Raw genomic sequence first — 72,089 nt, forward strand, 5'->3', positions numbered from 1 at the left:
CCATCTATGACAAACCCACAGCCAACATTATACTAAACAGGGAAAAAAGCAGTTGAAAGCATTCCCTCTGAGAACTGGAACAAGACAAGGATGCCCACTCTCATCACTTCTGTTCAACATAGTACTGGAAAGCCTAGCCAGAGCAATCACAAGAGAAAGAAGTAAAGGGCATCCAAATCAGTCTGCTGCTGTTTGCTGATGATGTGATTGTATACCTAGAAAACCCTAAAGACTCCTCCAAAAAAGTTCCTAGAACTGATAAATGAATTCAGCAAAGTTTCAGTACACAAAATTATTGTACACACTCAGTAGCTCTTCTATACACCAATAGTGACCAAGATGAGAATCAAATCAAGAACTCAACCCCTTTTACAATAGTTGCAAAAAAAAACAACAAAAAAAACCCCAAAAAACTTATGAATGTACTTAACCAAGGAGATGAAAGACCTCTGCAAGGAACTATGAAACGCTGCTGAAATAAATCATCTTAGATGGCACAAACAAATGGAAACACATCCCATACTCTTGGATGAGTAGAATCAATTTTGTGAAAATGACCATACAGCCAAAAGTAATCTACAAATTCAATGCAATTTCCATTAAAACACCACCATCATCCTTCACAGAACTAGAAAAGACAATCCTAAAATTCATGTGGAACCAAAAAGGAGCCCACATAGTCAAAGGAAGACAAAGCAAAAGAAACAAATCTGGGGGCATCATATTACCTGACTTCGAACTATACTGTAAGGCCATAGTCACCAAAACAGCATGGTACTGGTATAAAAATAGGCACATAGACCAATGGAACAGAATAGAGAACTCAGAAATAAACCCAAAAACTTACAGCTAACTGATCTCTAACAAAGCAAACAAAAACATAAAGTGGGGAAAGAACATCCTATTTGACAAATGGTGCTGGGATAATTGGCTAGCCACATGTAGAAGAATAAAACTGGATCCTCATCTCTCACAATTTTGTACCTGAGTAATACAAAATTCTACTCTAGAGGGTTCAAAGATTTAAATCTAAGACCTGAAACCATAACAATTCTAGAAGATAACATGAGATAAACTCTTCCAGACATTGGCTTAGACAAAGAGTTAGTGACCAAGAACCCAAAAGCAAATGCAATAAAAATAAAAATAAATAGCTAGGACTTAATTAAACTAAAGAGTTTCTCCACAGGAAAAGGAACAGTCAGCAGAGTAAACAGACAACCCACAGAGTGGGAGAAGATCTTCAAAATCTATGCATCCAACAAAAGACTGATATCCAGAATTTACAATGAACTCAAACAAATTAGCAAGAAAAAACAACCCCACCAAAAAGTGGGCTAAGGACAATTCTCAAAAGAAGATATACAAATGGCCAATAAACGTGAAAAAATGCTCAACATCACTAATGACCAGGGAAATGCAAATAAAACCACAATGCAATACCACCTTACTCCTGCAAGAATGGCCATAACAAAAATATCAAAAAATAATAGATGTTGGCACGGATGTGGTGAAAAGGGAACACTTCTACATGGCTGGTGGGAATGTAAACTAGTACAACCACTATGGAAAACAGTGTGGATGTTCCTTAAATATCTAAAAGTAGAACTACCATTTGATCCAGCAATCTCCCTACTGGGTATCTACCAGTAGATAAAGTAGTAAAGAAGTCATTATACAAAAGGGATACTTGCACATGCATCTTTATAGCAGCACAATTTGCAATTGCAAAAATATGGAACCAATCCAAATGCCCATCAATCAATGAGTGGATAAATTGTGGTGTGTGTGTGTGTGTGTGTGTGTGTGTGTGTATGTATATATACGTGTATATACACATATATACGTATATATGTGTATATATACACACACACACACCTTTTTATGGCTGAGTAGTATTCTATCATATATATGGAACACTACTCAGCCATAAAACGGCATTCCATCATATATACATATTATATTCCATCATATATATGATATATATGTTCAGCCATAAAAAGATACATATATATACACACACATACCACAATTTCTTTATCCACGTATTGATTTGTGGGCATTCTACTATTGATGGGAATACTACTCAGCCATAAAAAGGAACAAATTAATGGCCCTCACAGCAACCGAGATGGAACTGGAGACTGTTGTTCTAGATGAGGTAACTCAGGAATGAAAAACCAAACATTGTACATTCTCACACATAAGTGAGAGCTAAGCTATGAGGATGTGAAGGCATAAGAATGATACAATGGACTTTAGGGACTCAGGGGAAAGGGTGGGAAGAGGGTGAAGGATAAAAGACTGCCAGTTGGGTTCAGTGTATACTGCTTGGGTGATGGGTGCACCAAAATCTCACAAATCACCACTGAAGAAGTCACTCATGTAACCAAATACCACTTGTTCCCCAAAACCTATGGAAATAAATTGTTCGAAAAAAAATCTCTGCTATGTTCTAAAGCTTTTACTGCACCTTTAGAGACAGCCACTATGTGGAAGTTTGTGTTAAACTCACATGCTTTTCTTTATAATTTTATCATATGTTTGTATCCCTAAATAATCTATTACAGTTTTGTATGATTTTTAACTATACATAAATGCAATCATAATGTTCATATCCTTCCTTGATTTGCTTTTTAAACTCAATACCATACAGTGGGATTCTTTCATAATATTGCATGTAGCTGTAACACATTTACTTTTGATGTTGTATGCATATACTACAATTTTTTTTCTGCTTTTGGTGAAAATGTTTATTTCCAGGTTTGTTTGCATGATTTACAAACAATTGTGATATGAATACTCTGGTATATGTGTCCTTGTGTACATATGCATAGATTTCTTTAGGGTTTATACCTAGGAGAAAAGTCTTTCTGTCATAGTTTATCTGCACTTTCAAATTTACTAGATAAGTGAAAATTATTCTTTGGATTTCTTTTCTACTAATGTATAGTCCGATAAACCATGGAAAAGTATAGTTTTTTCATAATTTCTCTAAAACTTGATACTATCAGACTTTACTCTTTGCCAGTAATAATGGCTGTAAAATGGTATTTCATCCTGTGGTTTCAATTTACATTTTATTTTCTAATCAGGACTGATGTTAAAATCATAACTACATTGTAAGAATTTTATCAATGTTTCCTCTGAAGGTAAAAATTATATTCTATATTAATCATCTTTGCTTTTAAAGTGAGCACTGAACAGACTTATTTAATTAATGAGAAAATAAGCAAAATAGTGAAGCTTTTTAAAGAGAATTGGAGAGTAACCTATTTATAATGGCTAAAAGAATACTTAAATGAGATGGTTAATTTTCATACAAAATTAGTTAATATTCCACAGTGTAATAAAACTGCAAGTTTAGGGATGATCTCTTTTATTATGTAGAAATCTTTTGGCTACCTACCAAGCAATTTTTTTTTGCATTCCTATCAGGCAACTATCATTTGCATTGCTATCAGTTTTCTATAAGTCACCATCTACAATTTCAGAGTTGAAAACTACCCTTATCAGTAGTAACTAGCAAGTCAAACAAAGAGAAATATTTCAAGGGCAGGGGTTGGCAAACTATTCCTGTAAAAGGCCAGAAAGTACCTTATTTTGGCTTTGTGGGCCACATGGTTTCTGTAGCAATGACTCATTTTTGCCTACACGAGCAGCCACAGGCAATTTACCCATAAAGGTGACCACAATATTTGTCCTGTGGGTCAAAGTTTGAAGACGCTTGCCCTGGATAATTATATAATCCACAGGTAAGTCTGTGAGAAAATTGAGGGGACACTCAGTTTTCTTTGTTATAGTTTTAAGGTTTGAATAGTTATTCTTAACAGTCTCCCTTTTGATGATAAATAATCTCCAAAGATCATTATTGATTATGAAAAGCTGGTCTCATTGTGTTTGGGCCTGATTCATGTCCATAGTTGGTGCAAAAAGTGTTAATTAATACACATAAACCACCTTTCAATATTGTCAACAAATCTAGAGCCCTATGGCATTAAGCAACTTGTAAGGCCAGAAAATTAACTTCTGTCTGGAGAAATGGAAGAGTTTCTCTTGTTTCAGAGATGTGTTTTATTGCTCTTATTCATTTTTTTTTTTTCTAATCTGAGGCCAGAAGATGAAACCCAAGACATTTGTCTCTACTAGTTTTTCCTGCAATGTCTGTAAAAGTGAGTAAGTTCTTCTCTTCTCTATTAAAGTTCCTGGCCAATCAAGGAACCTGTAAGGATTGGAAGGATTTTACTACCTGTAAGGATTGCAAGTTTTAAGCCAAGGGTCAGCAAACTTTTTGTAAAGGGCCACATAGTAACTATTTTAGACTTTGAGGGCCATAAGGTAAGCTCCATAGATATGTGAATGAAGGAATATGCCTATGTTCTAATAAAACTTTATTCACAAAGCAGACGATGGACTGGATTTGACCCACAGGTCATAGTTTGTCAACATTTGCTTTAAGTCATAGAACAAGCACTAACCCAGTTTTCTCATCAGACGTCATAAAAGGTGGTAAAGAAAAGTAGACAAATATTCCAAGATAAATTTATTATTTAGACCGAAAACCTAGTTCTTTCTGTTTTGCATCAACATGATATTTGATATCAAAGGAATCACAGCTCTCTTAAAAAAATCCTTTGAATAAACCCATTAAAACTGAGTGACATTTGGCAAAATGTTTACACACTGAATTTCTTCTTTTCAGACTCTGTATTTGCCCATACAAACAGAATTCCCTTCTGCTAAAGGAATCTATATTTTTTCTTCACTATCCACTTCCACAGTTTAGAACAACCAGAACAATAAAATAATTAATTTTAAACAAAACTCTCCTCTTTTTTCACCTCATGAGATCACCTCATTATCTTTGTACTAAATTGTATCTCTATCCTTTTATTGCTCCTGGTAGAGTCTCATTCATGTATGTCAATGATAACTTTTACCAAAGTATGTAACATCCATTTCATAGAAAGAACTAGGAGGTAGATGACAACTGTCATATGTAAGCATTTTAACAGGACTACAAGGCTCATTTGCATGTATAACATGAACCCTGCAACCACAAATATCTTTTTAACATCTTCTACTTATTTAAAGTGGCAAAAAAATCACCTTTGTTAATATTACCCGGAGACATAGCTAATCTATAATGGATAAAAATAAGAAATTAAGAAGCAAAGAACACACACACACACACGCACATACACACGCGCGCACACACAGAGACACGCACACACACATTTTTTTTCTGAATAGCATTCTATCTTACTTAGAAATTAGCCAAGTATTTGAGGATTATATATTAAGCAATTCAATTAATATGATTTATAAGATCTTAAAATTAACCACGGAATAGGACAACTCTTTAAATTGACACACTGCAGAAAATAATTGCTATTGATATAAATCATTTGTCAGAATAATAATTCAATTTAAGCACATATTATATTACTTATAATCTAAAACGTGTGAGTAATATAAGCTTCTTCAGTAAGTAAAACAGCATAAGAAGTTTAGAAAGATTGGATGAACAAGGCTCTTAGTTAAGAAAATAAAAACAGAATCCTATATTTTTCCTTAAAAAATAAAATAAAATGCATATTTTTATATTCTTCACCAGTAAAATCAGGGAAATATATATAGATGTTTTCAAAGCAAAATGTATCACAATAGTCTGATTTGTTCAAGAGCTCACTTCATTATGTGAGCTTAGCTTAGCTTCTGACTTAGTTTCTATGAGAAGCAATTTTTTTAAGGCTAGCATAATGAAAGCATTAGAAGTTTAGTTTTTTTGTTATTCTGGGAGTTGTGGGAGTGTTAGATTTGTGAGAGTATTAGTATTAGATTGAAAGAAGTTCTTATTAGTGTACATAAACCAATTAGAACAGAACACATTTATTTTAAGGGGTTTTACAATGTAACGTGTTACTATATTCTGTATGCTAATATATGCATACAGGCACACATATATACATCACACTTGCACAATGAGAGGCAAAGTCTTCTCTCAATTACAGATACAGAGAGTTTTTAGCTTCTGTTTCATAACTTTAGCCACGGGGAAGACAAACATAGAAAACAAAAAAATAAATGCACCAATAAAGATCTTAAAGATCTGTTCAACCTTCCAGTAAAAACAAGACATCTTCTTGCACAAAGACACAAACAAAATATTTAAGACAATTCTCTGTTATCTCTGACCCAATGAGCCTGGATTCCCATCTTCACTGGATGGAAGTTATCCAATGGTCAGATCATAAACTCAGCAATCATGGCTGCCACCATGGGCAATAACGGGTGGGATACAAACAAATTAAAACTGCAGCCTAATTCAGCCAGTTAGAAGCAGAGATCAAAGACAAAACATGGAGTTAAGAAAAAAGAAAGAGGAAGGAAGGAAGGGAAGGGGAAGGAAGGGAAGGGGAAAGAGAAAAAGGAGGGGAGGAAGGGAGGAAGACAGGGAGGAGGAAAGGATGGAAGGAGGGAGGGAGGAAAGGAAGTAAGGAAGAAGGGAGATGGAAGAGGACAAAAAAAAAAGGGTTGTAAAAGCAAATTTGTATTGCCTCTGAGAATTTACTCCAGAAGCTGAGAAAAGACATGTAGGCCTAAATAGCCCATGAGGGGCCTCTTGGACAACAATGCTTAATTGACTGAAGAAAATAAGCAAACTGGAAATCTCAGTAGAACCTCCCAAAGTGTCAAATACAATTTTCAAAAAGCTGAAAACCATGTGATTCATGCAAACATGAAGTAAGCATGTGTTAAAGATTCATGCAACTCATTAATGAGAAAACCAGCTAGATGATGATACTGATTCTCTAATCTTTTAAATATTTATTGGCTCTTTTCTCTACTCCAAACCTTCAGTGGATCCTTACGATGTTCTTTGCTTTCTTACATCTGATTTGCCTGGGGAAAAAAAAATGAAGAAAATCTTGGATCACATGATATGGAAGGCAACATTCACAATAAAACTACCTGCTTCTTTATCAAGAGTTCTCTCTACTGCACTGTAACTACCTCTGCTGAGACACAATGCTTGTCTTCTAGAAGCTTGTATAAGCTTTGGAAACATGAATACACAGTGTTAAAGAAGGAACCCAGGGCAGAAACTGCATGGTCACTGTGGGCTGACTTAGTCATCACAATTTATGGAACAGGAAATGACTGAATGGGTCCCCAAGGTCAAAAGTCCTCCAATAAGACATGTTCATGGGTAATGAACACATTGGGTTTCATTTGCACTATGTCTAAGGAGATTTAAGAGGAGTGAATTATCAACTGACCACCAAAAAGTTGTTTTTTGTTTTGTTACTGAAATCTTGGAAAGATAGTAAGAGATTTAACAAACAGACGTGCATTTTTCACTGGCAATAAGTATTGACTTTTTCAGAAGGACAATTATATTTTCTGTAGATCCATGTTATCTACTTCTCATATTTATTATCAAAGCTCCAGATATAAGTACATGGTAGATTAATCCATATGCCCTTCCTCCCTAAAGCAAAATAACTTTGTATATCAGTTTTTAACATAATACAAGAAAACATTGCTTGAACCTTGAACAACAATGAGAAAGAAAGAGCAAAGAGAAGGGGAGAGATTACAGAGGAGAGAGAAACTGGCTTTTCTGCAAAACAAAGGAGGAAGCCATCTTCTAAATAAATAGCTTAATTCCAAGCAAAGTGTGATTCAGAAACTGAAGTAGATTTCTAAGTACAAAATGCAGTTAGAATGACTTTAGACATTTAAGGTAATGTTGAAAACTTGGGAGAGCCTGTTTAACATCAGTCCTTAGGGAAAAAAAGAAAATCTGACAAGTTTTGATGATGAAGTCAGATAAAGGTAAACATGGGATGTTTAAGGTGAGTAAGCAAGAATGCGTGTCTGTATAGAAATGAGGTGTCACTCTGAGCCTTTCTTGTGTCGCTCTCGCCTTTATGGGAAGAAAGAAATATGGTCTCCAGAAAAGTCCCCTGTAGGACCACCTGCTGTGAAGCTGCTCTGAAGGAAGATAAAACTGCTTTTTATATAAAAAGGTAGTAGCAATCAGAAGAGAACTCTTTTGACAGAACAATATTTTTCTAAGAATAAGAAGCAGATAGGACTTGACAGTTCTTTCCATTAAAAGATCTGACACTTGAGCTTAGATTTCATATTATTAAGTTTCTCCTGCCAAACCAAAGGTTAAGCATTCTAGCTAATTTGTTTTTATTTCCCATTAATAGATATCTCTAATCCCCAATGGATGCCGATGGTCCTTAATCAACACATGAATTCATTAATAACTTATGGAGAATATTTGGAAACCAGAGTCCTATGGCTTGAGACATTCTGACTCAGTGGATCTAGAATAAGCCCTGGAAATCGGTAAATATTTTTAAATATTCTTAAGATTTTCTGATGCTCAACAGACTTAAGAGCAATTACCTTACCTGGGAGCACTGGGGTCACAATTAACTATGTAAATTAGTCTGCTTATCTTGAAGGTGCATTCCAGAAGATAGCAGAGATAATTTCAGAGGGAAAGGACTAGCAGGATGTTGACTGAGTTAAAAGAGAATGAGAAAGTTTGGCATGTTTTTGGAGTGACTGTACAGAAAATTAAACAGTGACCGGAAGAGCTTGTAGCTTATATTTTAGGCAGTGACAAAGATTGCAGGCATATCAAGAGCACCAAGGTCATAAGTCCAGATCGTTCCCTTAGGGCTTTCAGGCCACAGCTGCAGCCTGATAAGTCAAGCAGGATATCCTGACAGCTGTGGATCTTCCACACTATCCTCTAGAAAGAGGGACAGCAGCTAGCTGTATTGTATGCACAATGCAATGACAGTCCATGGCTATGAGATCATGCCACATATCAAATTAATGACAGCTGACAAAGCATAGACAGGGAGTATCTTTCTAAGAATGGGTCTATTTTGAATAGATCAGGCACAATTTGTTTTTGCAGATATCACATTGTGATTCAACACTTGATATGTCTAAATTGAATTTTCTCCAGAGAGGGAGGTGAGAACTAAAAAGCGACCCAAGTAAGAGTTGTTACAGTGCAAATGTAGACACTAAGAAAACAAGACCTTTGAAGGCCTTGAATCCTGACCTCCCCCAAAAGGTATGTCCATGTCATAATCTGGAACCTGTGATGAACTAATTTGGAAAAAGAGCCTTTATAGATGTAATTAAGTTAAGGATCTCTAGGTGAAATCATTCTAGATTACCCTAGTGGGCCCTAATCCAGTGGGAAGTATCTTCACAAGAGAAACACAGGGGAAAGAAGCAGAGGAGAAAGTCACATAACGATGAAGGCAGAGGTTAGAGTTACGCAGCAGCAAACCAGCAAACACCTGGAAGAAATGACAAAGGATTCTCCCCTAGAGCCTCCGGGGGAGCATGGTCCTGTCGCCACCTTGATGTTGGACTTCTCATCTCCAAAACCATGGCAGAATCAATGCCAGTTGCTTTAAGCCACTCAGTTCATGGTAATCTGTTACAGCAGCTTTAGAAAACCAATGCATACCATACCTTTATTATAAAAAGTGGGGAACATTCTTCCCTCATCACTGTTTTGTGCAACACATAAGTGACAGAAAAAAAAAGAGATGAAACCCACAAGGAGGTAAGCGAATATCTCAAATGATGGGGTATGGCAAATGGTCAGAAGGATGGCGGAGGGCTGCGTTTCAAGGGCCGTGCTAGAAAATGGAATACCACCAGTGCATGCTGGCCATGGAGCTGAGAAAGCACAGACCACAGGACAAAAAAGCAGTAGAGGAAATAGGAACTGGTAGCTTTAGAGAATTTCAGTGGCCAACCGAATAATCAAATTCTGCTTTGAACTGTTCCTTGGGAAAGAAGGGTTCATTAGGTGATAAACTCCCCATGATTCTCCTGGTAGGAGATGCACTCCTCATCTCAAATAACGGGGATAGAAGGAGGTGGCATCCAGGTTACATATGTGCTCAGTGCTTGTTCGTTAGATACTAGGTGCCAGTGTTCCCTGAATTATCCTTAAATGACATGACTGTGTCTAACGGGGATAGAAGGAGGTGGCATCCAGGTTACATATGTGCTCAGTGCTTGTTCGTTAGATACTAGGTGCCAGTGTTCCCTGAATTATCCTTAGATGACATGACTGTGTCAAACAAAATCACAATGTTGCCTGAGGGAATAATTGCTAGAAAATAAAAAGTGGCTTGGGAGAAATCCAGATTTTAGGGTGTTTATTCAACCTTTCTCCTGTGTAGAGTGAGCAGAAGGAACACTCCTCTAAACAGTCACATTAGAAAGATTAAGGAGCAGTGCTCATCAGAGTCAGATAAAGACAAGAGGGTACCCTAAAGGGGATGATATCATCAAATTAGTATTTCTTAAATATTTGCTCAGCATTTATTTAGTAGAAGAGGAAACAAAGGGATTTCTGTTAATATCTTGAACCAAATTTCATCTCAGTTTTTTAAGGGAACTCTTCGGCTTACTGATTTGCTTTTCTTTGCTAAAGCAGAGATAATATTCACGGAAAAAAAAGAAACCAACTTTAGAAAATGTTTCTTATTTTTAATAGTTCTTTGTTCTCCAGTTTATTTTCATTATTTTCAGGAGCAGACAATTTCTTGGGACACAAATTAATGGTTTAAAACATAGATAATTAAAAGAATCATTTAATTTTGGTAAGCTGTACTACATTCAGTACATTTTGTGTGTGTATTTTGTTTTTGTTTTTGTTTTTTAAGAGCTCTGTCACCCAGACTGGAGTGCAGTGAGATGATCATGGCTCACCACAGCCTCAATGTCCTGGGCGCAAGTGATCCTCCTGCCTCAGCCTCTGGGGTAGATGGTACTACAGCACACGCCACATGCCTGGCTAAGTTATTTTGTCTGTTTGTTTTGTTTTGTAGAGATGGGGTCTTGCTATGTTGCCCCAGCTGCTCTTGAAGTCCTGGCCTCAAGTGATCCTCTCACCTGGGTCTCCCAAAGGACCGGGCCAGTAATGTTTTATTCAGAACCTCAACTGAGATTGCCAAGTTGAATAATATGAAAAACTCAACAGACACAAGTCAGCACTAGAGACGAGTGGTATACAATTTCTGCTCCAGACTTGAGTCCAGGTGCTTTGGTTTAGAAGCAAATCATGGCTTACCCATTATATGAGAAGTTGTACCTGAAAATGAGTTAAGTTATGCCATATCCTCGCTTTTCTTTTCTTGTTTTTTCTTTTTCTTTTTTTTTTTTTTTTTTAAGACAGAGTCTTGCTCTGTCGCCAGGCTGGAGTGCAGTGGCGCGATCTCAGCTCACTGCTGCCTCCGCCTCCCAGAGTCAAGCGATTCTCCTGCTTCACCCTCCTGAGTAGCTGGGACTACAGGTGTGTGCCACCATGCCCAGCTAATCATTTTTGTATTTTTAGTAGAGATGGGGTTTCACCATGTTGGCCAGGATGGTCTCGATCTCTTGACCTTGTGATCCACCCGCCTCAGCCTCCCAAAGTGCTGGGATTACAGGCGTGAGCCACCGCACCCGGCCCATGAACCTTTGTTCTTTGTGGGTGGATATCTTGGGAAGTTGCCTTTCTTTCTGCCCCTGGATCTAGGTCTGAGTCTAATGACAGTCTCTGTCAGTCTGCTTTCACTTCAGCCTTGTGCCTGGAGATGATTTAAAGCCCATGGAAAAGGCTCTATTTGTCTAAACTGTGGAAAAGGCTCTATTAGTCTAAACTGTCTCCATCCATCAAGACACAATGCATGTCCTGTAATTTTCAATGAGTCTTTCTTCCATGATGCTACGGTTTACACAAAACCCTTTGCAATGATTGCATATAAGTTAATTTTGGAACTTAAAAATCAGTATTTCTATTAATCAATATTAAAACTTTGAATTTATAAAGCACTTTATCCTAAATAATATATTTTAATCATGATTAAAAAAACCCTTTGAGATAGGGTTTATTATTATTATTTTCTATTATCAGGACAATGAAACTTGAAGTGATTTGCCCAGTATCCCACATGCAGTGAGCAATAACCCCAGGATTCTAAGCCAGGTCATTCATTCGTTCTCCATTTACAAATACCCTCTTTCATTGATTCTAGGATGCACCTTTAATTTACATTTTAACAGCTCGAAAACTGGTATGATGTGTTTAGTGGGCACCGTTTGTACTTCTTAAGAGTAAAAAATATAAAATTATGTTTCTTAACAGCAGTGCTACCTTAGATTAGGTAGAGTACTGTATTTAATGAGGGTTTACCATACTCCACGAGCTGTGCTGGACACTAGAAATAAAGCTGTGAGTGACACAGTCTTCTTTCCCACTCCTGTCGAGTTTCCAGTGTTTCCCCTGCATCATTATACCACCCAGACCTAGCCTGTTGTAAATTGCTTTCTACTGTGTCCCATGTGTTGGAAACAATAGTCTTAACAAGATTACAAGCCCCTTGCAGCGCTGCATCTAGCCGAATTGCCTTCCCTGTGATAACTTTCCTGTGTGTTTTTTTCTGATGCTTACTTTGGCTTTCTACACCACATAGAAAGAGGTCACAGGTGGTAGAATCATTATATTGAGCCAGACTTTTAAAATATTTTTCTAGAACTTGGGCAATCACAACTGGGCCAGCGATATGGAGGCACTAACAGGAATGTACAGCTTTGCCTCACTGTAATCTGCCGGCATAGCACCTGATGCCTTTGAGGCACAGGGACATTTAATACGTAGAGCCCCGCTCTCACATACATTGCCCCCAAACACATTGCTAAAAACAAAACAAATGAAAATAATGTAGATTGTTTCTTTTCTTTCTTTCTTTTCTTTTTTTTTTTTTTTTTTTTTGAGACAGGGTCTGGCTCTGTCACCCAGGCTGGAGTGCAGTGGGGCAGATCTTGGCTGACTGCAACCTCCGCCTCCCGGGTTCAAGCAATTCTCCTGCCTCAGCCTCCTGAGTAGCTGGGACTACAGACGCACACTACCACGCTCGGCTAGTTTTCTGTATTTTCAGTAGATATGGGGTTTCACCGTGTTGTCTGGGCTGGTCGCGAACTCCCGAGCTCAGGCAATCCGCCCTCCTCGGCCTCCCAAAGTGCTGGGATTACAGGCATGAGCCACCGTGCCCGGCCGATTCTGTTTCTTTATAGCAGTCTTGGCATTAGCAGCTGCAGCAGACTAAGATGCAAGGGACTTCTGAGAAACAGTGAGGCCATGAAACCCGAGCTATAGCCCTGGCTTTCCTGCTAACTGGCTACCCGTCTCTGAGCCAACACTGACTTGTCTCTAAGGTGGATGTATCTGACTGAATAATCTCCAGGTACTTCCTGGCTTTAACAGCATAAGAAGTGGAAGCCAACTAGGGTTCGGTTTTATTTTTCTACCATATGCTTCCAATTAGGGGTTATCACTCAGAAGATGCTGGCCCCCTAATTAAAGAGATGCCACAACAGTTGTGTAAGAACTAGCTCTGGAAGGTCTTTGGCCAACAGAACACGTTGTAGTTTTCAATGTAATTTATTAATCACTGCAGTGGCATGAGGCAGGGGGGCCTGGTGACTAACCACTCCTCTGCTCCCTTCCTGCTGGTGAAGTGTCCGACAGAGAGCATGAGAAAAACAGGAAGGATTGTGGTGGGCAAATAGTGTCCTGTTACTCATCCCGATCCATGCATTGCTGCGGCACCTGCTGTCCTACCTGGGCTATGCCTTATGGCTGAGTAAGTGACTGGTGTAAACAGGCAGCAAATCCATCTTCCAAGCCAGCAATATCCTAGACACCTCAGAGGAGAACTCACCTCTGGTCACCAAAATTTATTTTTTAATTTTTAAATCAACATTCATTTTAGGTTCAAGGCATACATGTGCAGTTTTACTACATGGCATATATTAACTGATGCTGAGGTTTATGTTACAAATAATCCCGTCACCCAGGTAGTGAACATATTACCCGAGAGGTAGTTTTCCAACTCTTGGCCCTCTCTCTCCCCTCTCTGGTAGTCAGTCCCCAGCGTCTTTTGTTTCCATCTTTATATTCATGAGTACCCAATGTTTAACTCCCACTTAGAGGTGAGAACATGCAGTATTTTGTTTTCTGTTCCTGAGTTAATTTGCTTAGGGTAATGGCCTCCAGCTGCATCCACGTTGCTGCAGAGAACATAATTTCATTCTTTATTCTGGCTGCATAGTATTCCATGGTGTATAATGCCACATTTTTAAAACGGAATCTACTGCTGATGGGTATCTAGCTTGATTCCATGTCTTTGCTACTGTGAATGGTGCTGTGATGAACATACTAATGCAGGTATCCTTTTGGTAGAATGATTTATTTTCCTTTGGATAAATACCCAGAAATGGGATTGCTGGTTAAAAGGGAATAATATTTCTCTTTTAAGTTCTTTGAGACATCTCCAAACTGATTTTTACAGTGGCTGAACTAATTTGCATTCTCTCCAAAGATGTATAAGTGTTCCCTTTTCTTCACAGCCTTACTGACATGTTATTTTTTTAGTTTTTATTAATTGCCATTCCGATTGGTGTGAGATGGTATTTCAATGTGGTTTTGATTTGCATTTCTCTAGTGATTAGTGATTTTGAGCATTTTTTCATACGTTTGTGGTTGACTTTAGTAAAGTTTCAGTATACAGGCTGGGTGCGGTGGCTCATGCCTGTAATCCCAGCACTTTGGGAGTCCGAGGCAGGCAAATCACTTGAGGCCAGGAGTTTGAGACCAGCCTGGCCAACATGGTGAAACCCTGTCTCTACTAAAAATACAAAAATTAGCCAGGCATGGTGGCATGCACCTGTAATCCCAACTACTCAGGAAGTTGAGGCAGGAGAATCTGAAATGTGGAGGTTGCAGTGAGTTGAGACCATGCCACTGCACTCCAGCCTGGACAACAGAGCAACAGAGCAAGACTCCTTCTAAAAAAAAAAAAAAAAAAAAAAAAAAAAAAAAAGCTTCAGGGTACCAAATCAATGTAAAAAAAATCAATAGCATTTCTATACACCAATAACATTTAAGCTGTGAGCCAAATCAAGAATACAATCCCATTTTCAAAAGCCACACACAAATACCTGGGACCACCTCTAACTATGGAGGTGAAAGATCTCTACAAGGACTACAAAACACTGCTGAAAGGAATCATAGATGACCGAAACAAGTGGAAGCACATTCCATGCTCCATGGATTGGAAGAATCAATATTGTTAAAATGGCCATACTGCCCAAAGCAATCTACAGATTCAAGACTATTCCTATTAAACTCTCCATGTAATTTTTCACAGAAATAGAAAAACTATTTTAAAATTCATATGGAACCAAAAAATGAGTTTGAATAGCCAAAGCAATCCTAAGCAAAAGAAAACAAACAAACAAAAAAACCCCCAAAGCCATCACATTACTCAATTTCTTACTATATCACAAGGCTATTGTCACCAAAACAGCGTGGCATTGTTAGAACAAACAGACACATGGACCAAGGGAACAGAATAGAGAACCTAGAAATAAAGCCACACATCTACAACCATCTGATCTTCAAAAAGTCAACAAAAATAAGCAATTGGGAAAGGATTCTCTATTTAATAAATAATCCTATTTAATAATCTCTATTTAATACATAAGTAAATAACTGGCTAGCCATACACAGAAGAATGAAACTGGACCACTACCTTTCACCCTGTATAAAAATTAAGGTGAATTAAAGGCTTAAATGTAAGACCTAAAACTACAACTATTCTACAAACAAACCTAGAAAATACCATTCTGGACATCAGCCTTGGCAAAGAATTTATGACTAAGTCCTCAAAAGCAATTGCAACAAAAACAAAAATTGACAAATGGGACCTAATTAAACTAAAGAGTTTCTACACAGCAAAAGAAACTATCAACAGAGTAAAGAGACAACCTACAGGATGGGATAAAATATTCATAAACTATGTGTCTGACACCAGTCTAATATCCAGAATCTGTAAGAAACTTAAACAACTCGGTGAGCAAAAACAAATAAGCCCATTAAAAAGTGTGCAAAGGACATGAAGAGACTCTTCTCAGAAAAGATAATTAAAATGTAAACATAGGCCTTCAATTTTAGTTTCCTTTCTATTTTAGTTTTTGCAGTGATAATGCATTTACATGTACGTACCTTTGTTTGAAACTGTGTTTCCTAGGAAATAATCAAATTGTTTCATATGTGCAAGGCTGCATTTTCTTTCCCCAGACATCTAATCTCTGAAGGGGTCAAGGTGTCAGGAGTCAACTCATCATTGCTTGTTGAAAGAGGCTTGTGGAGTCATCAACACTTTTGTTCAGGTTGTAATGTAGTATAAGCGATACAATCAAAAGAAAATCTAAAGCCAATTAAAGATATGGAAGGGATGCTGCAGATGCTCTTGTCCAAACCCTGCATTTTATAGATGTGGTGATATGACTTGCCCAGGATTGGTTAATTCTTGAACTAAATCCCCAGTTCTCCATTCAATCTTCTCGTCTCTCCCAGAGCTCACAGCTGAGGTACAGAACTGTGCAGTCAAACAAAGGCTCCAAGGATGTGCATTCATTCTACCATGAGACACTGAACTGGGGAGCAGAGTTTCCCCAAGATCGTAGCTCAGGAATACAGATAGAGAGGAGGTGGGAAAATGGAGAATTAAAGTGAAAACACTTTAATCAGTAAAAGCACAAAATTGGAATATCCCCTAATTTCACTTCAATGTGTTTTTTATCTTCTCAAGTTAGAGAGAGAGAGAACTATGTTATCAGAGAGCTATGTACACTAGACATCAGATACCAAGTTCCAGTCCCGGCTTTTTCTCACTTACCAGCTGAACAGTACAGCACTGTAGAAAAAGCTTTGAGTATAGAGTCTGAAGAAGCTACTCTGCAGTAGCTCATAGATATATGCCAAAATTTCTAGCGGATCTCACTATACCATGTGACAATATGTGTTTTTTTCTCTTTTTTTCCCTTCTATTCCTGTTTCTATGTCTGTTTTTTTTTTTTCCAACAACAACAAAAAAATGCATGACAATTATAGTTTGATCACATGTTAGTGGCAATAAGCATCCATTTTCTTATCCCTTCTGAGTGGCAATAATAGTATATACTCACAGAAATGTTGATATAATTAAAGGAGATAATAAAATGAGCTTAGAATGTAGTAATTGCTCAATAAACCTATTTACATTCCTCTGAGTAACCTTGCATGATTCATTTATTTTCAGTCTCTATTTCCTCATCAGAGAAAAGGAATGATGACAATAGCACACCTCAAGGCTGTCAAAATCCAATGTGATAAAGTATGTCAAAATGTTTTGGAAGTGAAAGACATGCTATGGGATATAAATTCTGAATATAATTATATAAAAAAGCCAATACAATTATAATGTGGTGCTATATAAACTGACATAAAACATGATGCCGTGGATACCACTACACACTTATTGGAATGGCTAAAATTTAAGAAAAAGTGGTAATACCAAACGCTGGCGAAGATGCTGGGAAACTAGATAATTTGTACATTACTGATGGGAAAGCGGAACAGTACAGTCACTCTGGAAAACAGTTTGGTAGTTTCGTATAAAAGTAAATATGCAATTACCATACAAATTAGTATTATTCTTTGAGGCATTTGTCTCAGAGAAATAAAAGCCTATGTTCACACAAAAACCTGTGCATAAATATTCATAGCAGCTTTACTCATCATAGCCCAATACTGGAAACAACCCACATGTCTTCAATGGGTGAATGGTTAAACAAACCGTAGACACCAGAACATGAAATACCACTCAGCAATCAATAGGGATGAATTATTAATACATACAACTTGGATGAGTTACTGGGAAATTATACTGAGTTTTAAAAAGTCTCTTTTAAAAGGTTATTGTGTTAGTTCATTCAGACTGCTATAACAAAATACCTTAGACTAGGTAATTTATAAATAACAGATTTATTTCTTATAGTTTTAGAGACTGGGAAGTCCAACATCAAAGCACCAGCTGATTTCATGTCTGGTGGGTCCTTGTTTTCTGCTTCATATATGGCACCTTCTTGCTGTATCCTCACGTGGTGGAAGAGGCAAATAAGCTCCCTCAGGCCTCTTTTATAAGGAAACTAACCCCATTCATAAGGGCTCTGCCTTCATGACCCAATCACTTCCTGAAGACCCCATATCTTAATACTGTTGCATTGGGAATTTGATTTCAACATATAAATTTGGGGAGGGGGACACAAACATTCAAACCACAGCAGTTCCATACTGTATAATTATATTTATACAACATTCTTGAAATGACAATGATACAGAACTGGAGAAGAGATTAGGGGTTGTGCAGGTTAGTGATTGGGGAAGGGATTGAGAGGGAGGTAGGCAAAGTTATAGAAGGGCAGCCTGAGGGATCTTTGTGGGGCTGGAACTGTTTCTTGAGTGTGGTGATGGGTACGTGAATCTACATATGTGCTAAAATCGCATAGGACTATACACACACACACGCATGTAAATAAAACAAGGAACATCAGAGTACAATCAGTAGATTGTAATGACCTCAATATCCTGATTCTGACATTGTACTTTAGTTTTCTAAGATGTTACCATGGGTAAAGGTGGGTAAAAGATGCATGGAATCTCTCTGTATTCTTTGTTACAACCGAATGTGAAACAAAAATTCTCTCTACCTGTGAAAGTTTAATTAAAAAGGTGAGGCTTACATTATTTGTTACATGAAAAAGCAACCTTTTATAAAGCATGCATAGTGAAAGCTGGGAGAATACACTCTTAGTCAGGGTTCAGTTGCACATAACAGAATCCATTCAACTATTTTCAGTACAGAGGGATTTGACACAGAAAATTAAGTGTTTGCAAAGTCATTGAAAAGCTTAAGGATCAGACATCAGGCTGAGCTTCCAGTAGTGACTCCCTGAACAGCACCGTAGGTCAGTCTATGAAGGAACTGCCACCATCAGTAGCCACAGCCAGAAGCTGTGCAGCCACCGCTAGCTCAAGCTGCACTTCTTCAACTAAGGTCGCACCAGCAACACAGGCGCTTTGTGCATGGCATGGGCTGAACACAACATGGGCCCCATGCTGCAGCCTTTACTGATTAAATATCTATGCTACTGTCAGGAGAAACTGCAGATGCAGCACAAACACAAACTCCATCTCATTTCCAGTATCCAAACTTCACACTGTGCTTTGGCTTGGGGACTGGTGGATTATATGGGAAACTTGAGGTTTAAGGGAGTCTGAGAAATGCACGCTTTACATGCCCAGCTTCTAAAGTGAAGTATGAGATGCTATGGGAATTTGAATGGAGTTTAGGGAGTCAATCTGCCACACCCACCACACATATGCACTAAAATTTCTATTGGATCTCCCATACATAAAAAATTTGTCATAATTTGTCATTTTTCTTCTTCTTTCTCTATATCTTTCTCTATGCCTGTTTTTTTTAAGGTATGTCAATATTAAAAACAACAAAAACCAATTCCAGTTTGAAAAGTCAAACCAAACAAGTAATCAATGACCAGTTTAGGGAGTGGAGGTGAAGCCACAGTAATTGGAACCTGATCATCTTTAAAGTATCTTTAAGGCCAGGTGCGGTGGCTCATGCCTGTAATCTCAGCACTTTGGGAGGCCTACACAGGATGATGGCTTGAGCACAGGAGTTTGAGCCCAGCCTGGGTAGCATAGCAATACACTGTCTCTACGAAATAATAATAATAATAATAATAATAATAATACAAAAATTTGCTGGGTGTGGTGGTGTGTGCCTGTAGCCTTAGCTACTCAGGAAGCTGAAGTAGGAGAATCACTTGAACTCAGGGGTATAGGGCTGCAGTGAGCTATGATTGCACCCACTGCATTCCAGCCTGGGCAACAGAGACAGACCTTGTCTCAGGAAAAAAAAAAAAAGGAAAAGAAAAAGAAAGTTACTTTAAAGTCTGAGAGCCTATGTTTCCATGATAAATGGCCATCTCAGCCTAGAAAGCTTTAGGCCCAGGGTTCAAAATTGAAATGTCTGCAATAAGAAGTAATATAAATGAGAGAAATAGGCTGAGTAAGACAATATAGTGATGAAAACTGCAAACCTGTCCTGTTTGACGTGGAAAGTCACTGTTTGGTGCCAGCTAATTACTGCCACGTAGAAATTCAGGCTCAGGTTTATCCAGTCTTCTGAGTTTTTAAAAAAGGATTTTTATGAAAGATAGGATAATTTTAAATGTCGGTTTCAACACATTTAAATCTTGGCTTCTACTGATCGCAGCAGAAACAGCAGCTCCTTGGTGGTCTATTCTACGGCATTGTTAGGGGAATCATTACTACATTACTGAAAGCTCAATTAAAATATTGTTACTAACACTCTGACATCCAAACAGAAAACCTCCTCAAGCTGGATTTTTCTAGGAAGCCACCAAGTATGCAAGCTCTGTTTTAAGCCCTTGCTACAACTGAAGCTCTGTCTTTGAAGTTCCAGTAGATACTTTTCCGAACAACAGTGATTCCAGGGAACGACATCCAGTCAAGCCAATGGGTGTAGCTACCATAAGATCTTGTGGGATTTGGTGACTTCTCCTTGAGTGCGCCTTGGAGCCAAGGTGGAGATGAGTTCAGAGACTATTTGGGAGGACTTGTTTTGTCTCTGTCTCCTCCATGAACATCACATCAACTGACAAAGCACAGAGCATGAGGAGACGTTCGTGCTTGAGACACCATTTAGTACCAAAGTAGCCCTCACAACTCCGCCTTTCAATATATTCCCAAGAGGAAACAAGAAAGATAAAAATGGGCTGCCAAGGAAAGTTGGAATTGAACACATACAAGAACTGTCATGACTTTTCTAACACTACCGAGAGCTAACATTTGTGAAATGTTTCCTGGGTGCGAAGAATTTTCCTAAGCACCTTGCATATATTAACTTGTTCAATCCTCACAATAGCCTGGGAGGTAGATGAGTGATTACTTTTTCCATATTGAAATTGAGGAAACAAAGGCGCAGAGAGGTCAGATGATACACCAGATTCAGTCTATGCATCACTGTAGATCCAGGGCCTGTCTGGCCAGAGCCAGTCTAGCAATGGCCTTCATTATTCTCAGCATCATGGAATGGGGTTCCTGAGGCTGTTGTTTCTGCCCCATAGGCCAAGGGCTCGGCCCTGCTGTTGCTTATAAACACAACCTGACAGTGTCAGCTAGGGACAGTGGCTCATGCCTGTAATCCCAGCACTTTGAGAAGCTGAGGTTAGAGGATCATCTGAACCCAGAAGTTCAAGACTAGCCTGAGCAACATGGTGAAACCCCACCTCTACAAAAGAAAAAAGTAAAAATTAGCCGGGCATGATGATGCATGCTTGTAGTGCCAGCTACTTGGGAGGCTGAGGTGGGAGGATCACTGGAGGCTGGGGAGGTCAAGGCTGCAGTGAGCTGTGATTGCACCACTGCACTCAAGCTGGGTGACAGAGTGAGACATGGTCTCAAAAAAAAAAAAAAAAAAAAAAGGCAAAAACACTAAAAACCAACCTTACAGTATCCACCTTCCATGTTAGTCACCTGTCTTTCAGCCCCTGCCTGAGGCGGGGATCCTTGTGGTCCACAAGGGGTAAGACTCACTCATTTCCCCGGCATGGAAACACTAGAACTTCAGGGAAATTAACTCACAGTAATGGTGAACTTTGATCAATGAAAAATATGAATCTGCAGTTGAACTCCTATTTCCTAACCTTAGGAAGTAGATTCACATATTTGAAGATATTGAGAAATCAGCTTGTCGTGCAGCTGTGATTAGCCCAGTTCTGCACTTTCTTACGTTTGTTCTCCCCTTTTTCTGCCTCACTTCCCCCTTCCTTTACCCATGTTCACCAGGATTGCGCTCCCTAGTGAGGTGAGCACATAATCTCCGCCTTACGCTCTGTGTTCTAAGGAACTTGGATAACTACATCACTCATCCAAGATTGTATAACCAGTAAGTACCAGTGCCAGAATTAGAGTCTAGAAATCTATTCCCAGAGTCCATGTGTTTTAATCACTCAATATACTACCTCTAAAGGAAGAAATAAAACCTTGGGTTACAAAGTTAATGTCATCTTTAAAAATAACCACCCCCTGTCTAGCGAGTGTATTGCTGGCATTTTCTGCCTTTCCTCACACTTAAATCTAATAGTACCTTTGCTCCAGGCTGAGCGCTGGACATTTCCTATATAAACTACTAATTTTTTCTATTCTATATCTCCCAACTACTGGATGTTGGCTATTAGAGGGCAAAAGCTACCTGATTGTACTGTGAGAAATTGCGTGAAACATGTAATGTAAAAGCTACTAAATGATAGCCAAAGAGCTGTTTCAGATAGTTTTGTTTCAGTTGTCAAATAATCTCAATTTCTCTCCAACAAATGCTTATTCTGTTCTTATTATGAAGCACACAGGAGGTCAGATAGGAAGAGTAGAAGCCATGTAAAATATGGTCCTCATGCTCATAGAGACTTATTTCTACTAGGGGAGACAGATAAGTCAATAAATAATTTTAACATTATGATCAAGTGCTACAGCTGCATTTTCTTTAATGAAATCTTGCTTTTAAAGAGAACTCAGTTTACTTGTTCCATTGAAAACTTTTAAGCAGGCTAAGTGCAGTGGCTTACGCCTGTAATCCCAGCACTTTGAGAGGCTGAGGAGGGTGGATTGCTTGAGGTCAGGAGTTCGAGACCAGCCTGGCCAACATGGTAAAACCCCTTCTCTACTAAAAACACAAAAATCAGCTGGGCATGGTAGTGCATGCCTGTAATCCCAGCTACTTAGGAGGCTGAGGCAGGAGAATCATTTGAACCTGGGAGGCAAAGGTTGTAGTCAGCTGAGATTGTGCCACTGCATTCCAGCATGGTGAACAAAGTAAGACTTTGTCAAGAAAGAAAGAAAGAAAGAAAGAAAGAAAGAAAGAAAGAAAGAAAGAAAGAAAGAAAGAGAGAAAGAGAGAAAGAGAGAAAGAGAGAAAGAGAGAAAGAGAGAAAGAGAGAAAGAGAGAAAGAGAGAAAGAGAGAAAGAGAGAAAGAGAGAAAGAGAGAAAAGGGAGGGAGGGAGGGAGGAAGGAAGGAAAGAAAAGAGAGAGAGAGAAAGAGAGAAAGAAAGAGAGAAAAAGAGAAAGAGAAGGAGGGAGGGAGGAAGGAAGGAAAGAAGGAAGGAAGGAAAGAAGGAAGGAAGGAAGGAAGGAAGGAAGGAAGGAAGGAAGGAAGGAAGGAAGGAAGGAAGCCTTTAAACAAATAAGTAATGAAGGTCCTAAAGTATTTTTGGTTGTATAAATTTCAGAGTATAAGGGAAGTTTTGTTACACAGATATAATGCACAATGGGGAAGTCTGGGTTTTAATGTAACCATCACCCAAGTAATGTATATTGTACTTATTAAGTCATTTCTCACCCCTCACCCACCTGCCACCCTCTGGAGTCTCCAGTATCTATAATTCCACACTCTATGTCCATGTGTATACGTTATTCAGCACCCACTTATAAGTGAGATCATGTAATATTTGACTTTCTGTTTCTGAGTTGTTTCACTTCAGATAATTGCCTCCAGTTCCATTCATGTTGCTGCAAAATACATAGTTTCACTCTTCCTTATGGCTGAATAGTGTTCCAGTGTGTATAGGTACCGCATTTTCTTTATCCAATCACCCACTGATGGATGTTTCAGTTAATTCCATATATTTGCTATTGTGAGTAGTGCCATGATAAATATACCCAGGCAGGTATCTTTTTCATACAAATGGTTTATTTTCCTTTGGCTACATACCAGTAGTGAGGTTGCTGGGTAAAATGCTAGTTCTATCTGTACTTCTGTTGAGAAATCTCCATATTGTTTTCCAAAGGAGTTGTACTCATTTATATTCCTACCAACAGTGCATAAGCATTTCTCTTTCTATGGGCCCTAATATTTTTTTAAAGAAGTGAGATCCCAGAACTGTGCAGTACAGAAAAATGTGGAATGCTCTGAGAGGACCAGAAGAACCACAGCGTATGTGACCTCATTCAAAAGTAAGTTCATATACCGCTACCAGTCCAATAATAAGTGCCAACAGTTATCGAGGTCGCTCCACGTCAGGCTTTGCAAAGCATTTTAACACATTAAAGTCTTGCAAGGATAGTATAAGGTAGGCACTACTAATGTGGTCCTCATTTTATAGATGAGAAACTAGAGCACAGAGTGATTAATTGCTTAGTCCAATGACACACAGATGGCAGGTGTAGGGCGGGCATCTGAGCACTGTGACTTCTGCTGCAGAGTTGGCCCTAACATCCACCATGCTCCCCACCTGCCTCTCTGAGCTCTAATCAGTCTCCTGGGCACAACCCTTGGTGGATGGATATCTTCTAGCATCTCCTAAGATGGATTTCTGATTTTTCTGTTCAAAATTATATCATAAACCTTTTAGAAATAATTTTGAATTTCTCCATATATGAGCTCTTGAGGCAATGAGAATAATATGTAGTGCTCACATTGGGACAGTTTTGAGAGTTAAAAAGGAAGCACCATTAATAATTCAACCAGGTAAACAGGTGAAACCAGCACTGTTCTAGGTGGACCAAGAGGTACAGTTACCTAGACACGCATCATGTGCCCCTGCAGAAAGAAACGGTGGAGTTTATATTAATACCGTGTTGGATCCATAAGGTTTAAACAGAAGGCCTCAGTCAGTCTATGACAGAGTTGGAAGAAAGAATCCAGGACTTCTTAGAATTGAATCTTTCAAAGGTTTTCCATTCTTTAAAGATAATATTTCAAGCTTCTCAGTCTATTGCAAAAGGTCCCTCATTATCTGGTTCCTGCCTAACTTTCTCAGCTCCTCCCCAGATTCCTTCTGCCTTCCCTGACCATGTGTCTGGTCAGTGGGTTATGTCAGGTTTTTGTTCCTTCTATGACTCTATGTCTTGTCCATGCCGTTGCCTTTCCTTAGAGCTCTGTTTACCCTGGTATGCAAGCAGCAAATCCCTAAGTATCTTTGAAGAACGAACTGAGAGCTGATCCTCTCCTTTTCTTACACTAGAAGGCAAGTTTCTTGCATAGAACACTCAGTTCAAGTTACACAAAGAATAAACAATTGATGCAGGAGGTTTACACAGATTTAACTGGATCCAAAGCCGGTTGCCCTGGCTTTCAAAAGATTGGGAGGACTTTCCCAGGCAGAAAACATTGAAGCGGGGTTGGGGGACCTAAGAGCCAAGGGAAGGGGATAGAAAAAGACAGGAAATACAGGAACATTGTGATCAAGAAAAGCCAGAAGCCCAGAGAAGCAGGAAATGAAGAGGAGGCCTGGAAGTACAGGGCCTGTGGCCTGTGCTAACACAGCTCAGATAGAGATTAGTTGAGACTCCGCCAAAGGTGAGCTTTCTTTAGCAATGCTTTCAAGGACTACTGGCTTCCCAGCTGGATTCCTGACAGTGTCAAGTGGCAATGGAATGATCAAATTCGTTGTATACCATGAAAAAGAAAATAGCTTCTCCATCTCCATTACTGCTGAGATTAAAAAATGTTTTTAACCTTTCAAAAACTTACCATTTTGATTTTTTTTGCAGTTTGGTCAAGGTTTCACATTTATCTTGAAAATGCTAGTTTCTGCACCATTTTTAATTGAAGGGCTTTAGGGCAAATTCAATTAAGTTGTGGTATATGAACTGAAACTTGGAATATATTAAAAATATTCCACTGCACAGTTCACCAATTACCTGACTTCTAATGTGAGTCCTATTGTCATTCCACTTTGCATTCAGACTCCAAAGACTGGTTCAGAAAAACAAACCGAGGGCTTTAGCAATCACAAATATACCAAACGCATTCGGGCTTAAAGACAATATGTCTAGTATGATACCAATCCTAACTGGTACTTACAGAATTGCAAAGCTGAAAGTGGCCTCAGTAATCTTCTTTTAAACCCTTCCTCTTATAGATGAGCAAACCAATGCCCAAAGAGTATAATCCATTCAACACATACAACAGAGTTAAGGCTAAAAATCAAGAATCCTGAGAATTGGCTGTCTTAGCACAGTCCCAGGTTGGTTAGGATGCTACTCACCCTGTGTTCTTGGGTGGAATTCACTTTGTAGAGGCCTCATAATTAGGATCCTAATGTTTTAGGCTGGTGGAGCAGTAAAGGAGAGACAGTCAACAACAGAACTATCACAGATCTATGCTGATCCTTGTTCTCTTCTTACTAGCTTCTTACAACTTATACTATCTATGCCATTGTGCTAATATTTTATTACCACCAGCCAGAACAGGATCCACGCCCCTCCCATGCAACACTCTCCGGGATTGCCTCCTGGTACTATCTCCCCATAAAGTCCAGCCCTGAGGGCGGAATCTGAGGAGAGGAAGGGGGTGAAGCAGGTATCCAGGTTCTAGACCTGTATTTCAGTCACTGGATGTATTGACAATACCAGAAATATACTTCAAAGCTAAATTGGAATTATCTATTAGCAATTGTTTTTCATTAACCACAGCTGTCTGCCTCTTGTTAGCAAAACCAAAGCCAAGCTTTCGAACAGCTGCTTCATATTCCCGCACAATTGTTAGGGCAAATGTCCATAAATCATTATGTAAATTTGCTGACTGTGACTAGTTAATATAATGGCTTTCAATTGAATATACCGAATTCCATGTTTCAGGAAATTTTTAGGCAGGTATATCAATATCTCATCCAGAAGAATGTTCTGCAGGCATTACCAGGAAGACCTCATCATGTGGAGAACAGTATTTGATGTTCTATGTTTAATAAACATTAAGTCTTTTCAATTAAAATAAAATTTTTGTAAAAGAAATACAATACTGGTAATACAATTACTCAACACATCAATTTCACTTTTGCCTATTTGCCTTCTAGATCTTAAAATTAAGATTGAAAATTTTAAAAGCATCATGAGTTTGCCCTTTTACAAATTCGCTTTTTAAAATTTAACATATAAGAAACATTTTTCTAACTTTGATTTTTTCCTTATTTAAAATAACTGTAATATTTTATCAGCATCATGTACTATAATTTAATAGCTTCCCTCTCTTTTAATTTTGTTGTTTGTGTTGGCTAATATTGAGCACCAATTTGATTGAATTGAAGGATGCAAAGTATTGTTCCTGGGTATGTCTGTGCGGGTGCTACCAAAGGAGATTGACATTTGAGTCAGTGGACTGGGAGAGGCAGACGCACCCTCAATCTGTGTGGGCACCATCTAATCAGCTGCCAGCGTGGCCAGAATAAAAGCAGGCAGAAGAACGTGGGAAGACTAGACTGGTTTAGTCTTCTGGCCTATAATTTTCTCCTATGCTGGATGCTTCCTGCCCTTGAACATGAGACTCCGAGTTCTTCAGCTTTGGGAATCGAAATGGCTTCCTAGCTCCTCAACTTGTAGATGGCGCATTGAGACCTCACACTGTGATCGTGTGAGTTACTACTCCTTAATAAACTCCCCTTTATATATACATCTATCCTATTAGCTCTGTCCCTCTAGAGAATGTTGACTAATTCATTGTTATTATCAATTGCTGCCGTAAACAGACTTATACTTTTTTCTTTCTAGAATTTTCTTAAGAAAAAAATTCATGTTTGAGTAAAGATGTGAACATTTTAATGTCATTTACTGTACACTATTATATTGATTTCTGAAAGCAATATATTAATTTGCAATGTCACCAGGAGAATGTGTATGTGCCAGTTTTACAGGAATATAAACATCTTATCTTTTATTTACTTATTCCTAGCTTGTAAAACACACTCCAGTTTCTATATGGCTTTTATTTGACCAATTCATAGATCAGTCCCTTTAATTAGTCAAAAATATTTATCAAATGAATGTCTTGTTAGGAGCTGGAAAATGAGAGCTAGAAGAGGTCATTTGCCCTAAAAAGACCTCAATCTAAGCATCAAAGCTGATGGCACAACACAGGCATTTATAGTGTAATGTTTTAAGAATGATGGAAGAGTTATACATGGGGCCCTCTGAGAGCACTGAGACAGGCATTTACCTCGAGACAGAGGTATAAAAAGTGACTTCAGAAATGAATTGGCAAATGGGGGACATAGGAATTCCAGAGAGAGAATCAGAGGAATGATGGGCAAATGCATGGAGGTATGAGAGAAAAAGTCAGCCTCAAAGCCCGCAGCTTGAGGGATCTGCAGAATCAGGTATGGTTGAATGATGGGGAAAGATATGGGCAAATTAGTTAGGACCACTTTGGCTTCGAATGTCATAAATGTCAAGCAGAAATGGTTTAAGCGAGGAGAAAGAGGAGGAAAAGAAGGATAATTATTTATTATAAAGAACCATGCTACTTTAGTGAGCCCAAGGACAGCCACAGGTCTGGATCTTAGAAGCAACTACAATCAGACAACTTAAATGCTGACAGGCATTTCTCTCTTTTCTCATATTTATTCTCTGTCTTTGTCTCTGTCTCTGTCTCTCTCTCTCTGTGTGTGTGTCTCATTCTTTCTTTCCTTGCTTACATCATCCACTTTTCCAATTTACATGGCAGGAAATACAGCCACCAGCTGCTCTACAGCATACAATTTGCACACTCAAACAAAGACTGTCTCACTTTCCTAGTTCCAGTCCAAAAGTTTCCAGGGAAGTCTTCTGATTGCCTCAGCTTGGATCAGACCCCCACCTCTGAAACAACTTATGAAGGCTATAAAGACAGAACGTTAGGGTTCCACAGCAAAACATGAAAATTCCTGAGAAAAATGTGACAATGCCAGGGGAGGTGACCATTCATTCCAAGAAAAGGGGAGGTGAGTATTGTGGTGCTAAGGAAACAAAACAATAGGTATTCATTATTATTGAGGAGAAAACCTAGGGTATGATCATGAATGACATTTAATAATATTCCAGGGACTTTGAATTTTCTATAGGCACTACGATTTACCATTTGGCCAATCTGTGTATCTCCTACTCTTACAGCTTGCCTTTTGTTTGTTTGGAATAATTTGACTCGGGTGGTCCTTTTCCGGGGAGCTGGTAGAGAGGAATGAGGGAGCTAATTACCTCCCAAGTCTTCTGTTTTGGCAGAGCAGCTAGCAGCTCTTCCTATGTGTGGAAACTTTCACACTGTAATTGGAACACACCTTAATTTGACTTTGACCTTAAAGACGATCCTGTGGGGCTCATGTACCTTCACCTCTGCCCACATATTCTGATTGAGAGACTCACTCAAGCTGGCCCATAGTCTTTCCAAGGGGCTGCTGTACCTTTTGGTCTCTTGGCCTTCTGCCTCAGCCTCTGCTTAGACTTGGCGCAAGTTTGGTCCCTTCCTCTTTCTAAAATCTCATCCTTTTTCAGTGTTTTCCAAGTAGGTATAAACCATAAAAATTTTTGCATTAAGTGGTTAGAAAAATTTTGAAAAAGTAAAAACCTGAAGAGATTTTGAGCACGAGTTTGAGATAAGCAGATTTCTTTTCTTTTTCATTTTTTTTGTATATATATATATATATATTGGAAAAATCACTCTGCTAGCTGCAGAGGATGGATTGCTGCAGATTGAGGTTGGAGGCAGCAACAACAGTTAGGAAGATTGTTCTATTAATCTAAGTGAGAAACAAGGAAAGCCTAACCTAAGATAGTGGCAGTGGAGACAGTGATGGGGAGACTGACATTAGACACTGATAAGACATGATGAATCATTTAGGGAGCTTTTGGCAGCAAGTAAAAGGAAAATAAACAGCACACGCCAGCTCCAATAATAAATAAATGTATTTGGTAACCAAACATTAAGTCCAGAAAGGGGATGAATTTCAGTGACTTGCAGTGGCTCCGACTCTGAACATCCACTTGATTTTCTTGTCTGTTGTTCCCGTTGATTTCATTCTCAAGATGGCAGCAAGATGGTTACAGCTATTCCAGACCTCATATCCACATACGAAGTCATCTAGGGAGGGAGGCTCATTTCCAGAAGCTAACTCAACAAGCTGGCCCTAAACAGATAACCACCCCAGAAGCTCCTAATAAACTTCTTTTTGGTTCTCATTAGCCTGAATGAGGTCACCTGCCTATTCCTGAATCAGTTGTTGGCAGGGGGTAATGGGATTACTGTTACATATGTGTCTCTGGAACATTCTTGAAGTTGATGGTAGGATTTATTTCTCCAGTAGCATTTGGACTGTGTCTAGATATGGGGAGGAGAGAGAAAAAAATTGATCAAAATCAGGGTATTCTAGAAATGTGGGAGGGGGACACAGATGTGCAGTAGGCAGTCAACATCGTTCAATACCGTCGGTAACTGTTTTGGTGTGGGAAGTGGAGGGAGCGATTGTCAGTATTCACAGGCTTACTGAACTGGGTGATTAGATATTTTCATCAGGATAAGAAACAGGAGAATAAACAGCTTTGGGCAGAAGATCAGTTTTGATGAGAATGAGGTAGATCTATGTAAAGATGTCAAATAGTCATCTAAATAAGCAGTTAAACATATGAGTTTGAAGCTTAGAAAAGGGTTTAGATTAAAGATATATATTTGGAAGTTGCACGCATATGGAGTTATGTAGCACACAGGTGCAGGGTGAGGTCATTGTTGGATGTGATAACCCAAGAAAGTATGCTGCGTGAGGAAAGAAAAGATAAGCCTTCATCTCTAGAAAAGGCCAAAGTCTGACTTGAAATTAACTACCTTGATTTGCATATCAAAGGGGTGTTTCTTGAATTTGGATAGCTGTTGCAGTGAAAATTTCTACATAACTAAATGATTTCTATACTCCATTTGACAGCTCATTATTTTTAAAGCCACATTCCTCCCCCACCTCTGACAAAATTCACTTAAAGAGTTTGGAAAGAACTTTGGAGTTAGTAGCAATAGGATTTCGCTAAAATAGCAAATACTTCATGGATTGTAAAAATGTTTGGAATTCTTTTATGACACAAATAACCAGCTATGGTTAACAGGCCAGATGGCTTCTCCTGGAATGAAGACATGTTTAGTGAACTTATAGTCGGTGACTTTGCAGTTGAATCTAATAAATTCAACTTGACAATTTTAGAGGAGGGCTTTAGCAAGAGCTCAAAGAATATTAAAATCAAATCCAACGGAAAGTTTAGACATCTCATTCTACCAAATTGAAAGTGAAAGAACAAACAAATACAGGGAGAGGAATCATTTGATTTTGCTTGATTTTGAGGAGCTATGAGGACTGTAAGCCTGCCTCTCCCCCTGGCAGAGACCACGTGGTAGGTGGCCCCATAGTGCTGGAATCCAGAAAATCTCCCTCCAGAGTTGGCGTGATCAGATTCCAGAAGCACAGCCTCTCCTGCTTATTCACATGATCTGACCCAGCATGAAAGAGGACTGGGTCAGCAAAACTCCGAGGAAGAAAGCTAACCAGGCAGGCCCGGCCACCTCAGAGCTTTCTAGTTTCCTATTTAGAGGACATTTCTCACATACATAAAAACATTGTCATAGACAATTTTTCTAAGCCAAAGAGAGAAAGGTTTTTTAATGCTAGATAGAAGCAAACAAGGGATCAGACCTGGCAAATGCCCTGGGAAATTCAGGAAAAACGAAGGCTGAGACCTTTCTCCCTCCTTGCTCAGCTAAGTAACAGACCACTTAACTGATTAAGAAAGGAGAGGGTGGTCGGATGCTGGCTGGGGGTGGTGTAAGATTCCGTGAACTCTAGGTATTTCCTTCCATCTCTAGAGTTCTGTGTCCCTGCAGTTGACAGAAATGGACAGAGATGCCCAGATTTCAGTACAGTTCAGTCACTCCCTGGCCATGTTACATTTCCTTTGATTCACTTTCCCTATTTGGAAAATAACTGGATGGAGCCAATCCAGTTATCATAAAAAGATAGGACCCTCAAGGATCATATCTTTTTTCATTTTCATAGAAAAAAGAAAAGAAAGGAAAAGAAAAGATGAAGGAAGTGAAGGAGTTCGTCAAGAAAAAGAAAAAGCTTTTCAAGCTCCCAGTGCCTTAGGTTGCACACCTGTGAAAAGGATTTTGAGCCTGTGCAGTGCCCAGAGCAGTGCCTAGTACAGAGTGAGCATCTTTTTAGTGTTGGCGACTTTTATTCCAGCTCTAACTTTATGTAAATCTGTAATTCTAGGACAAGGAACTACCATGATCCTTTTAGCCCAAGTCAAGATTCCTAGGAATTAAAAGTGCTTCAACACATATGAACACATCTTGAAAATATTACATGGCCAGAAGCTAGGTTTGCTAAAGTGCCTTTTTATTATTATTAAGTATTTCTAAGCCCTTTTAAGGAAGGTTGTTTTCAAAATAAGGTAAAGGATTTTAATTAGGTTTCGTAATATCTTGTAAAACTGTGCCCTACAGGGTATCTGTCCTTTGTATTAAATGGAGCTGTATTAGGATTAATTACCAGAAGAGATGGATGAGAGTCCACTGGCTCCTTGATGAGAACTCACTGCCCCAGCTCAGTAATCTCCACACCCCAGAGTAAGGTCGACTGTAATTACAGGGGGATGGGAGAGGGGAACATGATCCAACTCTGAGGGGAAAAAAGCGACTTAAACCTTTCTTTCCCTGAGAAAGAAAAGTGGCTTGATTCATCATTCATCCATTCATTCATCCATTCATTTGTTCGTCTATTCTTTTTGCTTCCCTCCTTTATCTCATAACCCTTTACATTAGAAATATGCACAATAATCACTTGGAGTTACCTGTGTCAAAAGAAAACTTTAGACAAGTTAAATTTGATGGAGTTTAATTGAGCCAAAAAATAAACAAAAACAAAAACAAGAAAAGAAACAATTTGCGAATCGGACAACCTCCAGGATCACAGCAGATTCAGAGAGACTCCAGGGATGCCTCACGGTCTGAACACATTTATAGGCCAAAAAAAGTAAAGTGATGTACAGCAATCGGAAGCGAGATACAGAAACAGTGGGATTGGTTATGGCTTGGCATTTGCCTTATTCGAACACAGTTTGAACACTCAGCTGTCTATGAGTGGTCGAGGTATGGCCGCTGGGATTGGCCAACACTCAGCTATTAACCTAGGTTACCATTCGTCCACAAGGACTCAAATGTAGAAGTATAGAGTCCTTCTGGGACCGTATTTAGTTCACTTTAACACTTGATAAAATGCAGATTCTAGTCTTTTTCTTCTGATTTCATAAGGTTAGATTGGAGCCGCCAGTCTGCATTTTTAACTAGTACAGCGGAGAATTCTGATGCTCGCAGCATGGGCTTCAGTAAAACACTACTTGATGGTGAGGAATGGTAAATCCCAAGACCAGGCAGACTTGTGGGCAATGTGGATGGACTGATGATGTGATGACTCTTCAAAATGATTTTCTTTAAACATTTATTCAACATTTATATGATGACCTTTTTTTGGTGACATATTTACATGAAAGCATATTTTAATTGATATTTCTATTAATAGATATTCAGAAAAGATTTGCCTAACAATTCATCTCTGTCCAAAGTAGACTGCATGCTGTAAAGAAAGCTCGGCAAAACAGAACTGCAATGAACATTATCCAGATTCAGAATTTGAGGTGGCTACAACTGCCAATTCCAGAGGACAATCATCTTGTTGAGAGTAGATTTGTACCTGCAACATGCAAGTTTTTTCATTTATAATTTTTTATTTTCATTTACCTTTGAGGGCACTCTGAAAGGTAAGACTAATTAACATTTCACCAGTTATCTAATTAGTCCCTGTGCAAACCTGAATTAATTGGTATCATAATTTCTGTTTATTGCATTGATATTTTAATGTCCTTTGCAGACTAGCATGATGTGTGGTTCCTCATCTCTTCTTCCTTTAATCTTTTCTAGGTAGGACCACTAGATATAAATTAAAAAAAAAAAAAAAGAAAAAAAGAGTAAGTGGAGGAACTTCAGCCAGGCGAGGTGGCTCACGCCTGTAATCCCAGCACTTTGGGAGGCTGAAGTGGATGGATCGTGCATGAGGTCAGGAGTTTGAGACTAGCCTGACCAACATCATGAAACCCCTTCTCTACTAAAAATACAAAAATTAGCCAGGCGTGGTTGTGTGCATCTGTAATCCCAGCTACTCAGGAGGCTGAGGCAGGAGAATCACTTGAACCCAGGAGGCAGAGGTTGCAGTGAGCCGAGATCACACCACTGTACTCCAGCCTGGGTGACAGAGTGAGACTCTGTCTCAGAAAAAAAAAAAAAAAAGAAAAAGAAAGGGGGTGGGAGTGGGGGGGGCCAGTGGAGGAACTTCTGGGGATTGGGCCAGGCTCTAAGTGTCAGTCTCGGAATGAAAAGCTCACAGTCAATGGTCTGTAATGGTATTGTTACCCAGTACATCCATGGTGCTGAGTCTCACCGCACTGCCACAGGGCTCTTAGGAAAAGATGGTAGCAGCGGTTGAGAATGAACCTTGGAAAAGACCTCAGCCGGCAGTTACTACTGTAAAGAACCAGGGTCTAGGAAAGACCCTGTATCTCAGAAAAGATACTTGCAACAGTTACACAGGTGTCAAGACCCTGTCACTTGGCCTTAGTTCAAGGCGGAGCTCAGACTCACAGTAACTGGAAGAAACTCACATGTGTGGATGGAATGTGTTCAGTGCTGCAGAGCCCATGAATATCTGGGTGTTCAGGGATCAGCCCTAGGCTACAGGCTCACCTGTTAGAGCAACTGGGCCAAGTCCCCTCTCAATCCATTGTTGGGGATGAATTGCTAAAAACTCTGTGATCCTGTTCAGAATTGTCTGAAGATATAGGAAGAATTGTCTTAGAATTTAAACAACCACTTCTAGTTCTCATTTCTGAGAAAAAAATAAATGGGTTATCCAAAGAGTAGAGCCTTATTGAGTATTCAGCCTGTTGAAAGATAAATGCTGATCCCAGAAACAGTATCTTCAAATGATGAAGAGTTAAGGTAACGGTGTGATTTTCAGGTTTAAATGATGTTACCCACTTTTTTGGAGGCCTAATAACGTGCATGTAATTAAATCTCCAATTTTACACCTCAGACATTTCTCCTCTGCCCACGTATATTACACTGTGCTAAGTGTAATATACACATGTGTGTGCAGGTGTGTGTGTGTGTGGGTTGTGTGCATATGTGTACCTATTTCTGACTTATTCCTCACAATGACCTTAAGAGTTGGCACTGTTATTCTATTCTATGGATGAGCCAAATGAGTCTCAGAGAAGTTAAGTAACTTGGTCAAGATGACAAAGCTGGTGAGTGGTGCGGCTGGATTTGGACTTTGCGTGCTTCTAGATCCTCCCTTCTTCATTGCTTTGCTCTGTGGTGGGAGGACACATAGTACAGCTAATGGAACACAGGGTGGGATGAACAGATATGGCTTCAAGTGGCAGATAATTTTTTTTTGACATGGAGTTTTTCTCGGTCATCCAGGTTGGAGTGCAGTGGCACCAACTCGGCTCACTGCAACCTCTACCTCCAAGGTTTAAGCAATTCTCCTGCCGCAGTCCCCCAAGTAGCTGGGATTACAGGTGCCTGCCCCAAGCCAGGCTAATTTTTGTAGTTTTAGTAGAGATGGGGTTTCATCTTATTGGCCAGGCTGGTCTCAATCTCCTGACCTCAGGTGATCTGCACACCTCGGCCTCCCAAAGTGCTAGGATTACAGGCATGAGCCACTGTGCCCGGCCCAGATATGCTTTTAGCTAGCTTTATAAACTTTCTTAATTCAGCAATTTTCCATTCATTTTTTTTTAAAGTTGCAAAGCATCTTTTATATCCTAAACACTACTTTAGTGAAAAAAAAGAAAAAACAAAAAGCAGACAAACACACTTGTCTTTATAAACCTTATACTTTAACACAGAGTACAGATGATGAACACTAAACCTAGTAAGTACATTACAAAATACAATGCAAAATATCATTACAAAGACATATTTAAAAATAAATACAAAAAACCCTAATAAAAACAAGTATTATATTGTTAACAAGTGATAAATCCTATGAGAAAACAAAAAGTGCAATGAAGGGACACTGGAAATGCGGGAGATGGGTATGCAACTGTTTCAAATAGGGTGATCAGGATAGCCCAAGACTCATTGAGAAGGTGATATTTGATAAGAAGGAAGGAAGGAAGGAAGGAAGGAAGGAAGGAAGGAAGGAAGGAAGGAAGGAAGGAAGGAAGGAAGGAAGGAAAGAAAGAAAGAAAGAAAGAAAGAAAGAAAGAAAGAAAGAAAGAAAGAAAGAAAGAAAGAAAGAAAGAGAAAAAAATAGAAAAGAAAAGAAAAGAAGAAGGAGGTGAAGGAGTTAGTCAAGAGGACATTAGAGGAGAGAATACCAGGTGGAAATCAGTGTAAAGGCCTTGAAACTAGAGCTTGCCTGTTGTCATTGAGCAATAGCAGGTGGCTGACATGGCTGCATTGATGTCAGAGGATCATAAGCATCTATGTCACAAAGGGACTCTTAGACCATAGTAGAAAATGGGGAGTTATTACTGAGTCCCCAGCAGGGAAGTGCCAAGACCCAAGCTTATTTCATTTTACTTTATTATTATTTTTTGAGACAGGGTAGCTTAATTCCAGGTTCAGCCTTTCTCTTAAACAATATGCTATACTGCTTCAGGGACCAATCATCTTCCCTCCTCCCTCCCTCCCTCCCTCCTTCCCTCCTTCCCTTCCTTCCTTCCTTCCTTCCTTCCTTCCTTCCTTCCTTCCTTCCTTCCTTCCTTCCTTCCTTCCTTCCTTCCTTCTTTCCTTCTTTTCTTCTTTCTTTCTCTCTCTTTTTTTTTTTTTTGATAAGATATGGTCTCACTTTGTTTCCCAGGCTGGAGTGCAGTGGTTGTGATCAGACCTCACTGCAGCTTTGACCTCCTGGGCTCAAGTGATCCACCAGTCTCAGCATCCTGAGCAGCTAGGACTGCAGGCATGCTCCATCGTGCTTGGTTAATTTTTTACGTATTTTGTATAGGTGGGGTCTCACTGTGTTTTTCAGGCTAGTCTCAAACTCCTGGCCTCAAGTCGTCCTCCTGCCTGGGACTTCCACAGTGTTGAAATTATGTGCATGAGCCACTGTGCCTGGCCTGAGCTTACTTTTTTGCAAAGAATTTCTCTAGCTGCTGTGCTGTTGAGAGACAAGAGAGAAAGCAAGGAAATCCATCATAATGAGGCCATCACAATGTCCAGGCAGAAGAGGACGGTGGCTGGCCCTGAGGTAGCAGTAATGGACATGAGAGGAAAATTGCTCAAATTCTGCATTTCTTTTGAGGGTAGAACCAACTTGTTTCCTTGATGGGTCTGATGTAGGATGTAGGGTGAGAGAGAAGGAAAGGAGTGAGTCAGAGATGACTAGGAATTTGGGAATGAACATCTGAAAAGATAGCGTTGTCTCTACTGAGAAGGGGAAGACAAAGAAATTAGCAGGTTTGGGGTCAATATTAGATGCTCCTTTGGAAACATGTGATATGTTAAATAAGTATTAGACATGCAAAGGAAGTTTTTAAGTATTCCATTTGATCCGTGACTCTGGAGTTCAGAAGAGAAGTCTGAGCATCTGAGCTGACGCTGTGGGCCCAGGAGTCATCTGCACACAGCTAGCATTATCAGGCCAACTCCTGCAGAAACAGGAACATATTCAAAAGCTCCAACAGAAAAGAATCAAATCAGGGGCTGTCTACCGGGATGTTGGCAGGATAGAAGGGATTTTCAAGGAATGGTGGGCACCCAGGGAACAGCAGAGGTGGAAAAGCCATTACCACGTTTAGGGTTGAAGAAGCCAAGAGGGAAGAGTGTGTCTGAAGCAGTGAGAGTTAGAACCCTGGAAAACTCCTGCTCCTGCAGTTTCTGTCTATGAGCAGAGCAGATAGGAGTCGGCTGGCGGGGGAGGGTCTGGGTAACGTGATCTGCAGCCTTAGCTTCCTGTGGCATGAACGAAGCTGAGGAGGCTGGAGGAAGAATCTGAAGGTACAAGGCAAAAGAGCAAAGCAGCACAGATTGTGTGTAAAGCCTGAGGCTAGGTATGATCACTAAGGCAATAAGTAAGTAGCCAGGAGAAGAAAAAGAACTGAGCCTGGAACTCTTCATCATGAAGAGGTTTGGAAGAAGAGGAAGAACTAGCAAAGGCCACTACAAAGAAATAGCCTGTGAGATAGGACCAGGAGCAGAAAGTGTGAAATCCAGGAAGCTAAATAAAGAACAAGGGAGGGTGTGTGATCAAGGGGGAGAGCATGTTCTCTGCATCGAATGCAGCCAATGTGTCAAATAAGATGCAGACTGACAGCTGAGCCATGGAGTTAGCAACATAGAAATTATTGGTGTCTGGGACTCTAAGTAAGTCTCACTTTTTTAGAGGTGGTTTAATTATTTTTTTTCCTCTGTCTCTCTTTTTTCTCATTTTCCCAGCTCCCTGTTTCTTATTTAGCTCTTCAAAAATGCAAATATAACCTTACACGTCTCTTTCACCAGAAATTCCCTCCAGGGCAAGTTTTTCTAATTATGGGCTCCTGTGATCTCTCCTTGAGAGTTGACAGTCAATTTGCACCCCAAAGCATAACTGCCATGGAACTTTCACCTCCAGGGGTTTGCCTGGAAACTTCCATCCTTCCTGGGTTGACTCGGAACTTTCATCCACCTGCTTAGCCACTTTTACAACTCTCTTCTGCCCAGGAAGGCACCAACTCAACTGTCCGATAGACAAGACACCAAGCTAACTGGGGCACCCCTGTCCTTACTCATTTCCTCCCCTATCTTATAAAAATAACTGTTTTCTGCTCCAAAGGTGAAGCAGCACATTTAACGACAGGATTATTTGTGCCCCTTCCTCCAAACTAACTTCTGAATAAATTCACTTTTTAAAATCAGACCTCGCTCTTAATAATTAAACTCTACATGCAGCGAGCAACTAACCTGCTTTTGGGTTACAGGACAAGCGCTTTTTCAGCAGAGTGGTGGGAGAGAGAAATACCTCTCGAGAGTACCCTCAAGGGGGATGGGATAAGAGGGGTTTCTGACAGCAAGAGAAAAGTCTTTCTGGGAGTTTTGCTGCAAAGAGGAGCAAAACAATGGGGCAGAAAGTGGGGAAAGAACCAAAGGTCAAGATAAATACGTTTTGGGTAAATAAATAACAGTGTGTTTCCATGACATTGGGAAAGATCTAAAGAGAGAGAGAAATGAATCAGGATAAGGAAGAGGGAATTCCTAAAGTGATGTCTTGTCCTGGTTTATGCTTCTTCCATGGAATGGCATCCTAATTTGCCATCTTTGGGGGCTTCTTGGAGAGGGAATGGGACACAACAAAAGTATGTGACCTGCTGACAAGGTCAGACACTCTCAGCGCCAACCTTCCCCACCCACCCTGCCTGCCTTTTAGAGCATCCATAATATCCTCCTTAAGTGAGATGGAGCAAGGACCCCATTTTTAGGGGCCCATAGACCCCCAAGCATGGAAATAAAGGAAAATACTGAGTTCCTTCAAGGGAAATTCCAGGCACCCAGCTAATCCTGAGAAGTAAATGAGTAGCTTGATAAGCAAAAGGTAATAGTAACTTAAAACAATAGCCAAGGAAGTTACAGTCATAAGAGGTTTGGTTCCCCTATAGAAACTAAAGGTAACATCTTAACATATGTCCCTGAGTTGCTTTCCGGAAGCCTGGACCCCCATCAAAGACTCCCAGCAAACAGATCTGCTGGCACAAAGACCTCAGACAAGGGCGTGCTGAAGACGGGACTCTGACCACCTTTCTTTGTTCTAAAGTTCTTCTTGAGGGGCCTGGAGGGAGTTGCATTCACAAACTGTAGCTAACATTCCTTTCTGCTGATCCCACATTTTTGAACAAAGCTTTTCTGTCTTAGCCAATTGCTGTCAGAAAATCTTCCAATCTACCTATGACTTGTAAGCCTTCACCTCAAGATATCCCACTCTTTCAGGCCAACATGTACACTCCATGTATTGATTTATGATTTTGCCTGTAACTTCTGCTTTCCTAAAACATACCCCTGCCTTTAAAAATCCTTACCTGAGAGCCACCAGGGAGGTCAGAATTTGAATGTTAGCTGCCTGGTCCTCCTTGCCTGGGACCCTGGGAAAAATGGCTTCCTTTTTCCCATTGCAAACTTTGGAATGGATATCTGCTCTTACTGCAATGGGCAAGCAGATCCCAGTTCGGTTCTATAACACAAGGACAGTAACGGGGAGTTATCTGCCACCTATAATGTACCAGGCACTGTGCTTCATAGACATTAACTCAAACTTCCACAACAACCAGAGCTTTATGTCTAATTTCTGGAACAGGATATTTGCATGACAGTATTTCAAAGAGAGGTTAAGAAACTTATAGGACATGGCTCCCAGGAGGAAGAACCAAGACACGAATCCTGGTATTTGTGACAAAGCCCTTATTCTATTTAGTCTCCTCATCCAGCCTCATAGTTAACTTTGCTTTTTCTGTATCACCTCTCTCTTTCCTCATTCTGTCTGGGTTTTTCACTATCTATTCATTGTTCTCCAAAATCTCTACCTCCTCACCCCCAGCCACTTTCTCCTCATTAAAAATCATCTCTGATGATGTTAATATTTAGTACGATAAGGTTCCCCATCCAAGAACTACTATTTTTCCTTTAAAATGGGACTTTCCTGCAAAATTTAGACTTTCCCTTTTCCCAGGATCAGTCTCTAATAGTGGAATTTCATGCATGACAATTGGTAAAGAACAGGGTCTTCCAAAAGCCAAGGAAATCTAGCTGTGAAGACCAGTATCTTGTGCCTCTGAAAGATTATTCTGTCTCTTCGTGCTATTCATTTAGACAACTACTTATTCTTCAATTCAAGTTCTCAAGAATTTATGACCTCAGCATCTTTGCAGGTCATAACTGAACTGCCTGTTTTCCTGGCTTAAAGTTGATCAATGCTGTTGTCTACCCCCTTAGAAATGCTTCTCTCTGTGTCTCTCTCTAGCTCTTTTTTCTGTCTCCTGTTCTTTCTTTTCCTTGCTCTCTCTCTCTCTCTCTGTTACACACACATTGCTCTTCCTTAAAAAGGAACCCTTTCACCCAGCCTCTACCTCCTTTTTGCCCGTGGTACTTAAAACATGAAGAAGATTTGGGGAGGATGGAGTGACCTGCCACTGTTGCTAATAGGTCGGATCGATATCGCAAAATGCGCCACATCCTTCTTCATTTTCTCATCATGGGGCAATCGATAGCCTTGCCTTGCCTGTAAACCTTTTGCAAAGGTTGGTCACTTCTTAATTCCTTAACTGGGCATTCTCACTGCAAGGTACCGGAGGCAGAAAAGGAGGATCTGGTCCTGAATTTGCCGAGTTTGAGTGGCTTGCACTCACTGCCCTGTGGTCCCCATGGAGCACCCATATTCACAGATGTGCAGGTGTCAATGAGGGAGCATGAGTGTGTGGGTGCCTGCGTGTGCATGCATTTCATAAATGTAAGTAGATCAAAAGCATCTACTGCAATTTACATTCAGGGAACTTAACTCACTAGAAGAGAGACAAAGTGCAGAAGGATGTATTCTTCCCTATAAATTAATACCATATGGAAAACCTTTTTATTCTAATGACTTGATGCAGCAGGCATTTGGTGTAGGGAAGTAACAGTACCTGCTTTTCAATGATGCTGCTCTGCCCTCGCTTGTCATGCTCGCTCTGGATCCAAAGTACGTGCTCTGATAAAGGACTTGTGGGACAACGCATCTGGCCTTAGGCGGAGCAAGCCATGCCTCTATATTGTGGTTTGAAAGGTTGGAAGGTTCTCTTTACCCCAAAAAGAAATGACACTTCCTCCAGGACCACCACAATACCTCAGCCTCTTGCATGACTGGATACCCCAGGGTTAGACATTGCAGGCAGCAGCTAAAATGTAAACATAATGTGTAGTGTGGCGGGGAGGGAGAGTAATATAAATCAATCCATTTGTATGATTCAGATATTTGTCCCTTTCAGATCTCATGTTGAAATGTGATTCCCAGTGTTGGAGGTGGGGCCTGATGGGAGGTGTTTTTGTTATAGGGGAAGATCCCTTGTGAATGGCTTGATGCTGTCCTCGAGACGGTGAGTGCGTTCTTGCAAGATCTGGTTGTTTAACAGGGTGCAGCACCTCTCAGCCCCCCTTGCTCTGCCTCTTGCTGTGATGTACCTGCTCCTGCTTCCTCTTCTGCCATCAGCAAGAGCTCCCCGAGGTCTCCCCAGAAGTCAAGCAGGTGCCAGCACCAAGCTTCCTGTACAGCCTGCAGAACTGTGAGCCCATTACACCTCTTTTCATTACTCAGCCTCAAGTATTTCTTTACAGAAATGCAAAAGAAGGGCCTAACATATCCATTCATTCCTGATTGTGAATTAGTATATCAAATTAGTGTTAGACTTCTGGAAATTTCTGAAAGAATGAGGGCCAGGAAGGGGGAGGTGGGCAAAATGCAGCACCCCACGGGTGTTCACATCAGAGTCGCTGGCACCTGTGCAGATATTACCTCACATGGCAAAAAGCACTTTGCAGATGTCCTTAAGTTAAGGACCTAGAGATTGAGACACATCAGGTGTGTAACTAGCAAAAGGGTCAGGCTGCTCGAAGCTTGTAGAAAGTAGTCAAACATCATAACCAGTGATAAGAGGGAGCGACATTTTCCTTTATTCTCCATGCTAGCAGAGGAAGAGCAGTAAACAATTCCACTCTTCAATCTGTGGCGGGAACACAGGGGATTTTAAAGCAGGGGTCTGGAATGCAGAAGAGACAAGACGGGCTTGGAGGTGCCAGGTGGAATGACTTGTTGTGTGATTCTCTTGATTTATGGTCCCATTTGGTGAAGGGGCTGACACCAACATGGATCCTGCCAGGTTATAAATGAGTTATTCTTCATCCAGGTGTGGGTTCTGACCTTGAAGTAATCTTTTGTTGGAGTGAGAATTCCAGCAGTGTCTGGTCCCTATCGGGATCTGACTCTTAAAGCTTCTAAGGAAATATATGACCAGATAAGAGAACATAGTGTGTGTTTAACAAGCATTTTGGTAAATAAATATGCATAAGGCATGTGAGTATAGCATGGGGAAGGAAATGGAGTAGGGGTCACAGCACAGTCCAAGGTTGTATTTTAACATAAGAGGTAACATACATGCAGTTGGTTTCAAAGTTATTATGCTGAGACTGGGAGTGGGGAGAGGAAAAGGGAAAGAAGAAGGAAAAAAAGTTCAAAATGCAATTTGCAGCTCAGCTGCTAAGCTGTTGGTTACAGGTGGACCCTATAAGATATGGCATATATACAAAATGGAATACTATTCAGCCATAAAAAAGAATGAAATTGATAGAGGGGCAGGAGGCAGACAGACGCCTGAGCAGATAGGGGAACCTGCACAGGGGAATGCCCCACATGGACTGGGAGAATGGGGTGGAGCCACCAGAAATATGTGCCTTATGCAGGGGAGGAGGCTGGCCTCTTCAACTCACGTGTGTGGCCTGGTATTCAATTTGTGAGGTGGAAACCTGCTCGCAAGACCTCTCTTTTTGTTGAGAGCTTTCCTTTCGCTTAATCAATTCTGCCCTGCTCATCTTTCAATTTGTTGGCATGCCTACTTTTTCCTGGTTATGAGGAAAGAACCTAGATTTACCTGAAATAAGGAGCAAAAAATCCTGCATCAAAATCATGTCTTTTGCTGCAACATGGATAGAAATGTGGGCTATTAAGTAAAATAGCTCAGAAACAGAAAGTTACAAATATCACACATTCTCACTTACAAGTGGAAGCTACATAACGTATACACAGACAGAAAGAGTGGAATAATAGACATTGCTGACTAGGATGGGTGAGAGGGTAGAAGAGGTGAAGGATGAGAAATTACCTAGTGAGTACAGTGTACACTATCTGGGTGACAGTTACACTAAAAACCACAATTTTAATATATTACATAGATAATATATCCATTTTACAAAACTACATTTGTACCTCTTAAATTTATGCAAACAATTTTTTTTTAAGTAGAGGGAGGAGGCAGAAGAGAAGAGTCAGAGAAGGCTCTGTGAAACAGAAGGAAGCTCAGAATAATGTGTGAGAAGGAGGTAACCTGCTTCTGCTGGGTCTAAAGATGGAGGAAGAGGTCAGGAGCCAGCACGCATTGATGCGTCCTGGAAGCTGGAAAAGGCACGGAAGCAAGTTCTTCCCTAGGACATCCAGAAAGGAGCACAGACAGTCCTACTGACAGCTTGATTTTAGCCCCATGAGGCTAGTGTTGGACGTCTAACCTACAGAACTAAAAGAGAATAAATTTGTTTTCTTTTCAGCCACTAAATTTGTGGTCATTTTTTGTGACATCCAGAGAAAACAAGTACAGAAAGTGAGCTTTGAAAGAAAGGAGAGGGTCCATACCACCTGAATTTTGGGAAGCACCTGAGAGGGCAGGCTAGGTTGGTAAATGGAGCCCGGGGAAGACAGGAGGTCGCCTCGGGGAGCTACTGGGGAGGAATAAGAGGTGGGGTAAACAGGAGCCGAGACAAGGGCATCCCTCACTTGAGGCCTCTGGTGCCATTCATGCAGGAAATGCATCTCCAGGAACCCAACTCTGAATGGTACTAGGGGAGGCAGGGGTCACAGAGAAACACAAGGAGCACACCCCCAGCCATTAGGCTGGGCACAAAGACACAGCAGTCTGACAGGTGCTGTCCTGACCACTGCAGCTTCTCCTCTAGATCATCCAAGGCGTTTCACGTTCCGGGGCCCTTGGCCTCCATGTTCAATCTTGGCTCACCCTCTGATGAAAGATATCAGACCGAGGCCAGAGAGGACTTTCTCTCAACTCCAGCAAGTCTCAGCCATTCAGGCTGGGAGAGTTCATACCCTGTGACGTGAGGCTTGTCCGATATAGCTTGACAGACAAAACCTATGAGAAACAAAGCATGGGAAGGAGGATGGCAGGATAGATAACTGTTTCCAGAAAGCAACTTAAACTTTTCAACCTGGCTGGTGTGGAGAAAAATACTAAGTTTCAAAAACATACGGCATTTTTAGGTGGTGGCTAAAGCACCGAAACCAAAACGTGCAGGAACATAATTTCCTAGAACAAAGAGCTCATAACCTGGAGGAGTATAGTGGTGCAGTCACGGCTCACTGCAGCCTCGTACTCCTGGGTCCAAGCGATCCTCCTGCCTTAGCCTCCCAAGTTGCTGGGACTATAGGTCTCTGCTGCTGTGGCCTACTTTTATTTTTTTCTTAGCAACAAGGTCTTGCTGTGTTGCCCAAGTTGGTCTTGAACTCCTGGCCTCAAGTGATCCTGCCACCTTGGCCTCCCAAAGTACTGGGATTATAGGTGAGAGCCACCGCAGCTGGCAACAACTTATACCTTCTAGGGAGAAATTTTATTTCCATTTTGCCTGAATCTTAAGTACTGTCTGCAGAGTGGCACAAGGTGGTTGATAATGATGAACCAAATCAGCAAGGTTGATTTTTCTGGAAATTCTCTTCATGTATACCCACTCAACAGGTATGAGAATTATATGAAAGGAAGAGAGCTTGGTGCATCTTATACAGTGACAAGAGGTTTGTCATAGTCTGAAGAAGAGACACCTTTCTCTTTTCTTCCCCTTTAAAAGATGCCAGCAGTATATAACATCTGAATCAGTAGCTTTGTGACATGCATTTCTCCAGGTGATTGGTTTCATGGACGATTGCCCATAAGCATTTCTCAGCCCTATCTCTACACTCCTGAGAATATTTGAACTATGGACAATCATTCTTATCACAATGTAATATTAAGAGGTGAAATGATCAGAAAATACTACATCAAATGCCAAGAACATAGACTGGAAATAAACACTGATAATTGCTAGTTAAATGTGGCCATGAAATGCATTTCCTTCACCTGTCTTGGTGGAACACGTATTCTTTTCTCTGATGACATTGAGGCCCCGGAGGCACATGCTTCAGTTTGCAGCTCCCCAGCTCTCGGGAAACCCGTGGAAACTGCACTGTCTCACCTCCACTCTGCCACTGGGGTAAGCTCCCTCCTTGCTCAAGCTTGTTTGGGTCCCTAACGTGCCCTAAATGAGATCACTGGGCAGAAAACCCTCTCCAGCCTGCCTCGGGGAGGCCCGCTGGCTGCCACCTTCAAGGATCTATGGACCCCAAAGTGATCTCTGAGCAGCTTTCCCACATCACGGAACTCTTTCTTCCCCCATGAGGTGGAAAGGCGTGTTTCCTAGCACTCTGCCACCACACTGCCTTTCTCCATTCCCACTCAGTCCTTGCCTTTTGTCCTTCACTGACCGGTGGCATACTTTTAATCTCTGAGAGGCTCCCTACAGTGCTCTTCTGGGTGATGGCCTCTGTGCTTCTGTTCACATGTTATTCAGTGTGGCTGCTCTCACTGCCGGGGGCTGACAGCTGAGTGAGAGTAATCTGAATTCTCCTTTCTCGGGGACCCAGAAGTATGAAAAACTCAGCAGGTTTTGGCCAAGTGCTTAGATTTTACAGATTTAGAATCCATTACCCAGGTGCAGATAGTGGAATCTAAGAATATTAGGAGGAGGAGAGAAAGAAGGAAGAAAGGCCAGGTGCAGTGTCTTACACCTGTAATCCCAGTGCATTGGGAGACCAAGGAGGGAGGATCACTTGAGGCCAGGAGTTCGAGGCTGCAGTGAGCTATGATGGCACCACTGCACTCCAGCCTGGGGGACAGAGCAAGACCCTATCTCTAAAAATAAATTTTAAAAAAAGAAAGGAGGAAGAGGAAAAGGTAGAAAAGGAAACAAAGAGGAGAGTTTTTTAAAAAGTGTTAACTTCTAGGCCGGGCGCGGTGGCTCAAGCCTGTAATCCCAGCACTTTGGGAGGCCGAGACGGGCGGATCACGAGGTCAGGAGATCGAGACCATCCCGGTTAACATGGTGAAACCCCGTCTCTACTAAAAAAAAAATACAAAAAACTAGCCGGGCGAGGTGGCGGACGCCTGTAGTCCCAGCTACTCGGGAGGCTGAGGCAGGAGAATGGCGTGAACCCGGGAGGCGGAGCTTGCAGTGAGCTGAGATCCGGCCACTGCACTCCAGCCTGGGTGACAGCGCGAGACTCCGTCTCAAAAAAAAAAAAAAAGTGTTAACTTCTAAAACTGAAGAGGAAAAAACATGCAGAAAAGATCATAACAAGCAACCAAATATAACTCCTACTCCCGTGAGGCACAAACGGTCACTTCCAAGTATTCTGCCACCATGCCACGGGGAGAATAGCTCTCTCCTTCTCAGCACTTGGTGGTCCTTCAGTCCCTCTACAGGTTGATAAGAGCAAGCAATGCCCACGCCTGGAATCCACCTACCCAACCAGGCTAGGTTTCTGCTCAATTTAGATCACCTCCAGATGACACACAGGGTATCTCGCCCTTCTCCACAGCCACTGGCATGAAGGGAGGAGACTACACAGGTGCCCAGAATGCAAAGCAGCCCCCAGCAGAAAGTGCACTTGGTTCCCCTGTATGGCCCTTGGCACAGGGTCCTTGACTCCTCCCTCTTATTACACCTCTATCTCCACCCTCCGTCTGTTCTCATTGGAACCCTGTGGCTGCAGAAACCCCCAAATATCATAATCAAACAGGCTTCCAAGTCTGTAGGGAGATGATGGGTAAATAAATCATTGCATGAAAAAGCCATAGAAAATAGACATTGATCTGAACTTGGAGGTAAAGTGTGTGAAATTGTTTATAAATTGTCCGGATAATTACAGGCACTGAAGTGGGACACCAGCTCTTCCATCCTCTCTTGGCTTTTGCACAACATTAATTAACTCTCCCATAGGAAATAGCATGCTCCTTAGACCCAGGCAGTCCCAGATTCGAATCCTGCTTTTAATCCTTACTAGATGCCTGAATTCAGAGTAGTCACGTTTTTGTTGTCACAACTTCCTTGGAGAAAAAAAAATATTTCTTGGAGGCATTGTAGTCAGAATGAAATGAGGTTGGCTACAGGAATGACCTAGAACAGGGCCTGGCATTTACTAGGCAGTCCTTTAACGGTTCCTTACTCCATAGTGTTCCTTAGATTTGTTAGAATGAAGATCCTGAATTTTCACCTTTCCCTCCCGTAGGAGCTAACCATGCTGTCTTCTCCCTCAAGCCTGCTTTTCCTACAGATCTGCTAATCTCTGTGAAGGCTCCTGGGCTGGATTTACCTTGTCCCTGGTCTGAGACCCTCTCCCCACCCCTTCCACTCTGCTCTCCTTGCCTGCAAGGGTCACAGCCACAGGCTCAGGTGCACATTGTCTCCAGCTGTGTGTGTCCACGCTTCTGAGAGTCTCAGCAGGAGATCGGAAGGAGTAAGGAGGGTGAAGACAGGAGTTTACTCCTTTGGCTCCTTCCCTGCGAGGTCAGCTGGGGTTGGCTGAGCCCTCGCCTGAAGCCCAGTGCTCTTCGTAAGGTGTCTGCCCTTTAGGACTTGCCCTCTGAATTCTGAAAACCAATTGCTACCTTTGAACTTAGCCCCAGGCTCCTACACAGTCCCTCATAGTTGCCCTGCACCCTGCCAACACCTTTCTAACTACACTGTTTGTAAAAAACAACAATAACAACAACAAACAAAGAATTCACATTATTCTAATTTGAGAGGTTACTTGTTCCTTGTGGGAATTCTAACTCAATCCTGGCCAGCATCTCTCCTGACCCTCAAATCAAGAATCTAGAAGTTACTTTATTGTTTTTTCTCTTGTGTGAATACCTCTAATCCATGCTAGCCCTCAAGTCTTACCAGATTTACCACCCATATATCTGTGGAAGTGGGCGTTCCCTTCTATTCCCAGTGATTGTCCTCTTAGCTGAGATCCCTGTCCTTGCTTCTTTGAGTCTCTGAATGGTTCCCCTGCGTCCATTCTCACGCCTCCTCAGTCCACCCTTTCTTCTCCCAACAGAGTGGCCTGCAGATCCTCTCCCGGATTCCCAGCACTTAAAAGTGTCTCCAGACGACCCACCACAGCAACGAGATGCATTACGATGCCATATTTGTTCAACTCCCCATATCCCTACCCTGTCCCCACTTCTCTTTCCCCCCTCAGGCCACATAGAAACCCTAGTGTCCACCATCTGTGGTCACATCATAGGCAAATGCAGAGAGACTGTTGGAATGAGAGAAACAGGAATATGGAGAGGAAGTGCTTCTTTTTTTATATACTTGTTTCTTCTAGAGACAGGGTCTTGTTCTATCACTTAGCCTGGAGTGTAGTGGTGCCGTCATGGCACACCACAGCCTGGACCTCTTTGGCTCAAGTGATCCTCCTGCCTCAGCCTCCTGAGTTACGGGGACCACAAATATATGCCACCATGCCCAGCTAGTTTTCACAAAATTTTTGAAGAGACAGGGTCTTGCCCTGTAGCCCAGGCTGATATTGAATTCCTGGGCTCAAGCTCAAGCAATTCTCCAGCCTTGGCCTCCCAAAGGGTTGGGATTTCAGGTGTGAGCCACCTTGCTCAGTAGGAAGTGATAATTTAAATGAATAGTGTTTCTGACTCCTGCTGTGCTAGATGAATGCACTCTCTTCCCTTAGATGTGGTGGACTGAGAGCCAGGAGTCATCATCCTTCTTAGCCTGCACCCCTTCCCTAGTGTAAGCATGCTACCACTCAGCCTAGAGTTTAAAGATGAACATGATTTGTTGAGCATGACTTCAAAACTCAAGCCAATTCTTCATCTGCTGCTTAGATGAAGAAACACAATCTTGCTTCAGTAGTGGACAACAGTATCTGTTGGATACAGTAAGAAATGATATGTCAATCCCTAAGGTATTTCCAAGAGTATATTGACTATCATGGCCTTCCCCTCCTCTGCTGGCTCACGTAACACATGGTCTGGGAATATCCCACCCTCCTTCATGCCAAGGTACTTTGCACATCCCTCTCACCTACCGGGAGCATCCTCCCAGGGTTTCTTACTCTGGATAAAACCTGCATGTTCTCCATGACTCTGCATAAAGTAGGTAAATTCTCCTTCCTTTTTTTCCCTGAAAGTCCTTCGTACACATTTCTATTCGAATATTCATCTCCTTGTTTTGTAACTGGTTACTGGCCTATCTTTCCATTGGACTGTGAGCTCCTTGAGGGCTGATGTTAGTTCATCTTGTTATCCCCTGTGTACCTCGCCTTTCTTTGTCACCCACCATCATTCTGCTAGGGTTCCAGCTCAAGATCACATCACCCCCTGGAATAATGTTCTCAGCAAGGCTGCAGAGCTGTGGTCTTTCACTGAACGTGACCTCTACTTCTGCTCTGTGACCTGAGATAGGCATGGTTGCACCAACAAGCCACCAGGTACTTTGCTCCACCTTGCCCCAGGAGAGAGCTCCGTCATGATGTCGAGCTATATTAGCCTCACAGAGGCCTGAGTGGCCAATCACTCATCCTTTTGAGGCTTGCTTCTTTACAATGGCTCCATCAGTGGCATCAGAGAGCGCCACTCAGCTAGTGAGGTGGAGTTTGACTAGAACTTTGCAATGTTGCTGTGTAAATCAGAGCCCAGGCATACTTGAAAGGTTTACTTGAAGAGAATTTAATGAAGAGACGACAGAAGTATAGCAGGGTTAATGGACTAATAAACAACCATGCAATACCCAGGGACCACCAACAGCAAAAGCATTGCCACTCCTATGCTGAAGGGGAAAGAAGAGGAACTTGTTACTCCAACCCAGCAAGAACTGTGGCCAAGGAAGTGGATGTCTGCCCCTCAGGAGCTGTGGCTATTGATTGAAGATGAACAGGAGGAATAAATACCCCAAACTCTCTTTTTTTCCTCTTTCTAACTCTGCCAGTGCAGAAATTGGGGAACCCAATAGGAAAGCAAAAAGCAGTGGATCTGTGGATGGGCAGTCATGGACATTAGCTGCATGGGGCTCAAAACTGGGAGAGAGAGAAGGCTGGGGAGCAGATTCAAAGGGGTAGATAGAGAATAATAAAGAAGGATCACTTTGGAATATTCCGAATTATCAATTATGCTCTGCAAGGTGATCTGGAATCATAGGGTCTCCAGTGGACTGAATAGTATCTCCCCTAAAATTCATATGTTGATGCCCTAACCCCCAAGGCGATTGTATTCAGAGAAGGGACTTGTGGGCAGGTAATTAGGGCTACATGAGTGGGGAGGTAATTAGAGCTAAATGGGGTCATAATCTGATGGGATCTTAAAGAAGGAGGAGTAGAGGAGAAGAAAGTTCCCTCTGTTTCCCTGCAACCTCAAGGGTCCTTGCACCCCAGAGAAGAAAAGCCCTGTGGGGACAGACACAGTAAGAAGGTTGCCATCCACAATTCAGGAAGAGAGGCCTCATGAGAATTCTGTCATGTTGGCACTTGAATTCCAGAGTTTTAGTCTCCTGAACTGTGAGAAAATAAATGTCTGTTTTGAAGCCACCCAGTCTGTCATATTTTGCAGCCCAAGCAAACTAATATGGGGTCCTTGGAAGGTAATGCCAATTTATGGCAGAAAGACCATCTATTTTTGTAGCTGCATCAATAAGGGTGACCTGACAAAAAGTGTTCTAGTGGGCTTTCTGGGAAACCCAGGTTTCCATTGTATTGGTTATAATAATAAATCCACAAAATCACAGATGGGTACAAATGTTTTTTTAATTTTCTATAACTAATATTAATTTATACTTTGATTCCCAATTTTATCAGATAATGAAAACTTAGTCCCAGTACATTCAAGGGCCTTTTTATGTAGAGGCTTATATGATGCCAATGTTCAGGGGTGAGCATTTGGTCTTTGATGTCTTCCTCTATTCCTCTAGGTACCCCCTGCAGCCCCTTCAAGGCAGCCACAAGGCCTTTGGTGAGTGGGCCCTGGCTTCATGCCCCATGTCTGCACCAGGCTTGGACACAGGGAATATATCCTTCTGTTCCCAGTCTTTCTATGCTATGGGGAACTCTACAAAGGTATTTCTGGCCCGTGTTCTCAGATATACCACATAGTCATTTCATTCTCCTTGATTTCCCCATTTTGCTAGACTGGTTTCAGGAAGGATGAGGTCTGCGAGGTGTGTCACTGATACTCCCTGATCTCAGAGTCTCCAGATCTATCCAGGGGTTCAGTCACCTCCCTTCCAGAGCCTAGACCTCTCTAGTATTAAACTTTCTTCGTTTCCTTTTTCATTCCTTCTCTTCTCCCATGTAGAAGAAATATAGAAAATTTGTTTTTGTTTTTTTTAACATATTCTTCCAAAGTCCAGAATAGTTTCCTATATTCATTGGGCTATACCATTCTTCTCCTGGAATTATAGAAAAGGAAAATATGATAAATAGAAAATTTGGGGTGACAGGATGGAGAAGGTATTGTCTATTTTAAAATACCATCCTACAATACCATGTATAATTCGTGATAATAATAATTTCATAAGAAAGCCTGGAAACCTTAGGAGTCATTCTCTGAATCTCACTGGGGCACAATATGGGGACAGAGTGGCTGCTCCAAAGACCTGAGTCCAGGCAGGCAGCTCCACCCCAACCTTGCAAGCTGTGCTGCCAGCTTGGCCTCCACCATAGTGGTTCAGCCCTGACTTCATATAGGTCGTGACTATAGAGAGCAAGAGCAGCTTTATTCATTTTTCCCTGGTGGGAGATGGAATTCTAGGGAAATGTGGGTTTCAGAAGTATGTTTGAATCTCTTCTCCATCTTAATGAGAAAAAAGAATGATGACTGAGTCGTGGATCCCCATCCTGAGACAACCTACTACTTCTGAGTTGGAGGACAGGAGGCCCACATGGCATCTGGGAAACAGGCTAAAGCTCTGGGGTGATCGTCCAGGACGTCAGGCTAAATCTGGCAGGCTGGATTTGGGAAGCAGAATTGGGCCAAGGGTTCAGGGCCAGGGCGATGACAAAGAAAATTCCTATCAAGAGAAAAATGTGCTGAATGGAATTCAGTGCTCTGAGCTGTCTGCTTTTTAGGTCTACTGGTCAGGGATGGTCTAGAGAACCAAGCAAAGAGTAGAGAAAGCACCAATATTATAATCAATACATACTTTCTTGAAGGTTTTGGCAAGCAGTCCCAGCTCCAGCTAAGCACCTAAGGATGGAGGACAACATTTTGTTAAAAAGAGAGTAATATCTTTTATATATTTATGGTATCAAGTGTGGGAATAAACAGGCACCACTCTTACGAGGATGTACATATAACAGGTCTCTCCAGCCTCGGAGGCATTTCATCTCTTGTTTTTATGAGTGATCTGGAAGGGCACGTTTACAGAGAATTCCCCAAAGTTGTTGATGACATTCAACATTTCAACATTTCCTGGTTGTAAAATATTAAGCAGACATATATAAATTTTTCAAAGATCTTGTCATCTTTTCACTGGGAGAGATAAAAGGTCATCGGATGAAGGCTGGATGGTTCTTTACCAAGAGATCTCACAGGGAGGCATTCACCTTGGTGAGTTCACTGGGCCTGTGAGTCCTAAACTTTGTCATTGTCCTAGAGTCGAACTGCATCAAGGGCACTGACTCATACTAACCAAATTAAAATCAAAGCACATTAGAAGATGCAAACCTTATTGGTACATAATGGAAGATATTTTGATCCAATGAAAGGAATTCTCATTTCTCCTGCTGGGAGACAGCTTCTTCCAGGAGAGGTCAAAATAATAACTTTAAAGTTGCATAGTAAGCATGGAATCAGAGCAAAGAGAGGTGGAAAGTCTGGGAGATTTTTATCCAGGCCATGTCGGGTATGATGAATCATTCCTACCCCTCGGTACAGAACACCTCTCTAGTAATTTAATTAAGGTTGTCTTATAGATTCAGTGTCTTCTTAGCTTGGACAATGCTGGAAAAACACAGTCAATTTTTGTTCTGTTGAGCTGTACTTTTTATGATCCAGATTGCCCCTTTATGCTCATACATTGCAATACAATCGATGGGGCTTTTGCTTGCTAAATAGTAACCTCATTCCTGTCCTGGCTCTCTGAGACCCAGGTCACCTTGGGTGGAATAAGAGTATTCAAATCCTTTGTCCACATATTTACAGATACTCTCTTATTTACTTATCTAGATTTCTAAACATTGTGTGTGGATTTTAGTAGCTGAATCCCTGGAACCAAATCTTCTTTCTTTTATTTCTAACTTCTTAGGAGAAATCTCACTCCTACTCTCCCAACCCCAGGTCCACAATATAATCTTTTGCTAGAAGGTTATAAAAGGTGTCAGATAATTTTTTGTGTGAGCAAAGGGTTGCATTTTAGCAGGAAAAATGTGTTACCTATAATATAGGGTACAGGCAGGGCATTATTTATAATCCATTATAGGCAGACAGTACCCCTCAAAGTTTGGAAGAGGTTTTATTTAAGGAAAATTCTTTTTATTTTTTTGAGACAGGACTTCACTCTCTTGTTCAGGCAGTGGTGTGATCTTGGCTCACTGCAGTCTCCACCTCCCAGACTCAAGCAATCACCCCACCTCAGCCTCCTGAGTAACTGGGACTACAGGCATACTCCACCATGCCCAACTAATTTTGTTTATTTTTTGTAGACACAAGGTCTCACTATGTTGCCTAGGCTGGTCTCAAACTCCTGGGGGCAAGCGATTCTCCATAAAGTAAAATTATGAAGTCAATTTACCAAATGGGTGATGCAGGTTAAAAATATAATGGGCACACAAAGGTCTAAATAAATTCTTGTCAGACCTTTATAGATGATTAAAAAGAGCAATGGTGTTGGAAGGTCATCCGCAGCCTCTGAAGCTATATAAATGTAGCCAGAGGCTCCCATTGCATAAACCCAGGTGCTGTCATTAAAGAGATGACACTGAGCCAGGAGGACTGTGACCCAGAGAGGCAATTTCTCGTTTGTCTCTGCCCCTCATGGGCAGTTGCAGTGCAGGTATAAAAATAAATACTCTGAGATTGAGATTTGTGTGCAGATGTTTTACTGAAAGCGTAACCCTCAAAAACATCTAAATAAGAAGAGGGAAGCAGGACAGGGCTAAGGGAGAAGTTGACTGTGATATGTTCACTAGAGGCCTCGGAGACCTATGAGGTCTTCCAGAGCTGGGATGGGCTTTTAGGATTATCTTGTCTTGAGGCAAGAGAGTTGGGCCTTTATTAACCCCTGCCCAAGTGTTGCACAGTAAGCGTGGAATCGGCAAAATCAGACAACTGGGTGAAAGTCTTGTGTCAAGTTCCTTTCCTTGGCTGAAGGCACATCCAAGAGGGAAACTGAGTGGGGGATCATCGAGCCACAAACACTTCCAGCAGCTGGAGAAATGAGTGTCTCAGTCTGGGGCTATGCACTAGAGCACTAAACCAGTGGATACTCCCAGACCCCAACCATTTAACTGCATCTGGTCATGCAAGTTAAGGACAAGCCCACTGTTGGGACAGAGATCTTCCTGGTCTGGTGCATTGTTTGCTAAGAGTTGGCAGTGCTGGGTAAAAGACCTCATTCCAGGAGCAGAAAGAGCGATCATCTCACCGTGTAGACAATGTGGTCTTCACGCCACCAACCCCAAAATGGAGCCAACATGCAGCACTGGCTGACACATTCCCACCCCGACCTGCCTAAGTAATGTGGATGGCTGCTCAGGGCATGCAAGCAAGGCAGAAAATAGGCTTTTCAGCTGTAACCCTGATCACAGGGGACTATGTTATAGGGAAGTTTATCATCTGCTCACAGCGATGTGAGGAGATTGCCTTTGGTGTCTGTTCCTTGGCCCCTTCTGTATTATGGTGCCTGATGCCCTCATTGCAGCGTCTCACTTACCTCTTTCCCTCTCTTACCTCTAAATCCACTGTCGGGAAACGACACGGGAATTGTTGGCAGTAAGGTGTAGATGACTCATAATAGTTGTTTCCTTTCTCCATGAGATACTTAGCTTAAGTCTTTTGGCAATCAGCTGTAATGCAATGGAGGCATTGGTCATGTTTTTGGCAGCACAAGTCAGGGGATAACAGGATTTCCAGAGAATGTGGAAGAGACTGACAGCTGCCTGCCCAATGTTCTCTTTTCCTTTTTGCTAACAGAAACCCAATTTTATTTTGTGTGGTCATGAACTCAGCTAAAAGACTGCACTTTCACGCAGTTAGGTGCGGCCAAATTGCTGTAAGTAGCAGTCACTGGGGAAAGCTCAGACGAAAAGATTTTAAATCACATGGTTCCTCTGGCAGGTATTACTTTTTGTTCAGCACTCCTCCCCACTTCTCCTTCCTCTTGCTTGGAACATGAATGTCATGGCTGGACAATCAGCAAGCATTTTGGATAATGAGGTAGACTTGAGGACAGTGGAGCGGAAAGGAAGAAGGAGCCTAGTTCCTTGAAATTTCCATAATGACTCTGTCAGAGGCGTTTAAACCAGAGCAACTCCATCTTGAATAGGGGCTGGGTAAAATGAGGCTGAGACCTGCTGGGCTGCATTCCCAGACAGTTCAGGCATTCTAAGTCACAGGATGAGATAGAAGGTCAGCACAAGATACAGGTCATAAAGACCTTGCTGATAAAACAGGTTGCAGTAAGGAAGCCAGCTAAATCCCACCAAAATCAAGATGACCACGAGAGTTGTCCTCACTGCTACACTCCCACCAGCACCATGACAGTTTACAGATGCCATGGCAACATCAGGACGTTACCCTATATGGTCTAAAAGGGGAGGTATGAATAACCCATCCCTTGTTTAGCATATCATCAATAAATAACCATAAAAATGGGCAACCAGCAGCCCTCAAGGCTGCTCTGTCTATGCAGTAGCCATTCTTTTATTTCTTTACTTTCCTAATAAACTTGCTTTCACTTTACTCTATGGACTCGCCCTGAATTATTTCTTGCATGAGATCCAAGAAACCTCTCTTGGGGTCTGGATTGGGACCCCTTTCCTGTAATAACTCTATTAGTCGTAGCCTGCCTACTTTTTTCATGTGAGAGAGAAATGAACCATAATCCTGTTTAGATCACATATTTGGGTCTTAGTTAAATGCAGCTGAAAGAAATCTTAATGAATACAGAAGGTTCTAAAAGTGGGGTGCTAGAGATAATAGAACCCAAAACATCAACCCGGCTGAACAGAGGAGGTGGGGAGGCCAATGTTATGGATTCAGATACGATAGCCTGAAAACCTTGCTGCCCCTGTTAATACAGTGGTGAAACATTTTGTTACATCTGTTGCCCACTGTACCTTGGGAACCAGAGTGTATGCTGACCAAAGCTCAAGTGCTGGGAAAATGTTAGGAACATTACAAATGCTGATGTGTGTTGGCCTCTTCCTGCTGCTCTCTGCAGAGTCCTAAAAGAAAGAAAGCAGCTCATACTAGAGCTAGCCACATTAAAACACAAATGGAAAGAAATGAGTTTCCTAAGGGAGATGCTCCTGCTTATGATCTGCAGTCTGAGTTGAATAGGAGTCTCATAATTTAAGCCTTGTACTGTTGAAAAGGCCAAATGCATTTGCACCCCAAACTGAAGCTGTTATAAATAGTGGTTGTAAAATTGCTGTCTTTACAAGTAGCAAGACTGATATCCTCTCATTGGAAGTTGCGAACGCACTGATAAATATGGGATTAAAGGTATTACATTCCCATCCAAGCTCATTGTTTCAGATAAGTCAAGAAAGTGACCATTAATTTGAGAAGGCAAGACATAGCAGAGCACGGAGACCAGTAAATAAAAGATGAGACCTTTCCTGTTTAAAAGCTCTTTCTAGCCTTTGCCTGTGATTACTCTGCCTATAGCTGAATAGAAGCCAGAAGACAGGAAGCTTGCTCAAAATTAGAAAAACAAGATAATAGTTATAATAAACTTAAGCATAACCCATAACCCATCAGGCTGAGACTTTTCTTTCTTTTTTTTTTTTTTGAGATGGAGTCTCACTCTGTCACCCAGCCTGGAGTGCAGTGGTGTGATCTCGGCTCACTGCAACCTCTGCCTCCCAGGTTCAAGCAATTCTCCTGACTCAGCCTCTGGGGCAGCTAGGGTTATAGGTGTCCACCACGCCCAGCTAATTTTTGGATTTTTAGTAGAGACAGGGTTTCATCATGTTGGTCTCAAACACCTGACCTCAGGTGATCCACCCACCTAGGCCTCCCAAAGTGCTGGGATTATAGGAATGAGCCACCATGCCTGGCCAGGGGCTGAGACTTTTCTGCCTTCAAGGCAATTTCTGGGACCAAAACTATACCAGAAGTAAGTGGACTATGAGAGGTACACAGCTCCCCAAAGAGTACTCTTCAGCCTCTCCTTCAGATGAAGTCAAGGACGTCTAGTGTTCAGGGCCAGGGCAAGACAGAATGAAGGACAAGGAGTGGAGTTCTTTCCAGAGAGCAGAACCAGGGCTGCCTGATAAGCTAAATCATCAAACACACCCCTGAAATCCCCCACTGCCCAACTAAGAATCTTTGCTCTTATTACCCAAAAGAATTTAATAATTACAATAGATTAGTGTATCCCATTCTCCATTTTCCAGATGAAAGGTTTTGTGTCCTTATGAAAACAAAATTGCAATTATTCCATTTCTTTTCCATCATGATGCTTTGGTTTTTGTGAAGAAGATAACTTGCTTTTGAACTGAGGTGTCACTGAACCACAAGAAGAAACATCCAGATTTGTTGGAGATAACTGTACACCATTCAGATATCCTGAACTTTGAGCTGGGTACAGCCATTGAATAAGAATGTGGAATTGACTCTCGAGGGAGGTGGTGACTACATTTTACTAGGTAATGGTAAAAACAGCAATTGCTTTTGCACCAACCTCGTATGTAGTCTTCATAGGTGGAGAGCAAACAGGCAGGCTGTGTCAGAAACAGTTACGGCTGGTGTCTCACACCATACTCCAGTACTTTGAGAGGCAGGAGGATTGTGTGAGCCCAGGAGCTTGAAACCAGCCTGAGGAACATAGTAAGACTCCATCTCTACTAAAAGAAAAAAAAAAAATAGCTGGGCATGATGGTGTGCACCTGTAGTCCCAGCTACTCGGGAGGGTGAAGTGGGAGGATCCCTTGAGCAGGAGAGTTTAAGGCTGCAGTGAGCCATCATTGTGCCATTGCACTACAGCATGGGAAACAGCCAAACCCTGTCTGGAAAAAAAAAGAAAAAAGAAAAAAGAGAACAGTTTGTTGCTCACCGATATACATTCTCCCCTTCTTTTTTTCTAACAGAACTTGAATATTCCTGTTTAAGACAATGTCTCTGCTTTTTTTTTTTTTTTTTTTTTTTTTTTTGAGGTTATTTTTAACAAATTCCCAAATCTAAGTGGTGGTCATGGGAGTCTTCCAGGAAAGCTCATTAAAGAGAGATGATTCCTCTGGGAGGGGTGCTTTTTTGCATTTTTTCTTTTTCTTTCTTCCTGCCAAAAATGTGGAGATGATGGCTAGAGCTCTGCCAGTCAACTTGGGCCTCAAATCATCCTTGAGCATGAAGCCGAACTCTGAGATGGTGAAGCAGGAAGATGGAAGGAGAGTGGCTCTCTCCTAACCATACCCACATATTAGTCTTCATTAACTGGTGTTAGTATTTTCTTTTAAGAGAGACAAAAAATAAATACGTCTTATGGAAACCATGTGTCTTTTCTGTTACATGCAGATTAACCAAATCCTAGCCTATACCAGTATTGAATGGAGCTTCACACTCCAGCAGTAATTGCTTCTTTATGTTGTTAACGTTACCCATCCACAGGGTGGACCTAGGTACGGTTGCAGGATGGAAGCCCTGCCTTGAACTGGGCCTCTGCTCTGAGAGTGAATATTCTATAAGCCCATGTTGAGAAGAAACTAGAAAACAAGTTACACGGTGCATGGCCTCTGAAACAAAGCAGGCTCTGGATGGGCCCTCTAGGCCTACTGGGAAACAGAACTGTTTAGAGGCTGAGTCTAAGCACACAAGAGATGGACACGCATAGGAGGGTTTGTGCTTGAACTAACTTGCTTGAAATTGAAGGAGCCTGGTGACTTGATCCCTTAACTCTTTATTTTATCGAAAACACAGTTTTAGTTTCACTGACCAAGAGGTACAAGTTCCATGGTCTAGCACAGAGACAATTAGGTGGCTTTTCTAGTTTGGGTTATGACCACATGAGAATAGGAACTCTGATTTCATTTTTTTCCAAGGTGCTGGGATCCCACAATTGACAGAGGCTACATTAGTTTTCCATTGCTGCTGTAACAAATTGCTGTAAATTCAGTGGTTTAAACAACACTAAGTTACTCTCTTATAGTTCTGAAGGTCAGAAATCCTAAGATGAATCACTAAGACTCTATTCCTTCTGGGGATTATATGGCAGAACCTGTTTCCATGCTGTTTCTAGCTTCTAAAGGCTTCCTGCATTCCTTGGCTTGTGGCCCCATTCACAATCTTGAAAATCAACAGTGCAGCATGGCATCTTCCCATCTCTCTCTCTGTGTCCCTCTACCTCCATCCTCACACAATTTTCTGTCTAAGCTTAATTCTACAACCTCCTTCTCTAAGAATCTTTTTCATTATATTGGGCCTACTTGAATAATCTAACATAGTCTCTCTATCACAAAAGTCTAAATCACAACAAAAAAGTCCCTTTCTTCATATAAGCTGACATCTTCCCAGGTTTCAGAGATCAGGATGTAAACATCTTTGGGAGGTCATTTGTCATACAAATACCAAGGTCAACTCAATATCCTCATGGCTGTACTTACTGGACTGTTTCCCAGGTCCCTAAATAGTTTCCTCTGCAAGCTTACAATATTGTCTGACTTTATTTATTTTTTTTTTTTTTGCCATTAAAGCATTTGTCAAGAGACCGCTAATAAAATAAATATACTACATGCAGTGTTAATGTATAGAGCTGTAAGTTGCCCTTCAGATTCCCTGTCAACCTGCAACAATCTTAGAGAAGAGGAGAAACTGACTCTGAGCTTATTACATTTTATTAATGGACAAGTGGATATGAGAAGTTGTACTGCCAGCATGAGTCTGCACAGAGCCCTGCTGTAGAGGCCCTAAGCAGGGTGGAGCTATCAGAGATCACTTTCTAACAGTGAGTTGTGAAGGTGCATAAAGGCAGAGCTCAGGAAGAGAAAGAGGGTATCAGGCAGAAGTATGAAAGCAGAACCTTCCTCTTTCAAGAGTGTTTAGGGATAGTACCATTGCTAAGAGCTAACATTAATTGAGCTTTTATTATATGTCAAGGTGGCACATTAAATTATTGGTCCTCATTCTTTATATTCCCATTCAAATTCATGTTCTTGGCTATACAATATTGCAGTTCCTCCCATAAAGATAGAATATAGTACCCTGGTGCTTTATTTTTGGGCTCATCCACATGACTCATTTAGCCAACACATTGTTACCAGATGAGAAAGAAACAGAGGACTGACAATTGTGCTTTCTTGTTCAGGATTGTTCTCTTTGTCGCAGGAATATAAGAATATTCCTGCCTAGCCCCCTGGCCCAAGGAGGATGAGAGAAATATAGAGTGCACCCAATGCAATCTGCAGCTTAGAGTTGCCCCAGCTGATTGCAGACAGATGAAAAGGAATTGTTTGCTATTGCATGTGACTGAGATTTTTGGAATTATTTAGGTAAAGTTTCTTATTTCTTGAGCCAGTCAGAAACAGTTCTAAGTGTTTTACATGCATTAATTCATCTAAACCACACCTTGTTCTTATAAAGTAGTTTTAGTCTCCCTGTTTTGCAAACAAGGAAACTAAGACATTCATCTATTAAGGAACTTTCTTGAAGTCATGCAACTAGTCAGTGCTGGAAATGCAATTTGAATCAGTCGTATATCCATTTAGTTCCTAACTACAAGATTTTATTGGGGCCATAGCCATAGGCATAAGGTTTCTTTCTTTCTCTGCTCTCCTCTTTGTGGCCCATTTTTAATTTGTCCTAAAATGTTGGGGTTTTAAATCTTTTTCTAAGTATGTAAGATGAGAAATCCACTGGGCTAAAAGTCTGGCAACCCAGGTTCTGATCCCATTGTCAATAAGAAATGAAAGATTGCCCAAATATAAACAAATATTTTCTTTGTTGATCTATTACCCACATTTCCAAGCCTGATCTGATAAACAATATCCTGGGAAAACAAGGACACGTGCCTAGAAGCCAACCACGATGTCACTAAGACTGCTAGATGATGCCCAGCTGTAGGAGTAGCCATGTTTGATAATTTTATAAATAGTACCTTTTATCTTTGCTTCAAGCTCCTGACAAAGAGTGTTTTATTCTTTTTGGAAACTTGTGGAAGTTGAGTTCTCAGGAGGATAATAGAGGCCCACGATGTAAATGGTCACCGACATGTAAAAAGAACCCCAAATGTGGAACTGAACATAGGTGCCGAAAAGTAGGATTTGCGTGGGGCAAAAACTTGACAGAGACTGGAAGAGCCAAACGCATTCCTGTTTCTAGATTAAAAAAACAATAGGGGTCAATAAAATGAGTACCAAAAATAAAATATTTAGGAATTATCAACTAGGGACAGTGAGACTGAGGATATCATACGAATATTTTTTAATTTTTTGTGACATGTGACACCTACTGTTTTTTGTTTGGTAGTGATTGGTAGTAAAAATCATGAAAAACAAGCTGATAATGTTATTGTGGGAAGTATCAAGAAAGTGGAGAACGAGAAAGACTATTTCTCCTGCTCAATCTTGGATGATGATGACAATGATGACGATGATAGTAATAATGACATAAATCAGCGTTTATTGAACACTTATTGTGTTAAGCTCTTTATAGAATGAACCCAATTTAATTTTTCAATGCAACCCTGTCCAAGAGATACTAACATTACGTCTCTTTATACAGATTCAGGCTTTCAGACCTAGAGAGATTAAATTATTCTCTGAAGTCACAGGAGTAGTCAATGATGGAAGGAATGTTCAAATATAGAAAGTGTGATTTATTGATTCTTAACGAACCAACCAATAGAGAAACAGTTGAAACAGAGGCAGTGGCCATCATTTGGAAAAGGAAAGCACAGATGGAAGATTCCCCTGGAATTTCTATATTGGATGCAGCGGTACACATGTTGCTGACACATGAGGAAACCTCTGATGTATGTGAAAAGTAGTAGCATGGTAAGCCCTTGGCAGTCACATTGTGACTGGCTCAAGATGAGTGTATGAGGAGCCTCAGTCTTCCATGGCCCCTGACATATTTATTCAGCCTACCCCACAGAAAGTCTACCCTCTCTGACTGACACATGGCCCCTTTGCTTTTCAGAATGCACCTTCATCTGGGGCTAGGGCTGGCCATGGCAGACAGAATGGGTGAGGGAAGCGTCCTTTAAAGCCCTGGAACTGGAGCAGGGAGCTCTTCCCAAGACAGTGGGAGGTACCAGGGCTGCAGTAGCAAATTAACCAGAAGTGGCACAGAAAGACAGTCCTAAGGGACAAGAGGTGAACATAAAAGCCAAATCTTTGGAATCAGAAAATTAAGGCCAACCAAAGGAGATTAGGGGCAAACTGGATAGGCAGCTTGACTAGTTGTCTTGAAGGCAGCTTGGTATTTGATGCTGGCTTTTGGGCCTGCAGGGAATTATGTGTGAATGAATTGGTCCTGCATAAAGGGGCAGGTGTAGGGTGGCCTTGCTAGAACTAGGGCCAATGCTTAAGCTCTGCTTAGTTTGATGGGGGTCTAAACATGGTATTCAGAGCTTATCAATCCCTCCCTCAGGAAACCTGGTCCTTAAACAACTAGCTGCTAGCTGGAATCCAGCCCCCCAAATAAGCTGGCCATCGGAAACCACAATATAGTCATTTTGTCTGACCATGAGAGTCTCCTGTAATTTACATTTCCACTGCAGACTCTTTAAATGAATACCATTGGTACATAAGCCCAAGACACCAGCACAAGTCCACGTGACACTTGGCTCTACCCCATCACTCACCCATTGCCTAGGCCCAGTTCTCTTGTCACATTGGTCCCGCTTGGCTCCATTTCTGTCACCTTCAGTCATAGGCATGTCCTATGAGCAGAAGGAAATCTTCTCAGGATGACGGACACTTCTTTGAGGGGAATTGAGGTTGACAGAATTCACTGCTGCCCAAGGTACCATTTTTTGCCTTTTCTCTCTCAAATTAATTTTTCACCCTTTCCTACTCTGGCTTGTATTATAAGAAGCTGACTCGTGAAAACTAAATTTTCCAGCCTTCCTGAATCTGTTGAGTGCAGCAAATGGGAGTTATTGGTAGGAGGCCTGAGGATAAATGGAAGGAAGCAGCCAGGGAATTTCTCTCCTCTCCTCCCTCTGCTTTGGGCTGCATCTCTGAAAGTGACTTTGATTCCTCCATGGTTCCAGCTATCTTTGGACAATCTCTCTCCATGGTCTCAGCTCCTACAGGCAACCCCAGATATAGGCCCAGCTTCTACTGAGTAGCTCCTAAGCTCTGGTAACACCATCTCCTCCCTGGGTTTCTCCAGTCCTAGAAGTGGTAACTGTCTCCTGCTATTTCTAAATCTCTGAGTTAGCCCCACAATCCCTTCCTTGAAGTTTTAGCTCCTCCAATATTTTCATAACTATCTCCCCATATTAAAGCTGGCTGGAAAATGCCCGACACACCAAAAGGCAAATTCAATGGAATTTCTGATTTCATTCCAGGCTTGGTCCTGATGCTGCAGCTGGGTGGCCAGGGGGCTGAATAGGGCAATGAGAGGCTCCGAAGGTAATAGTCACTAATTTCTACGATTGCCCAGGGTTCCTTACTGGCCTGGAGACCAGACCAACCCCACCCGAATTTCTCAAGAGGAGGCCAGTCTGAGTCACCTTCCTTTTGTATAAGTGGTCTAGAAAGGCCTTGTTTTCAGGATTTTTTTTTTTTTGTTAAGATGAAAATGCTGTCATAAAATATCTTCATCACAATAAAAATGCAAAGTACAAAGTCGCCGTTCTGCACCACATCACAGAGGGATGTGGAGACATTATTCAAATGTGCACAGGACAATTGCTGCACATGCACTTGCAGGCTGACGGGGACTTAAAAATAGCACATTCCATTAAAAGAAAGAAAGAAAAAAACTCTTTGGTAGCAAAATAAGTGACTGTTCTCTTTGTCCCTTTTTTCTACAGACAGTAGCCCCCTCACCAGACTCTCTGCAGAGTTACAGTTTTCCAGGAAATGTGAGGGACCAGTAGGACACAGTTAAAAGGGGGACCCAGGGCAAGGGAAAGAAGGCAGGGGCAAGAGAGTTTAGGACCACCTCCATCCTCCTGCTGCCTGCTGTCTCCCCATCCCCCTGCACAACCTACCTGCCATTGCTGTGGGGCATTACCTGGGATTGTTGGCTTTCTGAAGAAGTGTGGCTGTATTGGAAAGGGAGATTAACCAGAATACTTTGCAAGAATTTCAAGTTGTCAATAATTTAGAGCTGTTTTTTAACTTATCCATTTATATTACAAATGAGGAACTCAGACCCAGAAGAACTAAGTAACTTGCCAAAAGTCCTGCAGCTGGTTCAGCAGAGCAAGAACTAGGATTCCAAGTGCAGTGTTCTTTACACTCTAATTTAGTAGAAGCATGAGCCACATGGGGACATTTTGATTCCTGATAGACCACAGATATCAGGTTCCTGATATAACAGTGGTACCATAAGATTATAATGGAATTGCCCTATATAGGTGTACTAATTTTTACCTTTTACAGCATAATTTTACTGTATCTTTATTTATTTATTTATTTAGTTAGTTAGTTAGTTACTTAGTTCGTTTTTGAGGCAGAGTTTTGTTCTTGTTGCCCAGGCTGGAGTGCAATGGCATGATCTCGGCTCACTGCGACCTCCGCCTCCCAGGTTCAAGTGATTCTCCTGCCTCAGCCTCCCGAGTAGCTGGGATTACAGATGCCCACCACCACACCTGGGTAATTTTTTGTATTTTTAGTAGAGATGGGGTTTCACCATGTTGGCCAGGCTGGTCTCAAACTCCTGACCTCAGGTGATCCACCCACCCCAGCCTCCCAAAGTGCCGAATTACTTCATGAGCCACCGTGCATGGCCTACTCTGTCTCTTATATGTTTAGATATGTTTAGATGCAAAAATACCAACGTGTTACAATTGCCTGCGGTATTCAGTACGGTACATGCTGTACAGGTTTGTAGCCCAGGAGCAGTAGGCTACCCCATACCCCATATAGCCTAGGTGTGCAATGGGCTGCAGTGTCCAGGCTTGAATAAGTACACTCCATGTTTTACTCAAAACAAAACAAAAATGTTTGCACGATGACAAGATGGCCCAACAACACATTTCTCAGAAGGTATCCCCTTCTTCAAGTGACTCATGACTACACAGTGTTCAGTCAAAGAAAGGGCAGGTCTAATAACTTGAATTTAAAATCTTCATCCCCAAGCCGGCCTCAAAAGAAGGCTGCCACTCAGGAGCTGATGTGGTGGAGTGAACAGAGAATCAGATACACATTGAGGAATCCTAACGCCAGTCCATCCTGGCTAGTGCTAGATGATGCAATGGGGGTAAGTCCTAAAACCTCTTTGAATGCCATTTTCCTCAGCGGAAAATTGGCATCAAGTCACGCACCATAACCACTTCATAGGGTGTTATGCTGCTAAAACAGGTCGATATGCAGAAAAACACAGAAATTATGATGTTTGCAGATGTTAGGGGAAAGTAGATACCAGCACACTGTTTCTGAGGGACCAGATAATACAATGTTAGGTTTTCAGGCCAAATACAGTCTCTATTGCAGCTGTGCAAGCCTGTTGTTGTAGCACAGAAGCAGCAAGAGACAATCCCTAAATGAACAAATGTGGCTGTGTTTCGATAAAACTTTATTGATAAAACAGTCAGCAGATTAAATTTAACCTGTGTGCCATAGGTTGCTCACCCCTGGGATAAAGCCACTCATTTTGCTTAGTGTTTCTTCACTGGAAACGCTTCCCTGCCTCCTCTACCATCTCCCATCCCTAAACTCAGGGCTTGATGACTCAGCCCAAGCCTTATTTTTGGTGCATCAGCTTTTTAAAGCAAAACATAGCTCACTGGAGGGGTTTAAGACACATAGTCATCTGCACCAGGAGAAAAAAAAAGCTAAAAGCACATTTATAGCCACAGTCACAGCCGTCCTTCTCCATGAATATATTTAAGTCTGCATTTAGACACACAGCTGCAGACATAAAGTAATATAAAAAAGGAATGGAGCTGTGGATTTCATTGAGGCTGAAATAGAGGACTAGATAGAAGCATAAACAACAACATTTTAACTTCCCAGCCCTAACTTTTGAAAGCACATTCACATTTATTTTCACTTATCATGATGAGATTATGAGGGAGTTTTGACAGATTTGAGAGGAAGCAGATACTTTACCTGCTGTCAGGAATCTGGCTGGTGGCAGAGCCCGGGCTCAAACAAGCCCAGATGCTCATCCTTATGAACCCATGTGAGCAGTCTTTTCTTAGCCCAAGGGCAGGCACAGCCCTGAGCCCTGGGCTTGGCTGCAGAGTGGCCTTTTGCAGTGGTTATGCTCCTTACCGACTCCTTGCCACGGTATCATAAAGACAGTCTTCTTTGAGGATATTACATTATTCTCCCCTTGATTAAAATGATGTCTGTTATCTCAAAACAGAATATTTTTGGCCAGGTGCTGTGTCTCACGCCTATAATCCCAGCACTTTGGGAGGCTGAGGCAGGCAGATCACTTGAGGCCAGGAGTTGGAGACCAGCCTGGCCAACATGGCGAAATCCTGTCTCTACTAAAAATACAAAATAATTAGCCAGGTGCAGTGGTGCATACCTGTAGTCCCAGCTACTCAGGAGGCTGATTCAGGAGAATCGCTTGAACTTTGGAGGCAGAGGTTACAGTGAGCCAAGACCGAACCACTGCACTCCAGCCTGGGTGACAGAGAAAGACTGTCTCAAAAAAAAAAAATTCGAAAACAGAAAACCCAGTATTTTAATGCTTTGGGATCAGTGGAAAACTACATCAAGTAATCCTCAAAAAGTAATGAAATTGGACAGTGCTGGCTTGATCATTTCTTGGGCTGTGGATAGGTTAATCATCTGAGTGAGCTAGAATTCAAGATCTTCCTCAGGCAAAAAGCGTGACATTAGATGAGTCTTTGACGCCATTGAAATCTATGGTAGCAAAGGGATCACCAGCCCTGAAACAGAAGAGGACAGCATCTGCAGCAGGCTTTGGCAGGAGAAAAACACAGCCTGGATGCTGACAGTATCTTAGAAGAGTGAAGAAGCTTTGCAGTGAGGTTGGTGCGACTAAGCCCACAACCTATGCCGATTGCACTTTGATGACTGAACCACACAACCCACCTGTGGGAAAAGAAATTTCTTGGAAGGCAAGTGCAGGATGGTCTCGGCCCCAGATAAAAAGCACGGGGCCACCTAAAACTGAGGTCTTGTAGGCAGCCAGATGCCGAGGAACCACCTTGGGGGTCAAACAAAAGTAAAGATTGGAAAGGCTCTCAAAAGCGCCAAGAAGTGCAGCTGCAATGCTAACATGACATCCACTCTATAGTAAGCCATATCCAGTTGATACCAGCCTGAGCCGAAGTCTGAACTGGGAAGCATGGAGAAGGGAGGACAGGCTGAGCCCAATTTTGATTAGCCTGTGGAAAATATGCATTTGTGGGAATAAACTGAATTTGAATACAAAGTTTGTCTAGCATTATTTGTCCTTGGAATTTCTCATGATTATAATTCTCTCAGTATTTGCTGCTTTACTTAAAACTCGTGGTTTGCATGGATTTAATCCCTGCTTAGAACAGCCAGAATTTTTTGATTTGACAGCTGAAATCATTTTTCCTTAGGGACATTGTAATATATTATGATTCTTGAAGAACATTACTGTTTAGGAACGCGTGGGCTAAAATAGATCTTTATGACTTGTGCAAGCCAGCTACCCATCCCTTGTAATATTGTTTCTCTGAAAAGTTGCTCTGAACAACTGATTTATAAATGGCTACTGTCTCAGTGGTATATTTTTCACTTTGGGACTGCTGGTTTATGCAGAGGGCAGTGTGTGTGTGTGTGTGTGTGTGTGTGTGTGTGTGTGTGTGTGTGTGTGTGTGTCCAGTGTCTCCTAAACCCCCGACTGTCTAGTAAAATGAATGCCCACTCTTTGTAAAGCTCATTCCTCAAGACATTGTTTGTTTATTTTTTTTAACAAAAAAGCCCTCATATGAATCTATTTACTTATTCTCATGCCCTATCAAATGAGAAGTTGTTTAGCAGAAGCAAATGTACCAGCAGCACTTTCTACTCTCAGCCCATTATGTCCCCTGAAAAAATCTGCCCAAGGGCTTTATGTCTATTGTGTGGAGTAAACAGAATCACTGAAGCTATATTTCTCTTCTATTCTAAACAGCAGCAGAAAGGAATGGGGGAGAAGAGAACCCATGTAGTTATTTCCCGATCGAACTCACAATCAAGGGCTCGGAAGCCCCCACAGGGAAGTGAGTGGAGGCCTTCAGTGCACATCCACACAGCACCACCCTCCCACCTCAGTCAGGTCAATTTCAGCAACCACCCATCATCTCAACGGCTTTGAATTCAGTGGGTTTGAAACAAATGTCTGACAAGCAGGTTTTATCTCCACCCCATCTCATAACTGAGAATCTCTGCTTCTAGGAGGCAAGGGGAAGCAGGGGGAGGAAAGCATGTCCTTAGAAATAAGAATAAACAAAGAAAGAGAAAACAAAGGAAGAAAAAGGCAATTCAGCTTCTTTCTTCTAAGGATGAGTCCCACAGGAAGATAGATGCCAGGAATTAAAGTCATCCTCCCTGCCCTCTGGGTCTAAGTCTAGATGTGCAGAATCACTTTTGCCAGGTTCTGCTATATTTCTAGGACAATCAGGGCTTCTGGGAAGAAATTATTTTTCCAAACAGGACTCTATAGAATATTAAAATATACAAACACTGGGCATGCTGGAAGGTTTTACTTCCTATATTAAGGGCCTGGGGTAAAGTAGCGTGATTTGGAAAGGTATCCCAGCTCAGACAGGGGCTAAGAGAAATTGGTGGATCGATCCTTGGGGCAAAATCAAGTGATGTAAGCTGATTTGCTGAGAGATAGGATGATTCCGTATGTTTGAGAGGCCAAGGATGGGAAGAGAGGCTGAAAGATTGAGATTGCCCATCCATAGAGTTCATGATATCTGTGGTGTAATAGAAAGTATATGGAACTTGAAGTGAGAACCCATGCAAGTGAGTCCCCATTGTGCCACTAGTACATGATATTAACAGTTACATGACCTCGGAATGACTTTCATACTTTCTGAAGCTCAATTTCTTCACTCAGCTATACCTTGGAGATCATAGTGTTCAAGTTAGCTTCAAAGTATTTTATGAGAGTTAAATGAGAAAATGCATGAAAAACTGTGAAAACTGCAAAGTGCAATGCAAATAAAAAGTTTATATACATTTTAACACTGTTTTTAGTGGACTTAAGCAAGCCAGGTGGTAGGAAGGCACTGATTTCTGGTCTTGAAAAATGAATTCTGAATAAGGTTGTTACTAAAATTTGGCTATTATAGGTAGTTGTTATACAGAAAAATATATATGTATTATTGTGGTCGATTCCTGTTAGTTAGTTACATTCCATAGTGTTATTTTTTGGATACTTAGCCTACAAATTGACAAATACACTGTTCTTTCAATTTAATTAGATTTGGAACAATATTTTTAGCACAGAATGACTTTCTAACTTGTAAATTTACATTTGAGTTTTTAAAATTGGTATAGATGAGTAATAATAATCTTTCATAGTTATATAGCATTTCAGAGTTTACCAAACACTCTCACATTTTAACTTACTTTATTCTCTCAAAAACTCTGGGAAGCATCATTTCACAGATGCTAAAGATAAGACAGAGAGAGGATGTGACGCTCCCAAAGTCACACAGTAAGTGACCAGAACCCATAAGAGCCAGGCCTCTTTCCATTGCATAACAGAACCTGTCCCTAATCCCAGGGATCTCATACCACAGCCCTAACCTTCCCACACACTGGAAAACACTAGAGGCTACTCAGGGCCAGCACTGTAACTGGTGGTTTCTTGACCTCATAAATTTGCTGAATCACTACCATTCAGGCACCTGGAATTCTAGATCTGTCTGGATAAATATTTACTTCCCAAGGTAGTTTCTCAACATCAAGCTCTCTGGAACACGAAGGCATTTTTAAAAATATGATTCTATTACACCTTCCCTGGGGTCAAAGTCATCCTGAACCTGGGTACAGATAATTTATTTTCCTCTTGGTGGGTTGATAGTCCAGTCATAGAGGTTAAGAGAGAGAACAACCAACATTACAGCCTCTTTGTCTTTTACCACCTAACTTTGGAAAGGACATATCGTTCTTTCTGTTGCGTCCCACTGGTGTCACAGAACAACCTTGGTACACCTTTGGAGGGAACCATAAGAGGGTATGACAACCAGGAGTCAGGAATGACAGGAGCATTCTTATTTTATTTATTTAGTTTTTAAGACAGAGTCTCGTTCAGTCACCTAGGCTGGAGTGCAGTGGCATGATCTTGGCACATTGCAACCTCCACCTCCTGGGTTGCAGTGATTCTCCTGCCTCAGCCTCCCAAGTAGCTAGGATTACAGGTGTGTGCCACCACTATGCCTGGCTAATTTTTATATTTTTAGTAGAGACAGAGTTTCATCATGTTGGCTGGGCTGGACTCAAACTCCTGACCGCAGCTGATCTGCTTGCTTAAACCTCCCAGAGCACTGGGATTACAGGCGTGAGCCACCATGCCCAGCTGTTGGGGACATTCTTAGTGGCTGGCTTCCACACATCAGTGGGGGTGGAGTAGCAGTTAACTTCTCAGATGTTACTCAGGCCATGTATTAGTCCTTTTTCATGCTACTGATAAAGACATACCTGAGACTGGGTAATTTATAAAGAAGAAAAGGTTTAATGGACTTAACAGTTCCATGTAGCTGGGGAAGCCTCACAATCATGGCGGAAGGTGAAAGGCACGTCTCGCATGGTGGCAGGCAAGAGAGAAAGAGAAACAAGAGAAAAGAGTTTCCCCTTATGAAACCATCAGATCTCATGAGACTTATTCACCACCACAAGAACAGTAGTTGGGGGAAATCACCCCCATTATTAAATTATCTCCCACCAGGTCCCTCCCACAACACGTGGGAATTATGGGGAGTTACAGTTCAAAATGAGATTTAGGTGAGGACACAGTCAAACTATATCAGGCCATAACACAGGAGATGCTACTGGAGAAGAAATGATGGTTTCGTCCAAATCCCAAGAAATCAGCAAGCTTTGCAGCTCTCCTCCTTCTGCTATAGCTAGGAAGAATCAGAGAAAAGTTCTGCAAAGAAGGCCCCACATGCCCACAGGGAAC

At 41.4% G+C, this 72,089-nt stretch overlaps 1 long non-coding RNA gene across 1 annotated transcript; it reads right to left on the minus strand.

Moving 5' to 3' along the window:
• Positions 1 to 29,669: 29,669 nt before the first annotated feature.
• LOC105476544 (uncharacterized) lies at positions 29,670 to 36,282 on the minus strand. The gene is made up of 2 exons (XR_011606540.1): positions 36,242 to 36,282; positions 29,670 to 30,099 (listed from the first exon to the last, which is right to left on the minus strand). It is a non-coding gene; the product is annotated as an uncharacterized lncRNA (long non-coding RNA).
• Positions 36,283 to 72,089: the final 35,807 nt, after the last annotated feature.

Source organism: Macaca nemestrina, chromosome 8 (assembly GCF_043159975.1).
Source record: "Macaca nemestrina isolate mMacNem1 chromosome 8, mMacNem.hap1, whole genome shotgun sequence".
Classification (NCBI taxonomy): domain Eukaryota; kingdom Metazoa; phylum Chordata; class Mammalia; order Primates; family Cercopithecidae; genus Macaca; species Macaca nemestrina.